This window comes from Jaculus jaculus, chromosome 4 (assembly GCF_020740685.1).
Source record: "Jaculus jaculus isolate mJacJac1 chromosome 4, mJacJac1.mat.Y.cur, whole genome shotgun sequence".
NCBI classification, from domain to species: domain Eukaryota; kingdom Metazoa; phylum Chordata; class Mammalia; order Rodentia; family Dipodidae; genus Jaculus; species Jaculus jaculus.
In genome coordinates, this window is record NC_059105.1 from 49,517,427 (window position 1) to 49,571,567 (window position 54,141).

The following is a 54,141-nucleotide window of genomic DNA, read 5'->3' on the forward strand; positions in this document are numbered from 1 at the left end:
GAAGCATCATTGTACCTCACTAACCAGCCTGGATGGAAGGACTTAGCTTTTGCTGTCGTGACAAAGGGCCAGTTGTAGTGTTATTACAACTGCTGTTCATGCCCTGTGATCAGAAAGATGAGAGGGTGGAGGAAATGCAATTTCACCGTCCCTCTCCCATTAACTCCCAATATGGGTGCAGGGCCTGCATATGCTCTTTGGAAGTGTCCGGGCTTGTTCTCCAGCACAGGAGCCTGTAGGTTTCCTTTAAGCATTAAAGTGGTTGTTTGATGCTGAAAATGGACTTGCCAACTATAGAAGTAATTTGCAGCACTTTAGCATAGGTTTCTGAGGTATTTTGGAAATAGTGGCTAGAAGTAAAGATGTAGTTGGCCCCACTTATTAGCTACTGTCAGGATTTTGGGCCTAATATGTCCATTCTGTGTATTTAACACTGTGTGCCCAGACACAGGAGGTGGATGATATGTGGGAATTCATGTTCTAAAGGATGAGATGGGCAAGAGAAATATTGTTTTAGAAGGCAATAGGTGCCATTCATATTTGGTTCTAGAATAAACTGTCTTATGGCCTTTGAGATGAACTGAGCTTTTATTTATTTATTTTCATTTGCTTTTTTTTTTTTTTGAGGTAGGGTCTCGCTGTAGCCCAGGCTGACCAATAATTCATTATGTAGTCCCAGGCTGACCAATAATTCACTATACAGTCTCAGGGTGGCCTTGAACTCTCAGCAATCCTTCTACCTCTGCCTCCTGAGGTTTAATCCTGAGGATTAAAAGCATGTGCCACCACACCCAGTTTTTCTGGATTTTTTTTTGAGGGGTGGGGGCTGAGCTTTTATAATGACAAAAGATATTGTATATACAGAGCAGAATACTGTTGAATGGCAAATTCCGTATTGAAAGCAGTAAACAACTATTGCCAGTTTTATCAAAATATCTGTGACAACTCACAACAGACTCTTGAGACTGAGCCTGTTGACATTCCCCCATAGAAGGAAGGGCATGGGGAAGGCCATCAGACCCCCACCTGAGGTCTCATCGGCCCACGGGGAGACAGAGCACATAGAGGGTAAAAGCTCACGGGAAGACGAGTCCCACTGAAGCACGGCGTTGTTGTCTCTGTGCTCTGAACGTCCATTCCCAGAGGTAATCCCGACACAGGGAGCTCCAGGCAGCCATAGGGAGGTCATCATCCAAGATGGGATGAGACTTCTTGGTTGTGGGCTGCTTTAGGGCCTCCACATTCCAGTAAGCAACTCCTCATCCTGCTCTGTAAGTAACCCCCAAAACTTGGATTACCAAACTGGTATTGGTGCAATTGTACTTTGGTCTGTCATCTGAGCCCTATCTGGGGTGAAGACATTTGTTTTGCATCTCCCCCGGGGAAAAATTTCCTGCCACAAATGCTATCGTTAGGAAGTGTTAGGGCTGGAGAGATGGCTTAGTGGTTAAGCTCTTGCCTATGAAGCCTAAGGCTCGATTCACCAGGACCCACATCAGCCAGATGCACAAAGGGGAGCATGCGTCTGAAGTTCGTTTGCAGTGGCTGGAGGCCCTGGCATACCCCATTCTCTCTATATATCTCTTTATATATCTGCCTCCTCTGTCGATCTCAAATAATTAAACAAAAAAAAAATGGAAGTTCTGTCATTTGTGACTGCATACTCTATTCTAGAAGACACTATATTAAGCAAAATAAGTCTGGCACAGAAAAATACAATCTCAAAGGAATCTAAAAACTTACTTAAAAGCAGAGAGTAGAATGGGGATTACTAATGGTTGGCTGGGCCAGGGGGGAATTGGAAAGACATTACTCTCTCACAGCTCAGACAAGACACCTGACTCAACTCTGCTTAGGGAGAAATGGCTTATTTCAGCTCATAGCTCCAGGTTACAGCCCATCATGGCAGCAAAGGCGTGGTGGCAGGAGCTTGAGGCAGTGGGTCATATTCAGTCTGCAGTGAGGAAGCAGAGATCTACAGATGCTGCTGATAGCCGGCTCTCGTTTCTATGGTCCATGACCCAGCCTATGGAATAGTACCACCCGCAGTGAAGATGGGTCTTCCCACCTCAACTAACCTAAGTAAGATAACTCCTCACAGGCATGCCCAGGAGCTTGTGATTCTAGGTCCTGTCGACTTGACAATAAGTATAAACCATTATCACAAAAGATATGGTGAAAGTGTCACCAGTGGTCTCTGATTGGTGTTTCTGGGATCTTGGTATGTTAGTCAAAGAAATAAAGAGGCATAAAAATAATGAAGAAGCAAGAACTTTTATCAAGAGTAAAGTGATAGCAAAGGTTTTAAATACATTGCCAGGAGGGGCAGTGAACTACTTGAGTGGAAAGTATTCAAGGGCCCCAGGATATAAGCATTTCTCTACTGTTCATGTCCCTTACCGTGATGCATCTGATTTTAATTATATAGATGTCCAGTTATGTATAAGATGGCAAATAGATTCTCCCTAAAAGTTAAAGGTCACAGTTTGTCATATTGTATATGTACCCAACACAAGTCTAGAATGAATACCCCCTGCCATTCTGATCCCAGGTAGATCAGAGAACATATTTTAATAGAAAATGATGAGAAATAATTGTCACTAAGGGAAAGGAAACTCATGTCATTGTTTGGAATAGGCTGTATGCACAGTTGGGGGCAGGTAGAAGTTCCCGACTTGCCAACAAGTTGCTAGGTGAATTGTTTAGCAAAGGAAAGTGTGATTATTCAAGCCAAGTGGATTCCTGGGCAGATGAGCTATTTTTAATGTCTGTTGTCTCAACAAGATGCAGAAGTTCAGTTAGGGAGGTAGAGTAAGTTCAAGAGGTCTATTGCAACAGTGACCATAGTTACTAATCATGCATTGTATTTATAGCAATACATTTTAAGTGTGCTCACCACAAAAATGAGGTATTAGCTTGAAATAATACTCATATTTCAAAGCATTGTGTAAAACATAAATACATAATTTGTCAATAATTTAAATTCAAGAACACTAGAAGACACAAGCCAGGTTGACTTACTTTCTTTCACTTGTAATAGTAGAAAACAGAAGATTCTACAGAAATAGCTGTTGGCCCCCAGAGGGAAGAGGATGGAAAGAAATCAGAGCTGAAGGCTTGTTACCTCCAGTGTAACCAGGGTTCCCAAGACTTCTAGGAAACATAGTAAAAGCGGCGTATGCCCATCTCCAGCAGCATGTCCTTGCTCATACACAAAACCTGGCATTGGGGCTGGAGAGATTGCCTAGTGGTTAAGGTGCTTGCTTGCAAAGTCTGCTGGCCTGGGTTCAATTCCCCAGTAGCCATGCAAAGCCAGATGTACAAAGTGGCACATGTGTCTGGAGTTCATTTGCAGTGACAGGAGGCCCTGGCACACCCATATTCTCTTGCTCTCTCTGCCTTTCTCATTCAAATAAAAATATTCTGAAAAAAAAAAAAAAGATCTGGACTGGGTGTCATGGTGCACACCACCTTTAATCCCAGCACTCAGGAGGCTGAGATAGAAGGATCACCGAGTTTGAAGCCAGCCTGGAACTCAGACTACATAGTGAATTCTGGATCAGCCTGGGCTAGAGTGAGACCCTACCTCAAAAAAAAAAAAAAAAAAATTGCATTGGTATCACAGAGAAGTGTAGTAAATATGCAAAACATATAGAAACCTCTTCATACCATTCCCAGTGGTCTCTTAACTCTGGTCTTGCCTCTTGTGGTGGGAAGAAATCCATGATGCTCCAGGTGTTCAGTCATAAGAAGCAAGCATACTACTGAAGGTGTGTGAACTTGTCTATATGATTGAATTCACAGTTCTAAAAATATTCTGTCACAGACTAGCATTGCAGCTTTCCTCTTCAAGACAGGAAAAAAAAAAAAAAAAACTCAAGCAAACCCCTGTTGGATCTTCTCTGATATTTTAACTTGTATATTTAGTGCCATTCTAAATGGACTGAATTTTGTTTCCTCTTCAATATTTTATTGAGGTGTTGTCCTAAGCAACATTACCCACGCAATATTCACTGTAAGAATATCAGATGCAGATGTCATTTTAATTGCTGCATGAACACAAGTAATTTATTGAAATAAACATCATGAACACATAATGGAAAATGCTCCTCAAAAGAGGAGAGTGAATATGAACCACCAATAAGACAAAACTATCTTCAACAGATAGAGATAATGGCAGACAGCTTCTGTTTCGCTTAAGGCTACATTGATGTCAGAGTACTAAGTCGGTGTCTCCAGGGAGGCAAGGTTTTGGGTAAGGTGGCTCAGGAACGCCTCCAGCCGCCTCGTGGATCTGTATGCGATCAGTCCTCCCTGGTTGGCCCAGCGATCCACCCCAGCCGCGCCTTCGTTCTCCGCGTGGTACAGCAACTGCGGCAGGGCCCGCCCTGCGTCGCCACTTCTCTGCAAGCACGCTTTCATGTCCACCACGCCCCCACCCATGGCCCTCAGGATGGCGTGAGCAGCACAAACGTCCCACTTGTACGTGGTGTCCTCTGAAAAGATGTAAATGTCAACAAGGCCCTGGACAACACAGAGGCTTTTGTAGCCAGCCCCAGCTGCGCGGAAGATGCTACCTCCACACACGCGTGACAATGCGGCTTTGATAGTTTCCTTTTCGCTTGTACTAATGACGGCCGAAAAGGGGCGCGAGGATTCCGCGTCGGGGCTGGCCTTGTCCGCCTGCGTCTCTGTGCTGGTTCTTTCAGAGATGTCCAGCTGAAGGGAATGGACGTTGGTCCCCATGTAGGAAAGGCCCCAGTAGCACTGTCCTTTCCATCTGCAGAAGAAGGAAAATTTCAGCTGGAGGAGATGAATACCATACTTGTTTTTCATTATGCTGCTTTCCAACTTAATGATAAGAAAAAAAACACATATTTCATCACTACATAATGAACCTTAATGCCCCTAAGCCTAGAAATCAACATCATGCAGCTAATTCATTTCCACGATAGTGGCACGCCTGCAGCCGCCCATGTTCTTGCAGACAGGAATGTCAGAATTATATTTACTTTTTTTATAATTGATTTTTTATTGACACTCCCATAATGGTAGACAAAACACATGGTAATTCTCTTCTCCCCCCACCACCACTTTCCTCTCTGAAACTCCACTCTCCATCATATCCCCTCCCCCTCTGAGAGAGAGAGAGAGAGAGAGACAGAGAGACAGATCATTCTTATATCCTGCTAGAATGACACTAGAAACCTTGCAATGGTTCACTACCACTTTTTAAAAAATTTTTTTTAATTATTTATTTGAGAGCGACAGACACAGAGAGAAAGACAGATAGAGGGAGGGAGAGAGAATGGGCATGCCAGGGCTTCCAGCCTCTGCAAACGAACTCCAGACGCGTGCGCCCCCTTGTGCATCTGGCTAACGTGGGACCTGGGGAACCGAGCCTCGAACCGGGGTCCTTAGACTTCACAGGCAAGCGCTTAACCGCTAAGCCATCTCTCCAGCCCTCACTACCACTTTTGTCATTGAAAGTTTAATAGAAGAAAAGATGAACTATTAAAGAGACTTGCAAGTCTCTTACAACCTTTACAACAAGCCTACTGTCTCTTGGTTACTCCTTTTGAATTCTTATTCACTAGCTCCATTTTTGCCTCTAGCACCAAGAAAGGTGGATGCATAATGTTATTGTTTCTTGGCAACATCAGTGATAACAGCACCTTCCATTTATGGATGTGTCACTTATCCTCTATGTTGGATAATTTAATTACAGATGAGAGAACAGGCTTAGAGAAAGTATGCCATTTACTGAGACCCTGAGCTTGCATTTGAACCCAGGCCATCTCACTTCTGAATTTGGGGCACTACTTTGTCAGCCACCTCCATTTTCAAGCCATGTATTCCCAAGTATTTTCAATTTCTTAATGAATTTTACTGATTTTGACATAGCCTCACTGTGTAGCTTAAGCCTGACCTTGAACTTGTAATCAATGTGCACCAGTCTCCTGAGTGCATACTACCATGGACAGCCAAAACACATTAGCTTTGGCAGAAAACTTGGGTAGAGAAAAAAGCATCAAGAGGTTTAAACTAAGGACTGTTAAGAAGCTAATTATTCTTAACTCAAAGATCAATAAGTATAGTCCTCTGTAAAGGAAAAATATGACCTATTTTCATTGGAAAAAAAAAAAAAAGACAGTTCTACAGCCAAGACTCTCCTATACCCTGGAGTTAGCCCCTAAGCCCAGGGGCAGCCGGGGTCCTGGCCATTCTCTATGCTCTTTCCAGGAGTCATGAAAAGGGTTAGACGGAGGAAACGATGCTGACAGCATTATTATTTGGATACACATACTTAGCAATTCTTGCCACAACTGTCAACCTTCCCACTGAACACTTCTCACATTCTGGTTTTAATTTCTTTTAAAGTTATATAGAAATTCAACTGGGAATATAGAGATGACATCTATCTTGTTACAAATGTATTGGAAGACTGTCTTTGGCATCATTCTATTAATCTGGTTTTGAGTGGATTCTAGAAACAAAAAAGATTGTTATATCCTTGATTACTCCAAGGTAGCTTTTTTTTTATGTGCATGTGTTTGCGTGTGTGGGCACACATGTGAATGTGCCTACATGCGTATCTTCACATGGCTGTGAAGGCCAGAGCACAGTCCTGGGGTGTTATCCTCAGGAATGCCATCCATCTCTTTTTGAGACAGTCTCTCATTGGCCTGGAGGTCCTCAATTAGGCTAGACTGGCTGACCTGTGAGCTCTAAGGATCCTCCTATTTCTGCCTCCCTAGTGCTGGGATTATAGGTGTGTGCCACCATGACCAGTATTTTTATGTGGGTATTGGGGATTGAATTTAGGGCCTCATGCTTGCAAGGCAAGCACCTTACCCACTGAGCCAAGCTGAGAACTATTTTCTCAGCTATAGTTTGTCTTTTAAAATTTATTTCAACATACACTCAGCCCCAAATAAAACTATACCAAATCCAGGATTGGATTAGAAAGAATGAAAACACTTTAATTCAAATGTTCAGATTTTCAGTGGGAATGTCATGTAAATGTGTCATGTAGAATGACAATCCCAATAAACAAATCTGAGGCCATAAGTTCTAAACCCATAATATACCAAAAATGTTCATCAGTTACCTGAGTGTATTTAGGTCTTGAGTCACAAAAGGTTGGTTGATAACTCCCATCAGAGGCATGCCTGTCTGTATGTCATAGACACCAATTAAAATGGTTACACACTGAAGTCCGCTTGGGAAAACACCTTGGTTTGGTTTAACATCAGCAGAACCTTTAATATACTGATAAGTTGAATCTGAAAAATAAAGTAAAAGCATGGGTAAAGATTATAGAAGGTAATGGTGATGTCTATAAACTTTCTCCTGTACAATTTCTCTAATTTCATAACCAATCAGCTTTGACCTTTCAGTGTGTCAGCTGTACTGAATCATTTGACCTCTTATTTCATGCTTACACTGCTTCAGTTTCATGAGTATGCGAAAACCCTTATTTTCTTGTTGTTTTGATGCAATGTCTGTCTCCAGCCCAGACTAACCTCAAATTAGCAACCCTCCTTGCCCAGTCTCCTGAGTGCTGGGACTGCTGGCATGTGCCACTGTACCTGGCTTTTGTTCTCAAAGGGAGAGGACATGACTATAATTCTATGTTTTCTAGTACAGCCCTTTGCGTGCCATAAGGACTCAAATGCATTTAAAAGCTCAATCACCCAGGGTAACTGGTGGGATTATTTTAGAACCATTAACTAATCTGAGGATTGGAGCAATCTGAGATGGAAAAACCTCCCTCTAGGAATCTTCCAGAAGTGGAATAATATATTATTATTATTTGATTCACAAATTTTTAAGAAGAAAAAAGCCATGAAGGTGGTACAGGAAGGAAGAAATAAATGGCACGTCTATAAAAAAAAGAGGCCACAGAGTTCAGTTTGCCTTTAAGAGATGTGGTGCTGGCAGCTGACTGCCTGCATCCCATGGGTTAGCAGAGTGAATATGTCTCTGGAGAAAGTTCCAGAGAATGCAATAACAATGAAATCAGAGATGAACCAAGAGACAGAAGATTGTCCGTCTGAAATTGTAACTAATGTTAATTTACCCTTAAGTGTTATAAGATGATGTGAATGATTCTTGGTTTCCATATTTAATCCACTGATTGAGTGTTAAATAGTTCTTAGGAATAAATCTATTTCTGTAACATTGTGTCAGTTCAATGTATTTCAAGTTAGGAAGGGTGGAGCAGTTAGTCTGCTCAGTATAATGAGACTTCCGGTTGTGTTGGACAAGTTATGGTAGGGAAATGGAAAAGGAAAAGGAGGGAGTTTTGAAAACTTAATACTTTGGACTTTGTATTAATAGAATCTAGGGTGAGGGCTACTATTTTGCATATGTATATGTGTTGTGGGTGCATGTCCGTATGAGTGGGCACATGTATGTGTGCATGAGTGTATGGTTACTTGTATGTGTGTGCATGTAAAGGCCAAAGGTTGATACAGGGAGTTGTCCACATTGCAGGCCTTCCTCTGTTGGTTCAACCTTATTCTTTGAAAGGGGTCTCCTGTTGAACCTGACCTCACCCATCCAGCATACCTGTGAGCCCCAGGGATTGCAGGTGTGCACACCACACCTGGGAATCCCAAGTCACGTCTTTATGTTTGCAGAGCATGCATTTTACATACTGAGCCGTCTCCTTAGCCTGATCACTACATTGTTTCTAAAAAAAATTAGTAGTTTTAGCTAGAGTTATGATTCTACCATGGTGACAAAAATTGGTATGTTTTAAACAGGTTCATAAACTGACCATTCATGAGGTACATTCAGCTGTTTCGTTTGACCTGTGCCATGTTGTTAACTGTTGCTTAATTGAATTGGTAGCCAAAGGTTTAAACTTGTGTGCTCATTTAAAAACATGAATTTTCATTTCCTTAAAAAAAAAAAAAAGAAAAGAAAAGCTGGAGCTAGGGGCTGGAGAGATGGCTTAGCAGTTAAGGCACAAGCCTATGAAGCCTAAGGACCCATGTTCAAGTCTCCAAGTCCCACGTAAGCCAGATGCACATGGTGGCACATGCATTTGGAGTTTGTTTGTAATGGCTAGAGACCCTGGAATGCCTATTCTTACTCTTTCTCAAATAAATAAAACATGAAAATAAAATCTTTTAAAATTTATTATTTTTATTTATTTATTTGAGAGTGACAGACAAAGAGAGGCAGATAGAGAGAGAGAATGGGCATGCCAAGGCCTCCAGCCACTGCAAACAAACTTCAGACATGTGCGCCCCCTTGTGTATCTGGCTAATGTGGGTCCTGGGGAACTGAGCCTTGAACCAGGGTCCTTAGGCTTCACAGGCAAGAGCTTAACCTCTAATCCATCTCTCCAGCCTGAAAATAACATCTTTTAAAAAAAATTAAACTGGGGGTAGAGAGATGGCTTAGTTAAGACCCAGGTTCAATTCCCCAGGACCCACATAAAGCAGATATACAAGGTGGCACATATGTCTGGAATTCATCTGTAGTGGCTAGAGGCCCTGGTGCCCTCTCTCTCTACCTCTCAAATAAATAAGATATTAAAAATAAAAAAAAATCTGAGCCAAGTGTGGTGACAACATGCCTTTAATCCCAGCACTTGGGAGGCAGAGGTAGGAGGAGGATTGCCTTGAGCTCGAGGCCACCCTGAGACTACAGATTGAATCCCAGGTCAGCCTGGGCTAGAGCAAGACCCTACCTTGAAAAAGAAATCTGAATCTAGATCTGAAGCTCTCGCCTCCATACTCACTTGACAACAACTGGAGTTGAGCACTCTCTAAGTGGTGTGTGTCCCTCACTGTTCTAGCTGCTGTCACTCATGTACTCAGTTACCAGTCTGGCCCTGAAGACTTTATATTTGTGTACATACTCATGTGCACACCCATACACACTTGCTATGGATATGTGCGAAACACATATAAGTTATATATATATAAAATCACCCAAGTACATATCTATATGTTTGTATCATAGCATTATAACATACCTTTTCATTTATCATTTTGAAACTTTAAAAACAAAAAACTTGCAAGAGAGTTACACTATGCTCTCAATGGTTTTTATATTTCAAATCTCTCCTAACTACCTCCCCCCAAAGTATTATGAACAAAAACAAACAAATGAAAGTGAACAGTGCAAACACAAGCGCCTCCACTTGCCTATGGGATCCACCCAGATTCCTAGAATGTCCTGTGGGATGCTGATCTCCAGGGAATCCAGGGTCGGGTCAGAAAAGGCAACGTCTTCATGCACCACCCTAGCTAGAGCGTCCGAGGCTGACTTGTTGCCATTAAGGACTCTGCTGAGCAGCTCTGCAGTTGCTTCCTCTGTTGAACACAGTTCCATGGTAATCTTTTCCCCTGGAAGACAGGGAAGGTAAAGCTATCATACCTCAAGGTGATGGAGAAAAAAGAACAGAAGGGAAGAAAAGAAAAGGCAGCAGAAGCTGGGCACTTAAGTTAGGAGAGGACATGTCTGTACCAGTGCTTCCTGAACCTGGGTGACTGCCAGGATCACATGGGGCACTTCAGAAAGTCACAGGTGCCTGGTGGCCTCATGCCTGCGATCTCAGTGGAGAGGGTGGTTTCAGCAACCACAAGGTCTGCTGCCCAGAAAAGGTCTACGTGGACACAACTTCACATCCAGTCTAAGGGGGCCCAAAGCCAGCTAAAATCCTTGACTCCTTGATAACTAATCTTTTATGTATTTATTTTTGCCTTTGGGTCTTTAAAATAGTTCGTGTCTGAATGTTCCTGAAAAGAATGGAGATTTTAATCTACATCCTGAAGTTCTTGGACCTTCTTCTGTGACATTATGTTATATTACTATTTGTAGTATAAAGTGAAGTTCAAGGATCTTTAAATGTGATCAAACTTCATGGCTCAAAATGAGACACATAATCACTCTCCTCTGAAACCCACCTACTTGTTCCCTCTCTTGAAACACGCCTTTAAGGTCTCTGGTGAATTCTGGTCTACAGCCAACAGAAGGGAAAAAAGAGGCTGGGAAAACTCATTAAATTTAGCTGGAGATGGTGGTGCAGGACTGTAACCCCAGTACTTGGGAAGTAGAGGCAGGAGAATTAGGAGTTCAAGGCAGCCTTGGCAACATAAGACCCTGTCTCACTAAAATGAAATAAAATAAAATACAGGGTTGGAGAGATGGATTAGTGATTAAGACACTTGTCTGCAAAGGCAAAGGACCTCAGTTTGATTCCCCAGGACCCACATAAGCCAGATGCACAAGATGGCACATATCTGAAGTACGTTTGCAGTGCCTGGAGGCCCTGAAGCACCCATTCTCTTTCTCAAATAAATAAAAATAAATTAAAACATCAACAATAAAAAGGCAAATTTCTAGGAATAAGTGATAACAGAGTTGATCGTGTGGTAGCACATACCTATAATCCTAACACTTCGGAAGGAGGCTGAAGTTCAGAAACAAGAGTTTCAGGCCAAAGGGGCTATATTGTGAGACTCTGCCTCAAAAATCAAAACAAGATGTCCAGATGAATGAACAAAAAGAAGTGACAACAATGGAGGAAAGAACCTAAAAAATCTGAGGCCACCTAATATGTACACACATGTTCCTAGATACTCACTTCTAAGAGCTGGCAGTGTTTTTAACACCTGGGAACCTGCAAGAAATTTAAAGCCTCAGATACACCTAGATCCACTGAATCTTAACAAAAACCTGAGGTCTGAGACATGAACAGTCATGTGTGGGGAGCACAGTCTGACTATCACAATGAAGACTCTTCTGGGACTTTGTTTTGTTTTTGTGGACTGGAGATTCATTCCAGGGCCCTGTGCATGCCAGGCAAGCCCTCTACAATAGAGTTACGCCTCCAGCCCACAATAATGGTAGAGTCAGTGAGAAATAGTCACTGGCATTTACTTAAGTTAAATTTAAATTAACCTAGACTGTTAGCATTGGGGAACATTAGTGTTGATAACTTGTCACATGATGAGAACTACCACAGGAGCTTTAAGTAAGGAAATCATATTCTTTTGATTTAAACTGGCCTGTCAGTGGCCATCACACTTGGGGGGCAATCCAAACTGGTCCCCTGTGCACACACAGCCTCTGCCACTGCCTCTCTTGCCTTCCCCATGTTTCTCTGTTCTTTTGCAAACAGGAAAGTGGACATGCATGGAGACATCGTCTGCTCAAATGTGTAGATGTACATCTTTCTGGGACTTATCATTTTCCCAGAAGTTAAGTTATGGTGATAGTTAATTAGACTGGATCTGGAATCACCTAAGAGGCAAATGGGCAAAAAAAAAAAAAAAAAAGAGGCAAAATTGTTGAAATAACTATGAAGTAATCAAGTGTAGGCTTTTAAGTGAGGATTTCTTTGTGAGTTAATCACAGGAGTTACTTTTAACCTTCAGAAATTAAAAGAAGATTTCTTTCTTCTTCCAGAGAGTCATAAAACTTAGTGCATTTTTTTGCATATGTGTGTGGTATATAAGCATGTGTGTTCATATGCCTGTGGGCACATGTATGTATAAAGATGCATATGTACACATGTGTAGGCTGGAGTTGGATGTCCTCTGAAATCATTCTCCCCCTGAGTTTTTGAGACAGGGTCTCTTGTTGATCAGAGAGCTCATCTATTTGGCTAGACTAGCTAACCAGCAAGCTCCAGACATCAGTCTGTCTCTGTCTGCCCAGCACATGGATGACAGGCCAGCATTTCTGGCTTCTGTTTCTGTACTTGGGTTCTGGAGGTCAGAATTCAGGTCCTTGGGCTTGTACAGCCAGCACTTGGCCCAGTGAGCCAAATCAGCAGCCCCAGAAACTGGGTGTCTTAAAACATAATCAAGAATATCACAAAAAGGCTGGGGAGATGGTTTAGTGGTTAAGCGCTTGCCTGTGAAGCATAAGGACCCCGGTTCGAGGCCCGGTTCCCCAGGTCCCACGTTAGCCAGATGCACAAGGGGGTGCACGCGTCTGGAGTTTGTTTGCAGAGGCTGGAAGCCCTGGCACGCCCATTCTCTCTCTCTCCCTCTATCTGTCTTTTTCTCTGTGTCTGTCGCTCTCAAATAAATAAATAAATAAAAATTTTTAAATAAAAAAATAAAAAGAATATCACAAAAGTTTAGAGTTCATTCAGAAATCTGTTGTCTTTTTTTTTTTGTAAGTGTGCCCTTAGACATTTAACTATTGGTCATATGATCATTATTCAAGACTATTTTAGGTCTTTTATCATTAAACAGACAAAATAAAAAATGTTCCTCTGGAAAAAAAAAAAACTCAAATTGTTATATTTCCTCCATACCATTAAGGAACACAGAGATCCATTGAAGAAACTTCCCCCAAAGGAAAACCAAGAAAGAAAGACTTAAAACCTTGGCACATAAGCCTGGCACAGTAACGTGCCAACAGTCCCATCTATCTGGAGGCTGATGCAGGAGGGTAATTAGAGCTTAAGGGCTCCAGACAAACAGGGGAAACAGTCTTACCTCAAACAAAACAAACAAAAAACTTGATACTAAAGGAATCTTTTAGTTAATCCATGTACTTTTACAAAGGTTTTGAGACTCAAAAAAATGCAGAGGGATGGCTTAATAACACCCAGTACTTAAGGCCAGGCTCTCCTGTACATTCTCAGTCAAAGACTGCTAAGTACCCTGGGCATTCACAATGTGTGTAAATCCAGATGGAGACATCGTCTGCTCAAATGTGTAGATGTACATCTTTCTAGGCCTTGTCATTTTCCCAGAGGTTAAGGCATGGTGATAGTTAATCTTAATTACACTGGATCTGGAATCACCTAAGAGACTAATCCCAGGCATGTCTGTGAGGGAGTTGCTAGATTAATAAATTGAGGTGGGAAGACCCACCCTAGCTGTGAAAGGCACATTCTACAGTCTGGGGCCTGGACTGCAGACATAGGGTGCAATGCACTGAGCTTCAGCAGTCATTAGTCTCTGCTTCCTGGCTGTGGACGCAATGTGACCAGTGGCTTCATGTTGCTGCTGCCCTGGTGGACTGACTATAAGCTGAAATAAACTCTTCTCTTAAGTCACTTCATGTCCAATATTTTGTCTCAACAAAAAGTAAAGTAACTAATCCCATAATAAATTGTTTATATGCTACAATCTTTCAAATTTAAAATGATGCACAGACTTGCTAAATTATTCCAAAATCCACATCTAATTTAAGTGGCATGATATTCTGAGGCAGAGGCTAAATGAAGCTTAGGATTTAAATATATTATGTTTACACAGAAAGGGTTCCAAACATCCATTCATTTTATGGTATAAGTTGGAGATTAGAATAACATGATAATTTACAAAAATATATTAAGAGTCTTATACTTACCTAAATCATTAGTAAATTCATTGGATTCTTCTCCAAAAATTTTCTTCCCCAGTCCTGGAAACTGAATGATTCAGAGTATGACAAAAACAAAACAACAACAAAACCCACACCCATGTTCAATTCTGAACAGATTTTTATTAGCACAACTAGATCTGAAAATCAGGAATTTCCAATTCTAGATGCCAACTCAACTATGAAAACTGAAGTCAGCTTGGCTGTGTTTAGTTTTTTAGTATTTTTCGGATCCTTTGCCAGGCTAGAGAGTCCAAATTCTAGCAGAGGTCTGGCTTCCTTACGCCCTGTCAACTTTCTGTGTAAGGACCATAGGGTTGGAATGTTGGCAAAATACAGCCTGTGCAAGTGTTATTGGTCAAATACCTAAGATTATTTTTTAAGACTAGGGAGCAGAGACTCGAAGACAGCATTAGGTTTTGTTTGCATTTTGGGGTGTGTTTCTGTACCCACCAGGCATACCATTAGCTTTCAGGCTACAAAGGTGACACAGAAATGAAAAGAAATTCTTTATTCACGAATAATTTATGAATCAATACAGAGCAAATAAATGAAGTCCAGTAACAATTTTGTCTTATTTCTGTCTGATCAAGAAGCTTTACAATAGATGCATTTTGGTTCTGATCCTCAGGTGTAAAGAACATTTTTCTTGGGCTGGAGAGATGGCTTAGCGGTTAAGCATTTGCCTGTGAAGCCTAAGGACCCCGGTTCGAGGCTCAGTTCCCCAGGTCCCACATTAGCCAGATGCGCAAGGGGGCGCACGCGTCTGGGGTTCGTTTGCAGAGGCTGGAAGCCCTGGTGCGCCCATTCTCTCTCTCCCTCTATCTGTCTTTCTGTGTCTGTCACTCTCAAATAAATAATAATAAATAAAAAATTTTTTTAAAAAAAGAACATTTTTCTTTTGTTTTAAAATTATTATTTGTGTGTGTGTGTGTGTGTGTGTGTGTGTGTGTGTGTGTGCGCGCGCGCGCGCTCGCGTGCGCCACTTTGCATCTGGCTTTCATACACACTAGGGAATTGAACTCCAGTTGGTAGGCTTTGCCAGCAAGTGCTTTTAACCACTGAAGCATTTCCACAACCCAACATTTCTTCTTAAAATCTGTGTTGATTTACATGCATTAAGTTTTGGGGAAACAAAAGGAAATGCTTTAAATACTTGAACTCAGCCATCTGCAGAAGGCCAAGAACTTTAATAATGACCACAACCACCTGCTATTTTTTTTTTTCCCTCTTTTCCAAGACAGTATAAACCAACAAGAGTTGGCAATCAGCCCATTGGTCAACTGGAGTTCAGTCTCCCTAGTCTGTTTAAAGACCTGTTTCTAAGACTACAGAATGCTGCCCAAATGGAAATCATTTACTTGTTCATAAATTCTGACAGTATTTCCTGAATGCACCATTGCCCAGGCTTGTTCTAATGCTCTGAGGCACACATCACCCATAAAAGTCAATACTGACACATATCTCACTGAATTGTCCAGCCAGCCCTTGCACCTATCGCCATCAGTGACGAACAATGCTTCTTTCAGTTTATTGCAGCCAGATAGTATAGGATGTAAAAAGCATAAACTGCAAAAATTTCATGAGATTATTTATTCTGTTCTCCTGCCTGTGGCAATGATTTTACTCAATTTTGAATGAACCCTCTAATTAAAGAAATAGAGGGGGTATGATGGGGAGTGGAGTTTCAAAGGGGAAAATGGGGGCAGGAAGGGAATTATCATGGGATATTGTTTACAATTATGGAAGTTGTCAATAAAATTAAATTTAAAAAATAGAAAAATTTTAAATTTTTAATATTTTATAGAAAATATGTTAAGATTCTAATCATGACATCACAATAGCTGTGTTTTCTTGCACAAAATGGGCCTGACAATACTTCAGCATTGGCAGGAGAAGGATAACTGAGACCCCCCACACTTCCCAAAGTAGCTAAAGGCAGCTAATGGTTGCTGGAGAAGGAAGTCAGGTTCATGAGTGATATAAGCTGCTCTCATTTCATGCTAAAAGTCTCCCACCCTGATTATGCAAGTAACCTAATTTAATTCAGTAGGTTAAAAAAGGCATGAAAATAAAATAGGGATTAATGAGGAAAAAGGGTGCTAATGGGAGACGGAAGGTAATAAGACCAAAATATATTATATACATGTATAAAAATGTCAGAAATAAGGTTTTTTAAATCATAGAAAATATTTCAACATTTTATAATGATTTTTCTGTGTAATAGGTATGTCATAAAACGGTTATATAGATTAAATAGGTTAATATTTTTAAAGTCTACCACATAGAAAACATTTATAAGTGCTTGCTATTATTATTACTGATGAATATTGTTTCCTCAGTCAGTTCAATATAGAGAATCATAATCACTAGTAGTCATGACCATGTTTTTCTAAGAATAAAGACTTGATCACCAAACGAGCTCATGACCAAGACAAACATTATATACATAATTAAGTTGATATATTCTCAGATTTTCGAGTTAAAAATCAGTCACAGAACAGTGCATTCTCATTGCACTGAATAAAATGCTATGAACAAAACAGGACACACACACACACACACACACACACACACAGGAACATGGAGCAAATGACTAGTAATACTTAAAAAAAAAAAAAAAGATGAGTTTTTCTCTGCGGTGGGATTGGATGTATTCTTAATTTTGCTTGTGTTCCAGAGAACATACATTAGTTATTACAAGAAACCTATCAATAAATGAAAGTTTCAATACAGAATGATTATATATGTAGACATTAGAATTATTATTATTATTTGCTTTTCTATATTTTAAGAATGCCTGCTACGCCATATCATGATATAAGGAGGGGGCATTCTAACATGCTGATTCTAATCCAAGATGCTCGTGTTCTAGTATTCTGAGGGGAGCAAAGCTAGGGTTACGTTGGCCTTGACCTTTCTTACCTTGCTGTCCATATTCTGCTTTATAACCTCCTGTACCAGGACATCGGCGAGGGTCTTGAAATCCACCGCGAACTTCTTGTTCTTCTCCCCGGCTTTCTTCTCTTCGATGAGCAGCTGGAAGAGGGCCTCCTGCTGCCTGCACGCCCGGGCGATGTTGGCGGCTTTCTCGGAGAGCCGAAGCAGTTCCCGGAGGATGCCTGACATTTTCTGAGGCTTGCTTGTGGCACCCACCGTCGAGCTGGGAAAGCACCAGAACGTGAAAGAGAAAACAGTTCAGAGGACGGTGTCGGCGTGCCTGTCATCCTAACAGGCAGCTGCCAGGCAAGCTGTGGGCACAGCTGAACAGCTAGTAACCCCACACACTGAGGATAGGACACTTAATTTTCAATCTTGTAAGACAATGATTACTGAATTATCAGTCGGGGGGGGGGTATTTTTGAGGGTCTGCCTCCCACTTGACAGATCTGTATGACACATGAGCAAGCCACAGCACAGGAAAGGAAGACCTTGCCATGACCTGAACATGATCGGGTGGGCTTAGCAAAGGATTGGAACGCCGTTCTTTCTCTTGCTCTGTGGGAAGAAGTGTGAGGGGAAAGATTCATGATCTAGGGCAACCTTCTTACGCACTAAGCAGCAGGGCAGCAAGCAAGTGGCCTACGGGACTCTGAGACCACTCACTCTTGATCTAGCAGCATTAGCCATCTCCCACCCAACGCCTCCACCCCTCTTGAAAAGTTCCAGTGATTGGTGTGATTAAAGAAGACGCTTAAATAAGATGAAATGCAACATGCTAACTTGTTAGGACATTGAAAACTTCCAGCTTCTTCTTCTTCTCTCTCTCTCTCTCTCTCTCTCTCTCTCTCTCTCTCTCTATTTTTTTTTTTTTTTTTTTTTTTTTGGTCTTTCCATTTAGGGTCTCACTCTCTAGCCCAGGCTGACCTGGGATTCATTATGTAGTCTCAGGGTGACCTCAAGCTCACGGAGATCTTCCTACCTCTGCCTCACGAGTCCTGGGATTAGAGGTGTGCGCCACCACGCCCGGCACTTCCAGCTTTTAAGTGTGAGGTACAGGGCTAGAGAGATGGCTTAGTGGTTAAGCGCTTGCCTGTGAAGCCTAAGTACCCTGGTTCAAGGCTCGATTCCCCAGGACCCACATTAGCTAGATGCACAAGGGGGCACATGCATCTGGAGTTCGTTTGCAGTAGCTGGAGGCCCTGGGGCACCCATTCCCCACCCCTCTGCCTCTTTCTCTGTCACTTTCAAATAAATAAAAATAAACAAGAGTGAGGTATAGTGCCAATATCTTTTCTTTGGTCCTATCTTGCAATGGGAAGAGAAACACTTTTCGCTTCTTTTAAAAACTATTTTAGTTATTTGAGAGAGCAAGAGAAAGCAGCAGGCAGAAAGAACAGGTGTTAGGTTCTCTAGCCACTGCCAATGAACACTAGACACTTGTGCCACATTGTGCATCTGGCTTACATATGTACTGGGAAACCAAACCTGGGTCCTTGGGCTTTGCAGGCAAGTGCCTTGACCACTGAGCCCCAGTTTTCATTTAATGGTGGCTCCCTATTATGGAAAGCACAATTCCTACCTCATTATTAAGAGCATTGCCATGAGGATTCGCTGACCTGTATGACAGTTAGGGAAACTGAAGCTTTGGGAGGGTAAGTAACTTCTCCAAGGCTTCGATGACTAAAAGGCAGGGCTCAGCATTGGTCATACACACAGGCTCTTGCCTATCTCAACAGACAGTTCCCTCCACTGAAAGAAACTTCCTGAGTGAACTCTAGGAGGCTGAGATTAGTACAGTTTATGAAGATGCTGATGTCATAGGGTTAATGGTGAACCGTCATAGCGGAACTGTCAAATTTGTTCAACAATAGGCATTTTTCTTTATTTTAAGATTATGACTCAACCACCCTGGCAAAATACATCCCTCATCAGAAGTAAAAAGGAAGTGAATAAAGCAATGGGCACCCCCTTTCCCTGCTCTAATGTTTTAAAGTTAACAGGCATCCTTGGGGGTGAACACAGCGGAGCAGGGGCTGACAGCGCAGGTTTAAGGCAGCAGCTGGCAGTGTCGTATTAAAATCGTTACCCACCGTGCCTTCCCTTTAGTCAGTAACTCTAGTCTCCCTTTAATCTATGGTAAGAAAATTAGAATTAAAATACCCTGTAGAAACTAGTTACCATAGAAAACATTGGCAAATAAATGCTTTTGGTGTTTTGAGATAGGATCTGTGTAACCCAGGCTAATCTAGACCTTGCTGTTTAGCTGAGGATGGCCCTTAACTCCTGAATCTCCTGCGTTTACCTCCAAAGTGCTGGGTTCTAGGTTGTAGCACCACATGCAACTAGAGAATAGTCTTAAATACTAGTAAAATGTGAGAATAGCGTGTGGTCAGCAAAACAATATGATTTTGAAGAATTATTTTAATATTTTATTTTACTTATTAGAGAGAGGGGTGGAAGAGAATGGGCATGCCAGGGCTTCTAGCCACTGCAAACACACTCCAGACACATGTGCCAGCATGTGCCTCTGGCTTACGTGGATTCTGGGGACTTGAACCTGGATCCTTAGGCTTCACAGGCAAGTGCCTTAGCTGCTAAGCCATCTCTCCAGCTCCTTGAAGAATAGTTAATAAGGAAATGTGTGAATATTATAATACTAAGTTCAAAATGACCTATGACTATATAGAGTTATATGTTACCAATTTGTGTGTGTGAGAGGGAGAGAGAGAGAGACTCATAGGTAGGATGATTGTCTACTGCCAATTATTCATCAGCAGGGTTCAGCCAAAGCTAGATTTTTGTTTGTTTGTTTGTTTCATGGTGCTAAGGGTTAAACCCAGAGACTTTGAGCATGCTAGGTGAATGAATACTCTAAGCTAAGCTACACTCCCAGCCCATGGACTTTTGAGACATGGTCTTGCTATGTAGCTCTGGTAGCCATGAACTCAAGTCCTCAGTTTGAACAGTATATGCCACTATGTAATTGATACTTGATTTCCCCCTTACTGTCCCCCCAAAATTTTTTTCCACAGCTACTCCTCAGACTTAAAATTCTCTGATAGGTAATAAAACTTCATCCATTATGTTCCAGTGATGTCTCTTTTAACCAACTGCCTGTCCAGATGGGCTCCATTATGCCTAGTGCCTAATTCTTTTTGTGTGAGTTTATTGTTTAAGACTGGGTAGCTTCAAGGTCAAAAATTTGAGGAATTAGGGAAATAACTCAGTTGGTAAAGTACCTTCCTTGAAAGCACAAGAACCTGAATTCAATCCCCAGAATTGTGGGTATGGTGGCATGTGCTTGTAATCCCAGCACTGGGGAAGCACAGCCAGGTGGATCCTGGGGCTTACTGGCCAGCCAGTGTACTCTAATTAGGTGAGTTCCAGGCTAACAAGAGAGACGGTGTCTTAAAAGAAAAGGTGGCTGAAGAGCAACAACTGAAGTTAACTCCTGGCCTCCACATGCACAAGCACATGTCAAGCATCACACCCTCCCACACACGCACACATAGGAGCTCATACATAAAAGAAAAACATGTATGTTCCATGTTGGAGGCTGGTTGTGTCCCCACTTGGCCTCTTCTTTGTGAGGGAATGGATCTCTGGAGTCTCTGGCCTTAGAATGACTCATCAGGTGGAATTAGGACCCACCCTCACAACCTAATGAGATCTTTAAGGTTCTTCTTCCAGAGTCATTTCTTAGTAATCTTGGGAGACTGGTCCAGGATCCCCACAGACACCAAAATTACATAGATGCTCAATCTGTTATTTAAAATTACATAGTATTTATACACACCTACACAATCCTCCTATATACTTTTTAAATCCACCTCTAGGTTAGTAATAATACTTTGCTATGTCAATAGATGCTATACTGTATTAATTAGGAAGTAATGACAAGAAAACAAGTTTATTCATATTCAACACAGACATTTTTTTCCTAGTATTTCTCATTTGTTGGGGGCTGCATCATGGAAATGCACAGATGGAGAGAGTTGACTGAAAATTCACATTCTGAGGTTTTGTGGGCCAGAGGATCAACTTCTGAGGCTGGAGGAACACAGTCCAGCCCCTAACACCTTTCCTGACAGAGAACCCAACCTAATCCATCTTTTTGTCTTTTGTTTTCTGGCCAAACAGTAAAAATGGGGCAGAGTTTTCTTTCTGGTTTACGTAGGTGCACAGGAAGTTTAATTCTGTGAAGTGAACTTTCCTGCTGGGAGCTCCTCACCTTAATAGCTGGTAGTAAGTGATGCAGGGAGGACTGACACAGCTTCCCCTTCGTCTGTAACAGCCCAGCCATGTTTCAGCAAATGAGCTGGTTTCACTCCTCATCATCTCACACTAAATGTGCACACACAGTCATGTGCCACATACAGAGTCTGACATTTCAGAGATTTTTCAACTAATTTGTTAAATATTGAAAAAAAAATGAAGTAGGTTAATTTAAAAAAAAAATCCCAAACTTCTCTACAAAGGCAAGACTCAGTTTTAATTTCTAGCCATTCTCTTATCCATTAGGATGTCAGAGGAAAGCCAGACATGTTGACACATACTATAATCCCAGCATTCAGGATGTGGGGACAGGAGGAGCAGGAGTTTGAGGTGAGCTTGAGTCTAGACTGGGCAAGTGATGAGGAAACCAAGAATCAAAAGTTTAAAAAAACAGAGCTGGGCTAGCGAGATGGCTTAGTGGTTAAGGTGCTTGCCTACAAAGCCCAAGGCCCCAGGTTCAATTCCCCTGTACCCACCTAAGCCAGAAGCATAAGGTGGGACATGTGTCTGGACTTCATTTGCAGTGGCTGAGGCCCTGGCATGCCCATTCTCTCTCTATCTGCCTCTCTCTTTCAAATAAATTAAATATTTTTTAAAAATTTTAAACCTCAGGGCTGAGGTAGGTGTGTAAATTCAGCAGTAGAGCTCTTGACTATTATGTACAGGCCCTGGGTTTGACCCTCAGTATGAAAAAGAAAGCATCATATCTGAATAATGTGTGTGTGTGTGTGTGTGTGTGTGTGTGTGTGTGTGTATTTTTTTTTTTTCAAGAAGTAATATAGTGTCAAAGGTGCAGGTTTGCAAGGAAAGAGACCCGAGTTCTAAACCTCACTCTGCAACTTCCTAGCTGTGTGGCATCAGGTAACTTACCAGCCTCTCTTCATTGGCATTATGAGGGTAATGCTTACCTCACAGTGCTGTCTGACTCAACGTCAAATAAGGAGTCTCTGGACAAGCACCTGGCTCAGGGCTTTGCACATAGTAGACCATGAACAGCAGCCACGGCTATTAAGTGCAACCTCACAGAGACCATGATCACATGTCCTTCCTTAAGAAAATAACCGGCTGTGGGACTGCAGAGATTGCTCAGTGGTTTTAAAGAAGCTTACTTGTAAAGCCTGATGGCCTGCATTTGATTCCCCAGTACCCACAGAAAGCCAGATACTCAAAGTGGTGCATGTGTCTATAGTTTATTTGCAGTAGCAGAAGGCTCTAGCATGCTCATTCTATTTCTCTAATAAATAAAAATAACAGGCTGGCAAGTTATATGGGTCACTGAAACCTTTTCTGAAAGTTTACTAGTTCATTAAATTCAAAGTCTGAGAACTACTTGTAATTCCCTGAGCAACCCAGAATAAAATTCTTTTATGTAGGTCAGATCTGATGGCTGGAGTTTCTGGGCGTCTAGATGGAAACTTTAGCTCCTGGAGGTTGTGTGTCAACTCTGACCTCATGTCAGACAATCTAAGAGTGGCCTGAGAGAGATGCTTTTCTATTAAGGAGGATGTTCTGTCAAGAAATTGTGTGAAGATTCTATGGCCCATGTATCCTTGTGTGGAGAGCCTGGCTGTGCTCATTGTTGTCCACAGAGACAGAGAAAGACGAAAGAGATAGAGGCCCTTCATAAAACAGACTGCTCTCTAATGTGTTTCTGTTGACAGTGCCTCCCTATGACAGAGAATCCAAGTATATAGAGCCACAGTTTGGCTTGTTAGACAAGGACTCCACCCCAAGCCCCATCATCATACCCTGAATTCAGTCTTTTAGTCGCTCTCAGGAATGGTCGTGTGTGGCCCTGCCTAGCAGCTATGGCTGTTGGGGAGAAAGGCCTGGTCCCCATGATGTGCCTGGGGTTTAAGAGTTTTCCCTGACCTCTCTCAATGGCATACAGTTGTCCCAAAGTCACAGTAGGTGGACACACTCTGCAATGTGTCCAAAACTTGCCTCAGCTCACATGCCTATTGTGGCGAAACAAGCTTTGTCCCACTTCCATATTTTTCCATTCTTATGTTTGTCTCTGGGAATAAAGATTGGAAGCTGTCCTGAAAAAGGGGACAGGGGAACAGAAGGTAAGCCCCAGTATATAATAGGGCTTAATGTGATATACAGTTTGCTAACAGTAGCCTCCACTCATATCCCCCAAGAGATGCTTACTTGCCCACCTAGTTACCTGGGCCAGACATAGCTGAGGTATAAATTTCAGTGGGGATTTCTAATACTACTTGTGAGCTCACTAGCAACTAAATTGTTTCAGATATTTGACTGCTAAAGATTTCTTTGAAGCCAATATTGCATATGGGATTTCCTATACTTTTTGGTGTTATTCCTTTGATCTAGATGGGTTTATCATCTTTATGGCAAGAACCTGATTAAGTCTTACCTATTGCTGGCTGATTTATGACTACCTGTCCCGTCTCAGGCTCTGGGAATGCTATACATTTGTTCATGCTGCTCACTCTGGCTCACACCACTTTCCTGCTTTTTTGATCTCATTTAGAATCTCTACCACTTTTAGAATAAGTTTAAAAGAAAGATACTTGAATAGCCACCTCACAAAAGATGTCAATAAGTGTGAAAAAGTAATCTTTCTTATTTGTAACTATGAAAATGCAACTTACATTACAAGAGAGTACCACTGCACTAAGCAGTGGCTAGCTTCAATGAAAAAGACTAGTATCACTCGTGCCACACGCTGCCTTCACCTAAAAGCCCGCACACCCTCCCATTCCATGGGACCCTGTCACGCCTGTCCACATACCATGCTGCTAGGTTTTCAGTACCAGGCATGTATTCCCTTCTGTGGAGCGGGCTTCAAGTCCAATACGAGAGCAGTTGTCTCAGTGATTAAGGCTTCCAAAGCCTAACAACCCAGGTTCAATTCCCCAATGCCTAACTAAAGGCAGATGCACATAGTGATGTATACATCTGGAATTCCTTTTCAGTGGCAGGAGGCCCTAGTCCACCCATTCTCTCTATCTCTTAAAGAGAACTTGCAAACAGAATACAAGAATATTTCAAGAAGATCATACACCATAATCAAGTGGACTTCATTCCACAGCTCCAAGGATGGTTCAACATACATCACTCAATAAATGTAATATATCACATAAATGGACTCAAGGACAGAAATCATATGATCATCTTAATCTATGCAGACAATGCCTTTGCCAAGTCCAATATTCCTTTATAATAAAAATTCTAGAGAAGCTGGGGATGGGAGGAATATATCTCAGAATAATAAAGACTATATAACAAGTCTATATCCAACATCATGCTAAGTGTATAAAACTTGAAACATTCCTTCTAAGATCAGGGACAAGAGTGTGTGCTCTCTCTATTCCTGTTCAACTTAGTTCTTAGTCTTAGCTAGAGAAATAAGAAAAGAGAAGGAAATAAGAGATACAGAAAGGAAGGATGAAATTAAAGTATCCTAATTAACAGATTATATGATTCTATAGAGATGTAATCCTACAGACTTGACTAGAAAACTCCTAGAGAGGAACATTTTTAGTAACATGGCAGGACACAAAATTGAAAAGCAAAAAAAATCAATGGCTTTCTTACGTCTCAATGATAAACACATGGAGAAAGAAGTCAGGGAAACAGTCCCATTCATTAGTCTCAACAAAATAAAAGACCTTGGAATAAACTTGACCATGGACATGAAAGGCTTTACAGTGAAAACCTTAAAACACCAAAGAAAGAAACTGAAGACACTAAAAGATGGAAAGACCTCTCATGTTCATAGATCATAAAAGTTAATCTTGTGAAAATGGCTGTCATGCCAAAAGCAGTACACAAATCTAATGCAATCTCAAACAAAATTCCAGAACTATTCTTAACAGAAAGAGAAAAAACAATCTTAAATTCATATGGAAGCACAAAAGAACCCACATAGCCCATGCAACCTTTGGCAAAATAAATACTGCTGAAAGTATCCCCATACCTGATTTCAAGCTATACTATAGAACTATAGCAATAAAAACAGCATGGTACTGGCAAACAAAAAAAAAGCCAGGTAGATCAGCAGAATGGAATAAAGCCCAGCTACCATCGACAAAACTACACAAATGTCACTTCTGAGCTGGAGAGATGGCTTAGCAGTTAAGGCACCTGCCTGCAGAGCCTAAGGAGCCCTGTTCGACTCTCCAGATCCTACACAGGCCAGACACACAAGGTAATGCAGGTGTGCAAGGTCACACATGTGCACAAGATGGCACACACATCTGGAATTCGACTGCAGTTGCTGTAGGCCCTGGTTCACCAATTCTCTCTCTCTCAAAAATTTAAAAAATTTACAAAAGAAATATGATTTCTTCCAAAGGTGCTAAATGCATTGCAGGAGATAGCATCTTCAACAAATGGTAGCTGGGAAACTGGGTATCTATATGTAGAAGAATGAATCTAAACCCTTGCCCTCTCACCCTATATGCAAATCATCTCCAAATGGATCAGAGACCTCCATGGGCCTGAAGCTATGAAACTTCTAAAGGAAGAAGTAGGGAGTACAATACAAGATACAGGTAAGTGTAAGGGTCTTCAGAGTAGAGTACAAGTTGCTTAGGAGAAAAGGTTTAAAAAATTAACAAATAGGACCACATGAAATTAAAATTTCTTTGTATGGCACAGGAAACAGTCAACAGAATGAGGAGGTAACCTACAGAATGGGAGACAGTCTTTTCCAGCTATTCATCTTACAGAGGATTAGTATCTAGGATACACAGTGGCTATGCTAAATGGACAGCACGCCAAACTGTCTTGTAAATACCTGTTTTGTTCCCATAGGCTAGCAGTACTCACAGTCTCCATCACAGAAATTTCTTTGTGCAAAAGGCAGAGGTTAATGTGAAGATGCATAGCTGGAAAATTTAACAGAGGAAAGAGTGTGTGCTTAGCCCTAAGTGTGCCATGTAAACCATCGCCTCTGGGGCTCAGAGAAACTTGTGGAGGAGGGCAGAAAGAATGTTAAAAGGAAGATATGGGAGGGAGTGTAAAATGCTGTCTTCTGGATGGGCCATGGCTGTTGTATTCATGAATTCATAACAGATGTAGCTTCCTACGTAAGACTGAGCCTGTCAATATTTCATCATTACCCCACACCTTCCAGTGTAGCTAATGGCAAGAGACTGTAGCTGGGAGAGAGGGTGCCATGTCCTTTGGTGGTGTAGCATTGGTGGGCTTCCCATTCTCCAGTAATGAACCTCCCACCCCAACCCATGATCATGCAAGTGATCCTCATTTAACTCAGTGAGTCAAAAAAAAAAAAAAAAAACCAACAACAACAAAACACAAGGCATAAAAGGAGGAAGGATATTAAATGAGAAGAAGAAAAGTTTTAGTAGGGAGATGGAATGAGAAGGTAATTGTTCGGGGGTGGGTTCCAAGTGCAATATATACATGTTGAAACTGAAAAAATAAGTTAAGAAAAAAAAAAACTAAAACATCCAAGTTCAGGTGAAGATACGGAGCAATGAACTCTTACACAGTGATGGCATGAATGAAACTGGTACAACCACTTTGGAAAATCACCATAACCTGTTGAATGTAAACAATCTTTGATGTAGCAATTTTCCCCTGTACATATACACCCAACAGAAATTCATACACATGCACATTAAGAGACATGTTCAAGAGTGTTTGTGAACATTCTTTCCATTGAACTAATACTGATAATAAGTAGCCATCAGTAATAACATAAAATAAACAGTGCATGTGAATAAAAATGAATGCAGGACTGCAACAGGCAACAACACAGATACATTTCACAAATCATTCTGTCAACCAAAGATGTCAGAATCTGAAAATTTATCATGAAATTTAATTTAGTCTGGGTTCAAAACTAGGCAAAACTCATTTCTGATGTTAAAAGTCACAATTTGGAGAGTAAGGGGGGATACATGATGGGTGGGGAGTAAAGGGAGTTTCTAGACAGCCTTTCCTGAGTCCTTTCTGAATCATTCACACTGGATCCTGGGCCATGGAAAACAGAGTGGTGAAATCTCTAACCCAGAACTCCAACACATTGTACATTCATTTACTTGTCTGTGGTCTGTTTGGCAAGGAACTAAACATGCACAGTCTCTCATGACTCTGAGGGCGTACTTTCAGACATGTTTGATAAATGCTGGCTGATTTATTTTCTCTTAGCTTTGTAGATACAGACTTTATCCCTGTCATAGTGTTTGTTATACTTGGATTTTATCCACATTATCCAGGTACTGTTGGGCACATAGGTCCATAGTTGTTTATACAAACATCCACCTATATTCCACATCCATATATAAGACTAAATCATAGCTGGATCTGGATGACTAGCAATGAACTACATTTCTAAAGCACTGTGTCAGAATCTGAAATTGCACTGTCTCATATAGAGGTGACCTATCCTTGACAACCTTAATTTAATCAATAAAATCACCCAAAATGTAAGTTAATTGGGGTTGTTAGAAATACATTAAATGTGGGACATAAGGGCTGGAAATACAGGTCAGCCATACAGAACCTGCCTAGCTTGTGTGAGGCTCTTGGTTTTATCTCCAAAAACCACAAAATTAATTCAGCCACTAATTAATGAAAATTGAGAAAATTTTATTCAACCATGATGGAGACTGAGGCAGGAAGACTTCGAATTCAAGGCTAGCCTGGGGTACAGAGTGAGGCCCTGTATCGAAAAATGAAACAAAATCAAAGAAAGAAACAAAAAAGGGTTATGTACATTCTTCTATTAACTCTAAGAGTTTTCACTCTCCACATTAATTTTCAAATAGTGTTGATGTACATGTCATTTATATACTAGCTCATCTAACTCAAGAGGCTACTAATAGGTCACACTGGCCCATCTTGCTATGTAGCCCAGATGGACTCAAAAATCACAAGGCCCATGTATCAACCTCTGAGTACTGGAATTATGGGTGCGAGGCACCAGTTTTAGTTATAGATTTGAACATAGCTAATCATGCATATTCCTATTAATCTTCAAGACTATTTTGAATATTTCTCTTTGGATGTAACATTTCTTTTTTAATTTATTTGCAAGGAGAGAGAGAGAAATAGAGAAAATGAATATAAGTGTGCCAGGGCCTCTCACCACTGCAAATGAACTCCAGATGCATGCACTTTGAGTGCATCTGGCTTATGTGGGTCCTGGGGAGTCAAACCTGGGTCCTTTGGCTTTGCAGGGAAATGCCTTAGCTGCTAAGCCATCTCTCTAGCCCTGGATATAACATTTCTTGGTCATTAAGGGAGGTTTTATCTTTCCTTCTGAACTCTCCCAACATGCCCTTGGCAATGTCAGTTCATGTAACACTTGACTTTCACTGTCTGCATAGACTACTCAAGCAGGTGGTAGAAAAGCTCTTGTTTAGGCCACAGGACAAATGGTTGTTGGGCTCTACCTTGTTCTTCATCTACTGGGCATACAGCCATGGGCACATGGCTTAGGCTCTGGGGGACATGTTTTCTTTCTTTAGATTTTTAAATTATTTTTGTAAACAAAAAAGAAAAGAACAAAGTGGATAGGAATGATGGCTGTGGTCTGTTCCAGTTCAAAATCTCCTTGGCTTTTATATTTACTTTTCATATAAAAGACATGGGAGAATATCATTGAGCCTTAAAAAGGAATCAAATTTTAGTATATGCCATAATATGGATGAATCTTGAAGATGCTATGCTAAGTAAAATAAGTCACTCTCAAAAAGGCAAATATTGCATGATTCACTTCTACGAGATGCCCAGAAGACTGACATTCATAGGGGCAAAAGAGAATGGTGCTTATCAGGCTTTTGGTAGGAAAGGCCTACTATGAGCTGTTATTTAATGAGTATAGAGTTTTAGTTCAGTATGATCAAAAAGTTGTAGAGATGGACAATTGCACAATGTTGCAAATATGCTCAACACCACTGTAATGTACATGAGAAATAATTAAAATGGTAAATTTGAGGTTACATATATTTTACAGAAAAAAAAATTACTTGTTCATAGGTACACACATTTCCAATGTGTTTGGTATTTATCATCTACCTAGTAAGGCGTAACAAATATTTGTTGATTAGATAAGAAGAGGCTAGGATAAGGGTGTGAAGTTTCTTTTAAAGGCAGGGCACTATTCAGTATAGCAACTGTGCTGGTTTTAATGGATGCATGCTTATATTTGGTGGTTTGTGCAAAGGGTTAATAAAGTGTATGAAGGGGGCTGGAGAAATGGCTTAGCAGTTAAGGCCTTTGCGTGCAAAGCCAAGTAATCTTGGTTTGATTCTCCAAGACCCATATAAGGCAGATGCACAGGAGGGCACATGCATCTGGAGTTTGTTTGCAGTGGTTGCAGGCCCTGCGATGCTCACACTCTCTGCCCCTCTCCCTCACTCTCCCTCTCTCATAAATAAATACAATATATTTTCTGAAAATAAAAAAAATAAACTGTATAAAGAAGGTTGAAAGCTCCCACCATCACTCCCTGGGGTACCCTGGTTCTCACTCTAAGGCTATAATTGCCTTGAGAACAGAATACACATTCTATCCCTCCATGACACATACTGGGAGCTGTAGAAATTGACTAGTTTTCATTCCATTAGTGATAAACATGTGTGAAAGGATTTCTTGTACCAAAAATTAATCTCAAAGGGATTATTCAATATTCAAATTTTATTGCTAAAATTATAATAAAACATGAGTTGAAAGAATTCTTTAGCAAGCTTTCTATGAGATTATATTTCTGAAATAAACTGCTTTATCTAAATGAAGCATGGCACCTGAATGCTAGAGTAAAAAAGCAGAGGTCATAGATTGTGCCAGGCACTGTTTCTAGGCCTATCAGTGTATCAGTCATGTAGCATTCTACTTACTCTTTCAGTGGTAAAAGCAAGTGTTTATTCATAAGTTGTTTACAAGATGTTGACTAAAGCAATACAAGATTCCACATGCAACATTTGCTTTGAAAGGAATGTGAACTTACAAAAGAATGTTCATAGTACCCTCGATTTGAAAAGTTCAAAGTACTAATGTGATACGCATGGCTCATTAAAGGCCCAGGAATTTATAAATATACTGAATGCATTTGCATTCTTGCCAAACCTGCTGCTATAAATATTGTCTAAGTTGGTTAATATTTATCTTCTTTATTTGATACTTGTTTCTACCTTTTTTTTTTTTTTTTTTTTGCTATCCAGGAGGCTTATAATTAGCAGTAGTTTTAAAAATAGACCTTTAATCATTCCCATGTTATAGCCAAATAATGCTTTTTCTCTTTTGGATGGGTTGGAGATTCATTTAAAATAAAAGCTTTTATGAATAAGTTACTCAAATTTACATGCTTATCTTCCTTTTATTTAATCAGGAACATAAAACAAGTAACAAATCAATTGTTCTATGGCAATTAAAAAGTGTATCTGGGGCTGGAGAGATGGCTTAGCGGTTAGGCGCTTGCCTGTGAAGCCTAAGGACCCCGGTTCAAGGCTCGGTTCCCCAGGTCCCACGTTAGCCAGATGCACAAGGGGGCGCACGCGTCTGGAGTTCGTTTGCAGTGGCTGGAAGCCCTGGCGCGCCCATTCTCTCTCTCTTCCTCTATCTGTCTTTCTTCCTGTGTCTGTTGCTCTCAAATAAATAAATAAAAAAATGAACAAAAAATATTTAAAAAAAAAAAGTGTATCTGGCACAGCACGATTTTCCTGTGGATTACTACTCACTGCGGTCCTCACTAAAGAGCTATAAATAAATTGGATGTGGTGGTGCATGCTTGTCATCCCAGTAATGGGGGGGGGGGCGGAGGCAGGAGAATCAGGAGTTCAAGGCCAGCCTCAACTACAAAATGAGTTTGAGGTTAGCCTCTGCTCTGTGAGACCAGTCTATAATAAAACAAATCAATTTATATTGTGTTTAACCTAAAAGCACTTGAATTAACATTGCATACATCATTAAAAATACTGCATTGCAAATATGTTTAAAAATGTTGTATTTAGGGGCTGGAGAGATGGCTTAGCACTTAAAGTGCTTGCTTGCAAAGTCAAAGGATCCAGGTTCAAATCCTCAGGACCCACGTAAAACGGATGCATAAGTGGGCTCATGCATCTGGAGTTTGTTTGCAGTAGCTGGAGTCCCTAGCGCCCATTCTCTCTCTCTCTCTCTAGGCCTATTTCTGTCTATCTATCTGTCTGTCTCTCTCTCTCTCTCTCTCTCTCTCTCTCTCTAAATCATTTCCCACCTGCGTGCTCTTTGATATTGTTTAATCTTTAAATTTTTATCATTGCCTAGTGTGTATGCATCCGTGCATCCGTGCGTGCACAGGTTTGTGTAAACCAGGGGTTGCTCTCAGGGTCTTTTCCTCCACAGCTTCTCACCTCATTTTAAAACAGGGTCTCTCTCCAAATCCAGACCACTGGGTTAGGCAAGCTAGGCAGCCAGCCTCTGAGACCCTCCTGTCTCCACCTACCCAGTATGGGATTAAAGGTGTGTGCTTCCAGCCCTGGCATGTTACTGGGTGCTGGGATCTAAACGTGGCCGGCAGCCCCAACTCAGGTCCTCACGCTTGCACAGCAAGCGCTTGACTCACCAAGCCCCTCCCCAGCCGCGACCTTTGCTTGTTTTTAACTACCCCTTTCCCTTATCAGTTTTGATTTAGAAAGTACCAAGTTACAGTTTCAGTGTCTTTTAAAAACATTATCTTAATCCCCTTACTATCCAGGTAGTTGAAGGAAAGCTTCCATTTCCCAAACTAAGTCAGTCTACAACGTGGTGGAGTTCTGTTAGTCTCATGTGGAAATTGACACTATCTTTTACCAGGACTCACCAGGAATAAAGGGCAAGAAAAAAAAAAAAAAAACATATTCCACGTGTGGGATGCACTTACGTGGTCTGCCTACATGGCCTCCACACAGTGTTCTTTTGAAGTGAACGCCCCTACAATGGACACACTTCTCAGACCACCTTAAACCTCCGTTAAAGGCGCAGTCAGTCTCCACAACACACACCACCGTGACTGTTCGCGCTCCCTCCCCTCCGATTTACTCTTCTACTTTGTGTCCAGCAGTCCGTGTGATTCCTCACAGCCAGCAGCCTGGCCCATCCCATCGGCTCCGAGGCGCACCGCTCACCAAAGCCACCATTGCACATGCAGCGGGATTTAGGAGGAGGTCGTCAAGGATTTTCCAGATACCAGTCCATCTACGTTTCCCTCATCAAGCAGATCCCCGGAGGCGGCCAGCAGACAGACAGACATCCACCCTGAAAGCATCGCTCTCTTGCCAAACCTGGGCACCCCCCCACCCCATCCACCGAGGGCTGTTTGACAGCTGCGCCATCTACCTGTTGAACCTGGGCTCCAGCTCCCCCACGACTGTCAGGCGAGCTGGTGGCACCCAGGCACGCCGACCGGTGGTGGTGGTGGTGGTGTGGGTACGGGGGAGGGGGTGGTGGATTACGAAGGGGAAGAGAGTGGCCGGGGCAGAGAGAGAGAAAGGGGTGCGGCGGCGTGGCCACCGGAGCAGGGCACCCACAGGCCGGATCGTAGAAGCCTTCAGGCCCAGCCGACACTCGGCAGAGGCGCTGGGGCGCGCGGGGCCCGGGACCCAGGTCCGAGGAGGTGACCGCAGCCAGCGCGTGGGGATAGCCGGGAGGGGCGGGGACGTGGTGGCGAGGGAGGAAGACGTCTTACCTAAGCCGGGATGCGGAGTGGAGCAGGAGGCTGCAGCCTTTCCCCGAGAAACGGAAGAGGCGGAGAAGGAGGAGGAGGAGGAGGGCAACGCCAGAGGGAGGAGGTGGCCGGCGTGGCTGCAGAGGGGCGCCCGGAGGCGGTGGGCGACGACGGGACTGGACGGCGGAGGTCAAGGCCGCCGGGAGGAAGCGCGCGGCCGGGTCCACCTCGCGCTGCTCGGCCTGGGCCAGGTCCCCGCCCACTCTGTCCCTGGGGACCTTGGCGCGGAAAGGCGCGGTGACGCCTCTGGGCTTTGGGGCGAGGGCATCCACGCCTGCCACAGCCAGGCGTCCACGACGTCACAGTGCAGCGTCATGATTCGGGTGGGAGGGCCGCTGGGAAGAAAAGGGCTCCGGGGTCTCTTCCTCTACCTTCCCCAAATGCACTTTTTTGTTGTTGCTGTTAATAAAACTCTTCCGCCTCCATTCATCCGGAGGATGATCTGCCTGTTGGGGACTGTGGGTTTGACAGATGGGTTGGCGACTGAAGATAGACTTCCTGCCGGGGATGTGCAGGTTCCCTTGTTCTAGGGGAAATGTCAAGGACGCTGCATGTTCTAGCAAAGTCTTCAGTGCATATTGCCTTGGGAGGGGTGCGCCTAGGGTCAGCTAGAGAGGCAGTTCATTTTGGGGTGGGGGCTTAATTAGTTTCCACCTCAAGCTGTGGTACTCAGTGTAGCAGGAAAGTTCCCAGCCATAGGTGGGACCAGGAATGAGTGGTGATGAGGGGCAGGGGTAGGAATTTTACAAGGGCAACAGAAAAATTGGGAATACAAGGAACCACACAGAGCCTGGCCCAGCAGGCTGTTGTGCAAGCGCCCTGGGCCTTCTAAAGCAGGGCCAGCAGAAGAGGCCACTTTTGTCGGAGGGATCTGAGCCCTTCCTCCTGGTGGGTTAAGATCAGGGTCCCCCTGCATACCCATAACTCAGTCCATGGCAGGGGCTGGGGAGCTGTTCAAAAGTTCTAGCTGCCAGGTTCTCACATCTACGCTTTGCTTCACACTCATCTGCCTGTCATGGCACGTTCCTCAGAGGGACTATCAACAGCAGGGCCTGGGGCCTCATGGACCTGCTCCAGGAAACACCCGGTGCTTATCACTTCGCATTTCAAACCCAACTCAGCCGGGGGTCCATGTTCTCCCATGTCAGAGACAACTTCTTCCTCATCCCGCCTCCTTTCCAGCTTTCCCTCACTAGCAAGTTCATCCTTCATTCTCAGATTGCCTTTGTAATTTGCGTTTAAGGTTTTTCTTTTTGGTCTGTTTTTCAGACAGGATCTGAAAAATGTAGCACAGCCTGGCGCCAAACTCGCCTCTGCCTCCCGCGAGCACCTCAACACCCAGCTTCTCAGATGATCTTTTAGGCCCATTCTCGCTGCCTGTTGTGTGACACTATCCAGAAAGAAAAACCAATTGTTGCTATTTTTATCACCACTCCAGAGTGATCCTCAAGACCTGTTGAGAGGAGGAAGGTGGGGAGCCTCATCACTGGTACCCCTGTGACAGTTGTATGCGATGATGCTTGTGATCCCCTGGTCTCAGAAGAAGACAGTGTATAGAGGGTGGAAGACCAAGGGACAGGGAGCTCCATTTATGCAGCTGTAGGGAGTCACCAATGCTCACATGGCTTTACTTTTTTTTTTATGTTATGGCTGTTTGGGAGCCATCCACATTCCTTTAAGTATTTCCTGCCCTCGTGCCTGTGCTCTGTAAGGAAACCCAATTAAATCATTGATTTGCCAGGTTGAACTTTGGTAGATTCACCCTTTAATCTGCCTGGAAGGAGCATGTGCTGGTGGCCGCTCCTCAGAAAAGATTTCATGGGACACTCCTATGGTCACCACTAGTTAGCTTCATAATCACATCTCCGAAGGAAAAAACGAAGAAATAGTTTAAACACATTTAGAGAAGTACTTAGAAGAAAGGACTTATTCGAGGTGCAGCATTTAAGAAAGGGGAAGGAACTAGGAGCCAGGAGTGGTGGTACATGCCTTTAATCCCAGCACTTGGGAGGCAGAGGTAGGAGGATCACTGTGAGTTCGAGGCCAGCCTGAAACTAATTCCAGGTCAGCCTGCGCTAGAATGAGACCCTACCTTGAAAAAAAAAAAAAAAAAATCTACCCATTCCTTAATTTGCAGCCACAGAAATCATCCTACACCATACAGTTAATGGGCTTCTTGGTTCCTTAAAAGCCTTTATTGTCTCCTGATGTCTGGTAACACCAAGGGTAAGCTCCTGGGCTTGGCTTTCAAGGTTCATTGCCTCCTTCCTAGCTGCCCACTCTGCCCCACACAATTGACGGACACCACACTTATAATTTCCTCAATGTACACACATTTCATAAGTTTACATGCTTATGCACAGAGTTGCATTTACCAGAAACAGTCTCTTTGTAGACAGAATAGTTAATGGCACTGTACTGTTTTATGACCTCATCCCAAGCCTATGGTAGGTATCACTGTTGTCTTCATGTTATAAGAAAAAAAGCTGAGACTTATAGAAGTTAAATAATTTATTCAAATATAGTTTTTGATGTGGCTAAGCTTTAACCCAACAACTTGACCCCAGGACTCACATAGTATTATTACCTGTTCATCCTTTAAAAATCTCTCACAATGTTAGAGTTGAACTATAAAATGTCCCCTGACAGCACATGTGTTTGAACATTTGGTCCCCAGCTGGTGGCACCGTTTGGAGAGGTTATGGTATTTAAGAGGTGGAGCCTCATTGAGGAAGGTGGGTCAACGAGGTGTGAGCACTTAGGTTATAGCTTAGCTTGCATCTGGACCCAGTCTCTTTATGTTTCCTTACTGTCAATACCATCTGACCAGCTATCTCATCCTTTTACTGCTATAGCTGCATGCCACCCCAGCCACCATGCCATCCCTACTGGGATGGATGGTAGTCACTGAATCATGAGCCAAAATAAACCTCTCCTTTTTAAAGTTGTTTCATAAAGTCATCTTGAGCAGCAAAAAAGAGCAAACAATCACAGAAAGCTGACACCAGAAGAGTGAGTTTGTCATGATGGCCAAACCTGACATGTGATTCTTGGGCCTTTGTGGGAGAATTTGGAACCACAGGCTAGAAAATTCTCTATAGTGCTGTCAGCAGAGCTTAATGGATGATGCTGGAGGGAACTTGGAAAAGCAGAAGCCAGTAGAAATGCAGACCACAAAGAAAGTTCTCATGAGGTTTCAGAGGGGAACAAGAATTTTATTGGGAAGTGGTCTTGTGGCTATTTGTATTACATTCTTAAAAAAAAAAAAAAAAAAAAAAAACTCTGGCCACATTCTGACCTGGAAATTTAAGTGAGGCTGAATTCATGGACTACCTTATTTTTGTGGAGGAAATTTCAAGACAGCACAACATTCAAGCTATTAGCATGGTTACTGCTCAGTGCTTTTAGCTAGATTTACAGTGAGAATTCTGAACAGAAAATGAAACAGAAAAAATATGGAAAATGTGAAATTTGGCAAGGAAAGAAATATAAGTGAATTTAAAGTTGTGAGCAAAGTTACTGCTGAAAACATATTACTTGAAGTTGTTAGATTAACACAAAGAAAAACCTCCCAGTCTGAATTATGACCATAGGAATGGTACTTTGAACACAAGACTCCACCATTGGAAGCTCAGGGGCATTCTGCTCTAATTGGTCCACCTAGGGAAATCATTGCTCAGGTTCAGCCATGCAAGTACTCAGAATCCACCACCTCTGTAGTGCAAGGGAATAGGCCTCCTTAAGAGCTGACAGCAGTTCTGGAGATATGGCTTAGTGGTTAAGGTGCTTGCCTGCAAATCCAAAAAAACTCAGGTTCAATTCCCCAGGACCCACGTAAGCCAGATGCACAAGGTAGCGCATGCATCTGAAGTTTGTTTGCAGTGGCTGGAGGCCCTCCTGCACCCTTTCTATCTCTGTCATCAAATAAAAAAGTTAAAAAGAGTGATAGCAGAAATTTTTGTCATCATCAGGCTAGTACTGATTTTGCAGGCATGCCAAATTCCAGCGTTATAGCATCATGGAGGCTTGCACCAAGTTTTCAGAAAGCTGCTGAGGACTGGGAAAGTAGAATAGGGTTGAACTTCCTGATGGAGCTCCTGAGAATGCGGTGCATGAAACTGTGAAGCTGAAACCTGTGTTGAAGTCAAGACCCCAGGGGGCTAGAAATGCTAGTGCCATGGGATGTCTGCCAAGAAAAGCTTCAGGCACAAACTGGAGATGGCCGAGAGAGGCCACATCCACTGCCGGCAGTAGAGCCATAGGGCGAGTCTACCAAAGCCCACTGAATCCCAGAAGATTCCATCACAAGTCCCAAACTCCATCCATGAGCCTTCAGGGCTTGGTGTTTGGCCTCCTAGGCTTTGGCCCAATATTTCCTTGCTTTGGCCCTATCTCCCTCTTTTGGAATGAGAACTTTTAATTCCATACCACTGAATATTGGGAGTAGATAACTTTTTTTTTTTTTTTTTTTTTGGTAAGAGCTCACAATTAAAAGACTGCCTTGAGTGTCAGAAGAGACCTTAGACTCTGCACTTAAAATTTTTTGTTATTTTTGTTTATTTATTTGAGAGAGACAGAAAGGGACAGAAAGACACAGATAGAGAGAGGGAGAGAGAATGGACATGCAAACGAGCTCCAGAAGCATGTGCCCCCTTGTGCATCTGGCTAACGTGGGTCCTGGTGAATCGAGCCTCAAACCGGGGTCCTTAGGCTTCACAGGCAAGTGCTTAACCGCTAAGCCATCTCTCCAGCCCTAGACTCTGCACTTTTAAGTAGTGTTGTAACTATAAGACTATGGGGAACTTTTGAAGCTGGACTGAGTTTTTCATTATGTGACAACCATGAGCCTATGGAAGCCAGAGGCAGACTATAGTGGTTGAGATATCAAATGGACCCCACAGACATGGATTTGAACACTTGGCTCTCAGCTGGTAAGGCTGCTTGTGGAAGTTATGGACCCTTTTAAGGATATAGTGTGTAGTTTACAGATATTGGGCTATAGAGGCAAGGCTTTTGCAGTAGAGGCCATTTCCACTTCTGGCCTGAGCTCACGCTTTGCTTTCTGGCCTACAATGATATGAGGAACGCCAGCCACATGTTCCTGCTACCATGAACCCCACCATGCCTTCCTAGATATGAAACTGTTGATACTTATGTTTTGTCACAATGATAAGAACAGTACCTATTATATAGATACAAAACTTAAATAGAAATAAAAGATTTTAGTTTTCAGAAAGCCTTAAAGGGCCATGGAATTGTTTTCACTCTTAAAGTGAGCATGAACCAAAGGGGGGGGGGGAATCACAGAAAGAAAAGATTTGATATGAACTTTTAATTGTCTTTCATCTAAAAATCCATATAATAAAATTAAAAGGCAAGAAAACATGCAACTAAAAAGTTACAGTGAGCAATGTATGTGAAAGATGAGATTAATATCTTTAGTTAAAAATAGGCCTTAGAAGCAAACAAAAACATCTTGCAGGGCAGGTGCCATGGCTCAGGGCTAGAGTTCTTGCCTAACATACTCAAAGCTCTGGGTTCAAACTCTAGTATCACTCCCCAGAAAAAAAAAAAAAAAAGCAGAAAGAAAACATCTTTTTCCTCCCAATGAGAAAAATGTAAAATATCTATGAAATAAAATAAAAAATTGAAATAACCAAACATCTCTTTAAAAGAAGTGAAAACTTAAAAAAGAAAAAAAGATTGGCTAAGAATAAAATAACACTTGGGGTTAAAGATTTGGAATAGTAGCCCTTGGGGGACAGATGTGTGGCATCTGACCAAGTTCATGTACTAAGAAGGATATATGCTTTAGCTTAAGGACCTGAGGACAGTTTGGCTTATTGTTGTAAAAGCCTCAAAATTACTCACCATCCTTGACTAAAAATTGCATTTCTGGAAATTCTTAATAGGGATGACAAACATTTTCTTTAAAAGGCTAGATAGTAAATATTTTAGTCCCTGAAAGCCACACTGGTCTCTGATTTTTGTCTGCACACATGCTTTTAAAACCCAACATCAGGCTGGAGAGGTGGCTTAGCATTTAAGACACGTGCCTGCAAAGCTACGGGACCCATGATTGATTGCCCAGGACCCAAGTAAGCCAGAGGCACAAGATGGCACGTGTCTGGAGTTCATTTCCAGTGGCTAGAGGCCCTGGCATGCCCATTCTTACTTTTTCTCTGATTCTTTCTATCCCTCCCTAATAAATGAATAAAATTAAAAATACAAGAAATAAACTCTTAAAACCCAACCAAAATTGCAGACATCATTAATTTTCAGGCTGCAGGAAGCCAGGTTTAGCCTGTAACCTGCCAGAATATACCCAAGAGACTAAGAAAGTTCATCTCTGTGCATTTGGTAATGGCCAGAGAAGAAACCAAACATATCCAAGAAAAAAAATTAGCAATATTTATGAGCAGATACAAAGAGACAAATTTTTATGAGATTTTAAATGTTAAAGATGGTATCGATTGCATAAAAATAGTGTTTATGCTTTATTCACTGAAAAATGCAGGTTACAAAAGAATTCTATGATATGATCCCAAATACAATAGAACCAGTGTGTATATATGTAGAAAAATGTGTGAGTTGTTAGAAACACTTTGAAATGTTCACAGTGGTCTGGGATGGCAAGAGGGATAGGGTTGTACAACTAACAAGCAAGTAGTGTACGTACATCTGTGCTTTCTCTAGTGAGTGTGTTTTGAGATAAGGACTCAGTATGTAGCCCAGGTATCCGGATCCTTCTGCTTTGCCTCCTGGGTGCTGGGATGATAGGTGTGTGTCATTGCCTCTGGCTATCTCTTGTTTTTATTTAAGAAAGGAAGGAAGGAAGGAAGGAAGGAAGGAAGGAAGGAAGGAAGGAAGGAAGGAAGGAAGGAAGGAAGAAAAAGAAAAAAAATGCCAGGTGTGGTGGTGAAAGCCTTTAATCCCAGCACTCAGGAGGCAGAGGTAGTAAGATTGCAGTGAGTTTGAGGCCACCCTGAGACAACAGTGAATCCCAGATCAGCCTTGGTTAGAGTGATATCTTACATCGAAGAAAACAAAACAAAGCAAAACAAGAATGTTTTCTTGTAGAACAACAAAGGGCCTTAATGGTCAATTTGAGAAAAACTTTCTTTGAACCTGCTCCTCTAGACAGACTTGGCTCCTTTCTCTTTTGCATGATGCCTGGTTACATACTGGTCTTTTGAGCACTGTTATTTATTACTGGAGAGTGGTTCATACCATAGTGCAGTTAAGCTTTCCTCACTTATTGGCACTGTCTCTATAGTTTGCTATATAAATATAAAGGTTATTCTTCACTTGCTCTGTCAGGTTCATCTGCCCTTCTCTGCTATACTGTGTCTCAAAAGGTGGAGCTTTCATGAACTATTGCTTCTTTTTTTAAAAAAAAGTATATTCTTTTATTTACTTGTAAGGAGGGGGGGGGGAGAGGACACCAAGGCCTCTTGCTCCTGCAAATGAATACCAGACACACGCACCACTTGTGCATGTGGCTTTACGTGGGTGCTGGGGAATTGAACCAGGGCTATTAGACTTTGCAAGCAGATGCCTTTAACCACTTAGCTACTTCCGCAGCCTGCCTGGGTATTCTTGCCAGCAAGTTTTAGACAGGGCGTGTCAGCTGATACCAGGCTGGCTTGAAGGATAGAACAGAAGCAACATTAAGGCAATTCTTCCCAGTTCTTTTCCTGCTTCTGGTGGGTTTGATAGTGGCTTTGAATTTATGAGGCACTGGAAAGGCAGTCCCTGTCTATGCTGCTCCAGCTTCCATGGGGCTCTGGCATGACTCCTCCCTGCATTTCCTCAGCCCAGCCTTGCTAACATTTTTACTATTGATTACAAGTGCCAGAGCCATCATGTTTCTTAGTGTTTCCTTTTATTCCACTTAATATTAAATGCAGCTCTCACTGTTGTAGTCTCTTCCATAACATCTCTCTGCCTGAAACATCTGAGTGGAAGTTGGTTCTTGTTGTGACTGACTGGGACATGTTAAAGAGCATTACTGCTCCTATGAAACACAGAAATTCATTCCTCATTGCACTAGACCCTGGGAATTCTCAGAATTTCTATCTCAGGTAATTGTACAATGACTTACATGTTTCCTGAGCCGGGATTTGAAAAACCACTATGAGGTCATTGTTTGGGAATACAATACTCTTGACTATCTTCCTAACTTGTCCAATAGTTTTTTTGAATAGTAATACTCTTGCATTTTGTTAAAGAAATTATATACTATGCTGTAGAAGTGTTCAAATTTGGATGTTTTCAGTAGATTTTTAAATTTTATTTTTATCATTTGAGATAGAGGGAGAGAGAAAGTAAGAATGGACCTGCTAGGGCCTCCAGCCACTGCAAATAAGCTCCAGACACATGCTCCACCATATGCATCTGGCTTACGTAGGACCTGGAGAACTGAACCTGGATCCTTAGGCTTTGCAGGCATGCACCTTAACCACTAAGCCATCTCTCCAGCCCAGTAGATTTTTTTTTTTTTTTTTGAGATGAATTTTCTTTGTTTCCTAGGCTGGCCTCTTACCTCCTGAGTGCTGGGACAATAGGCATGCACCTCTGTGGCCAGCCTTAGTGGAATATTCAGTAAACAATTATTGTATGTATCTAACATGCACATTAGATAAAAACTGACTTGCTCTGGCTGAGACAGGGCCAGGGAACCTTCTGTCTCTGAAGCTGACTTTGGGATGCCTCTGAGCACAGTTTGAAAACACAAGTTTGGGGAATAGCAGAATCTAGAAGACATAGTTTTCATAAATGGAAGTGTCTATCATATTTCCATAGGTTCAGTTTCTAGGATTACATGATCATCAATGACTTTATCAATGGTACATCAAGACATTTTTAATGGTGGGAGATATTGCTCATCTCCTTACTGCATCTATCACTAAATACACAACAGCAAGGGAACTTTCCTTGTTCCCCATCTTAGCTTTTGTGAATTGATATTAGTGAGAGAATTAGAAAAATACTCATTAGTCAGTTCCCCTCTTCCTCCTTGTTTTGAGTTGCCTTCTCTCATTTCATCATTTCTTTGTTCATTCAATATGTGTTATTAATTCCTCGGGTGATGTTTTGGGCCTGATGCTAATGGATATGAGTGGTAAACAGTATAGTGATGCTTTCAGGAAATTACAGACCAGCTGTTTCTTAGTTTCTAAATTTATCTCATGTAATTATATTTATAATATAGCAGACAGAGCAACCCACTCTCACATTTGTTGCAAATACATTTTTTTTTTTTTAGTGTGTCTTTTCATTTGAGACAGTAGCCCAGGCTAGTTTGAACCATGATTCTTCTATATCAGCCTCTCAGGTGTTGGGCTTACTGGCATATGCTAAGACTCTTGTTTGTAACAAGTTTTATTATTACAAATTATTATTTTTAAAATTATGAGACCCAGATGTAGTGATCCTTGCCTGTATTTCTAGAGACCAGAAGGTCAAGGAGGGAGGAATTCTTTAGTTCAAGAGTCTAAAGTTAGCCTGGGCAACATAGCCAGACCTTATAAGAAAAATAAAACTAAAGACATCAAACTTGTGAGTTTTTTATATGGCCAGAAAAATCTCTGTTAAGCCAAAGGTCAGATCAATATCCACTTATGTTTTTCTTTCTTTTTACAAATTGTTTTTAAAGTCTAAGTCTTTGCCAATCTGGATGCTGTTTTTTAAGATGCTCCAAAATGACTTTATCTCCACATAGCCAGCCAATTTTCCTGACATCCTTACTGGATAAACATCCCTATCTCCCTGGACTCTGGTAACTACAGTATTATGCTCTTTTCTGTTCTAGGCTACATATCCAGGTCCTTCATTTGTTCCATTCATTCTCCTTTGGGATACCAGGACAATGTCATAGATTTTCAACACTGAGAGATAAATCCATGCTAAAATGCATTTAAAAATATTTTTAATGCCAGGTATGGTAGTGCATGCCTTTAATTCCAGCACTCAGGTGGCAGAGGTAGGAGGATCTCCATGAGTTCGAGGCTACCCTGAAACTACAGGGTGAGTTCCAGGTCAGCCTGGGCTAGAGTGAGACCCTACCTCAACCCCCCCCAAAAATTCTTAATATGTATACTTTCAGATGAAGTTTGTTATTTTTTAGTGACTTTTTATTATAAAATTATTGGAATGGAAAAAGATTAATGAAAACTAGAGAAGTACATATAATGAAACAAAACTTACTTCAGAAACTAGAAGTTAACATTTTGGGATATAACTTTCTAATCTTCTCTCTATATAGTTTTATAATATTATAAAAAATTTTATAAATTTTCATTTATCCATCATATCTGACCATCTGAAAATGTCATTAAGGATTCATCTAAAGAATGTTCAGTGGTGTGTTAGCCAAGGTGTCTAGAATAAGGCTCAGTAGCAGCCTGTCAACCACAACTCTCACTGTCTCTGGACTCAGGCAAATCCTTTATGAACTTAATCATATCTGTCACTTCAAACTAGCATTGATGTCACCAGTTGCCACACAGATCAACATGGTGTTCTTGACACTGCTGTACCTCATAACTTGAGGTCAACTGTGGGAAACTTGAAATTGGTTTGGACTATGGCTCACCAGATTATTATATGAATTTTGCAGCATTTCATAACCATGTCATAAAAATATCTCCATCATACATAGTAATTATTAAATATAAGTTATCCATAGATTTGGACTGATTAGTTGTTAGAGAGTCCTTTCCCCATATTGCCCAATCTTATTATTTGTATTCCTTTTAAATCATTAACAAATGTAAATCAATCTTAGAAAAGATTGAATCTCATGAAATCAAAGCTCACCTATGAGGTATTTTTTAAAGTTTTAGAGAGGAATCCTTATCATTTCTGATGTTTCTGAAAAGTGTAGTTCATGGTTACTGAATTACATAAAGTAGAAGGAATTCAATGTGTTTTAGCAAAAAGTAGCTGCAAGATTGAAAGCACAGAATGAATTTCTGGAACAAGTCATACAATGTTTATAGTCATTTCTCAATGCTCAGAAATACAGGCTTCTCGTTTCCAAGGTTTTGCTGAGCCTTGAGCATTTATTTGTATGTTTCCTCATCATACAGGTGCACATGCGCACAGCACACTGATGTAATGGAAACCTCATAAAACGTGCATAGCCTCTATTTTCCACTTACCTTTCCAGAGAAGTGCTGCATACTGAATTCCCAGAAGTCAATTACTGCAAGTGGCCAAGTTGTTAAGTGTATGGATCCTTAGAATTTGAGCTCCTCCTCATCTGAGGGGAAGCAAAGGCAGGAACCTGAGAGCAAAGATTCAGGGGAGGGACACTTTTCCCTGAACTCCATCCGCATGTGCCTTTGTGAACACCAAGCCCAGTCTCTGCTGATGAGGTGTAGCCTGCTCTGTTGTTCAGAGCAAAGGTTGTTCTCCTGAGCAAGCACATTATCAATGAGTCATTTCCTTCCATTCCTAAATGCCCCTGCATTTTTCTTGTTTATTTTAGCTTTCCATGGATGACTCTAAAGTCAACCTATCATATTACTAGATTCTCTCTGACACACTTTAGTTTGTGTTGCAGTCAGGTTCGCATTGCTGGTAGAAATCACCAACCAGGAGCAGCTTCTGGGAAAAGGCGAGTTATTTTGGCTTACAGGATTCAGGAGAAGCTCCACGATGACAGGGGAAACAATGGCATGAACAGAGGGTGGACATCACCCTCTGGCCAACATCAGGTGGACAATAGAAACAGGAGAGTGTGACAAACACTGGCATTTGGAAACTGGCTATAACACCCATAAGCCCGCCCCCAACAATACACTCCCTCCAGGAGGCATTAATTCCCAAATCTCTGTCAGCTGGGAACCTAGTATTCAGAACACTTAAGTTTATGGGTGACACCTGAATCAAACCACCACATTCCACCCCTGGCCCCCATAAATTGATAACCGTACATGATGTAAAATGCAATGCATTCATCTAACTTTAAAAGTCCCCATAGTTTTTTATCAGTTCCAATGATGTTCATACATCCCCATAGTCTAACGTCTTTTAACTGAGCCATAATATCAAAAAAATCCCCCCAAAAAACATAATGGCACATAATAAACATTCACAATGCAAAAGAGGGCATTGGGTATAGCAAAGAAATACTCAACCAATACAAGATTTAAAACAGGGCAAATACCAAACTCTATGGCTTCAAGTCCAACAACTCTAGCTAGTGATAAATCTCCAAGTCCGATAATTCTAACCAGCAACAAGTCTCTGGCATTCCAATTCTGCCCCTCTAGCTAGTCTACTCATAGTCCTGGATAACTTCATCAGGGCGGCAGCTTTCCTTAGCAGCCACCTCGTGGTCCCAGCATCTCCACTGGGTCTTCACTGCAATCCATGGTTCATTCTCATGGCCCCATGGGATCTCCATGCAGGCAACCAGCAAAACCTGCTTCACACTGCCCATGGCTATTTCCAAACACAAGACCATGTCGCAAACTCAATGACCTTCTCTTCCCTGCATTTCTTATACTCCACAATATCAGGTAGGGCATCAACTTGTTAATTGGAGGGGAAAGGAGAAACAGACTTTGAAGAACAGGACACTCTTTGAGCACTCAGGACCCTTCAGAAGAGTCTACATTCTTCCTGTTGCCCCAATGCAGGTCAGCTAGCCTGTTCTGAAAGGTTGTAATCTCTCAAACAATTTGCAGGTGAATGGGCAGCAGTTTACCCCTGAATTTTTCTTTCTGTGCCATATACCTCTGCCCATGCCAGTTCATTTCTGCACAAAGCAACCTTGCACAAATTTTCAGGACCCAAGCATAACAGCAAGCTTCCCACACAAACTGCTAGGCCAGTCCAGGCAAAGCTCTTTGTCACCCTCACAATCCATACCTCACAGCCCATAGTCCTTACTGCATTCAGGCCTTTCAACTCTGACCAGAACAGTCCATCAACTTGTACTCACAGCACTGCAAGGTGTCTCTTAGGTCAAGGTTTCAAATCCTTCCACATTCTCCTTGAAAGTCAGCTCCAAAAGGCCAAAGCCACACAGTCAGGTGTCTAGCAGCAATGCCACTAGTCGGTACCACTTTACTGTTGCAGTGTGGTTCCTACTGCTGGTAGAAATCACCTGACCAAGAGCAGCTTGTGGGAAAAAAGAGGTTTATTTTGGCTTACAGGCTCCAGGGGAAGCTCCACGATGGCAGGGGAAACCGATGGCATGAGCAGAGGGTGGACCTCACCCCCTGGCCAACATCAGGTGGACAACAGCAACAGGAGAGTGTGACAAACACTGGCTATAAAGCCCATAAGCCCACCCCCAATAATACACTCCCTCCAGGCGGCATTAATTCCCAAATCTCCATCAGCTGGGAACCTAGCATTCAGAACACCTAAGTTTATGCGGGACACCTGAATCAAACTACCACAGTTTGTAAAGCCATTTTATTACAAGTTTTGTTGTCTTGACTATTTATATCCTGACTGAAAATTTCTTTTGTGTGTTTTGCTTCAGAATATATTTGCCTAGTTTTATCTTTAGTGTATACACAATTTGGTAACCTATCTTTTGATGCTTTTGGAAAGTACTAAAATTAATTTCACAGAGAATAGTGCATTGTCTCATTTTATTTCTGAAGCATTTAAAATAGAACATTAAGAGGCTTCCTTAACATGTCTACTATTTAGAACCAAATTCTTTTCCTAAACCACGCCTACCATATCTCTTCCACATCTCATGTTACCAAACCATTCTGGTAAAAACTTGAGTCCACATGAGATTAGAAAGGCAAGAAGAAACAAGTAGAACTCTCAAGCACTGATTATACTGTCTTAAAGTTGTTGAAGAACTTACTTTTGTGGTTTAAAGCACAACTTCGCAAACTCATCTTGGAACCCTCTTTTCCCCTGAGAATTTGTATCCAACCCCAAGTGTATAGCTATGTAAATCAAATGTTTACTGATAATAAACCAGAAAGAAATTTATTTTAAATATTTTTATTATTTTTATTTGAGGAAGAAAGAAAGAGTCAGAGAGAGATACACAGAGAGAGGGTGTGTATGCCAGTATCTCTACCCACCGCAAATGAACTCCAGATGCATGTACCACCTTGTGCATCTGGCTTACATGGGTCCTGAGGAATTGAACCTGAGTCCTTTGGCTTTGCAGACAAATGCCTTAACTGCTAAGCCAACTCGCCAGCCCAGAAGTTTATTTTAAAATAATTATTTGGTATACATATAATTTTGCCATTAAGATAAAATGTAATTTGCATATTAAAGAAATAGATATGCTTCTTTAATTTTATATAAAGAACTAAATTTAGCTGGGCATGGTGGAGCACACCTTTAATCTCAGCACTCAGGAAGCAGAGGTAGGAGGGTGGGCATGAGTCCAACACCACTCTAGTTAAATTTTCTTGGAAATAGCAACACATGGAGCCATTAGATGTGAAGACAGATGAGCAGAGAGAGCTATGGACTATTACCTGACAGCAAGAGGATGAAAAGGAAGTGAATTCTAGTCCCTGCTTAGGTCTCCCCAGCTGTCTCTGGGCTTTCATTCTCCATCCTTTTAGATAACCTGTTCTTGCGGATGAGTGTAGAGATTTTGTAGGTATATCCGGTAGTATACTGCTGAAGTGATCCTTAAAAAACTGCTGGCATTTTGTAGAATGCATTTATGCCAAGTAGGGTTCTCAACAGTGATGATAGAAAAACAGAATATTAATCAGCTCAGAAAACACTGAAGATATTCCACACCTGCAATATCAAATATTCAGCCATTTTTTGTTTGTTTGGTTTTTTAAATATTTATTTATTTTATTTTATTTTTTATTTATTTGCAAGAGAGAGAGACGGGGGGGGGGGCAGATAGAGAGAATGGTTGTACCAGGGCCTCTAGCTGCTACAAACAAACTCTAGATGCATGTAACACCTTGTGCATCTGGCTTATGTGGGTCCTTGGGAATCACACTGGATCCTTTGGCCTTGCAGGCAAGTGCCTTAATCTCTAAGTCATCTCTCCAGCCCATGGTTTTGGTTTTATGAGTTAGGATCTCACTGTAAACCAGGTTGATCTGGAATTCACTAGGAGAAGATTTTTAGTCAGTTGTATCCATCTCTAATTTGTCAACATTGGTGATGCCAAAAAGAATTAAAGCTTGACAAGAAAACCCTTGATGTTACCACTTTCAGTAAATCTTTTATCAGCAGCTCCAAATTATTTCCTACTTCATCTACTCGAAATCTTAAAAGTATGTAACAAAGACAACTGTCTTGCTTTTGGCTATCTTTTTTTTTTTTTTTTTTTTTGGTTTTTTAAGGTAGGGTCTCACTCTGGTCCAGGCTGACCTGGAATTAACTGTAGTTTCAGGGTGGCCTTGAACTCATGGCGATCCTCCTACCTCTGCCTCCTGAGAGCTGGGATTAAAGGCATGCACCACCACGCTCAGCAGTTTAGGCTGTCTTTTTGCTTGGACTCTTGCTCCTAAAAATAGGCAGAAATTATGCATAATTAAGTTTACTATTAGTGTTGTGTGATGAATCATTTCTTTCTTTAGTTAACTTAGGGTTTTGTTATGAGCATAACACACATCCAAATTTACTTTTCTCTTTCCTTGCCACTTTATCACCCATAGGGGAAGATCAGATTGTCTTAAGAATAGCAGAAATCCCCTGAATACTAAATACCAAAAAAAAAGACTGAAAAAACTCCCAGTTTTCCCATATGAGTGGAAAAATATACTATTCAACACACACTTAATTCTATTTGTTCTCTCTAAGAGAATTATAAAATATTCAGAAATCTAATGTCCTCAGAGAAAGCATATGCCTACTATAAAAACTTATATTACTTACATACTATTATTGCTATGCATTCATACCTACAAATAAGTTAGGGAACCCCAGAAAAGCTTAGAGCAATAATTATTACAGAGGAGCTTCTTGCTTACCCAGTTTCCTGTGAGACTTGCTGACATCACAACTTTATAAGCAAGCTTTCCAACCTAGGTAGGACAAGTCAGTTTACTCATGTACTTATTTGTAAATGTTATAGTGGCAATTTTAAATATTTATTGTGAAACTGAAGTCCTTAAAATGGTACTAAAAAATGTATACTATTTAAATAATGAAGATAACTTGGCCTTGCCTAACATGCAAATTATTAGTAATCTACAACTAGACACTGTACTGTTCCTATAGAGTAAGGCTTAGATTCTTTAAACAGTTCAGTATTTTAAAGTGCCAGTGTTCTCTGTTATGCTGTCAATGTTTTATTTGTTTTAGTGTTAATTGCTGGATAATTTGGCATGCCATATATCAAGTCAAGCAATGTATTGAATTTTTTTCTCTAATAAATCTGTTTCAGAGGGACAAGATTATGGAACAGCATATATCTTAAATGTTCTTGAATGTTACATATTCACTGCCCAGAGGTAACATACTAGAAATCAAGTGTATATGTGAACCAGAAAACGTGGCCAAAAGTGATTTGGGGGAAATGTCCATAAAGGAAGTATGCCTGACTTCATGCAATATCCCCCATTTCAGTAAAAAAGAATAAAACAGGCTGGAGAGATGGCTTAGCAGTTAAGCGCTTGCCTGTGAAGCCTAAGGGCCCCAGTTTGAGGCTCAGTTCCCCAGGACCCATGTAAGCCAGATGCACAAGGGGGCGCACACATCTGGAGTTCGTTTTTAGTGGCTGGAGGCCCTGGTGCGCCCATTCTCTTTCTCTCTCTGCCTCTTTATCTCTGTCTGTTGCTCCCAAATAAATAAATAAAAATAAGCAAAAAAATTTTTTTAAGGTTTTATAAAAAAAGAAAAAAACAAAATACACTTATTTTTGTTACAACTATCCACTCTCAAGTAGAATGATAAGAAATATCTAAATAACTATGAATAAGAAATGAATCATCATAATTCCACCCACCATTCCCCATCTGTTGACATTTTGGGTATGCATTCTTGTAGAATGTTTCTGTTTATATATGTATACATTATTTTTTCCTAGCAGAAACCATTTTTAAAACCTTTTCTATCTTATTATGCTATCTTTATTAACTGCTACTTAGGCCAGTGCTCTTCACATAGTTATTGGTTGATGATTTGAAAAATAAGTTCGCATTTCCTAACAGATCTCATAATCTTGGAACTCATTAACAGGCCCAGTAGCCAAACACATGACTCAATTTCATGGTCTCTTGGTTCAATGTGGCCCTTTCATGATTTAAAAACGTTACATAAAGCTCAACCAATTTCTGAGTTCAGAAAATGGAAAAGAGTTTGGCCTGTGTGACAAAAAACTATGTCAACATATAGCTATTTTAAAATGATTCTGGGGCTGAGGAGATGGTGCAGTAGATAACAGAGTCATGCAAACATGAGGGCCTGAGAGGTCTTGAGTTCAACCCATGTAAAAAGCAGGGCATGCCCACACATGCCTATAACTCTAGCCCTGAAGGAAACAGAGACAGGAAAATCTCTGAGCTGTCTGACAGGGGCACCAGGTGTGGAGAGAGAGCATGTCACAGTCTCAAAGAAACAACCACTGTGGAAGAACATTAGAGGATGGCAGCCAACATTCTCCTCTGGGAGAACGGGGTGCACATATCTACATATACGTGCGTACGCCCCACACACATATTACAGCACACACACCCCATACCATACATAAAACATCATACAAGCACACACCAAAAGTAAAATAAAATAAAATGAAACGCTTCTGTGGGCGGATGTCATGAAATATAGTTGAGATCACACAAACCCAGGCAGGCCAAAATCTCTTGCAAGTCAAGCAAGATGAAGGTATAGGAAAGATATGGAAAAAGTTTACAGAGTCAGATGTGTTTCCTCTGATCAGGTGGACATGCTTCCAAGGGCTATTGACAGATTCAACTCTGATTCCATTATATTTCTGCCTAAATGCCTGCAAGTGGCTTTACAGCCCCTTAGTGAACTGGCCCCTGTCTACCTCTCCACTGCCACCGTCAGAATGCTGTGCATGTCCCCGAAGCTTCCTCTGATTCTATACAAGGACAGGAAATCCTGCTGTGTGCTTCCACAGTGCCATGGAACCTCTAAGGCCCAGTGCCTAGCAGGCACCTGGGTCATAATAATCTGTCTGTAGTTAGAACACCCAGAGAGAAGCAAACATTTCACAAGTTTGGAAGAGAATCTGAGCAGTCAAGGTGACAGGGCAATTGAGTAGAATGGTTTCAGACTGGGCTCCATTTCTTTGTGTCTAATTTTGTTTCATGTGATCCTTCCAGTGTCTCCACTACAGAGAACATGGTTCTTTCCTGTTCTTTGTGCCACACAAAATGACTAGCAGAAGACTTCAGAGCTCAAGAGAGATCTTGACAATAGCGAAGAACTCTGGTATGTTGTGGTGCTGCGGGGCAGCTCTGGAGCACGCCTGCCTGCAGCAGGCGTTTTCAGCCTTGGCAGGAAGAACTCGGTGGACACCAGGCGTCGTGTTCTGGTATGAAATCAGTGCGTCAGGGGGCATGTCGAGGCCTACTGTGAATACACAAGCACTGGGTCCAGTGCAGAGTGTGGTGGTCTTCCACATGGCAGGTGCTAGGCTGGTTTCTTGGGGGATCCTTGAAAGCAGATTGACTGAGATGCCTCACTGTGGGCATCGGCTATTTATCAGTTTGGAAAGTATCTCATGTGAATAATCATTTGGCTCCCCTCATCTTTATGTAGTGAATAGCTCAGTTAACTTGCCTGCCAACAATCACAGGGGTTTGGAAGAGATTACTCCTCCTGTCCCAGTGAGTATCTGGAAGACAATCCTAGCCAACCTGGCAGCCCCATGAAACCTTGAGCCAGGGTCACCTGGCTAGTCCTATTCCTGATATTTGAACCTCAGATTTGGTGAGAAATGATAAATGTTATTGCTTTAAGCTGCCAAATTTTGAGGGTGATTTGAAACAAAATATTAGTATAATATCAATAACAAAAAGATGATCCAATTTACAAAATGGGCAAGAAAATTAAAGGTACTTTAAAAAAGAAGATAAAGCTATGAAAAAGTGTTCAACATTGAGACCATGAAAATTTAACTCACAGTGAGGTAACATTACATATACAACATAGTCATCATCCACTCTAGCCACATGGGTGCTTTTCTTGGCTCTGTCCTTCCCTCAATAAATATAATAATACAGAAAACAAAATACACAATGAAACCTAATCAGTTTCGCCTCTTTCTCACCTTGTCAAATGAGTAAACATAGTTACCATATGTGGTGGTTTGAATCAGATGTATGTGTTCTGAATGCTTGGTCACCAGCTGATGACAGTTTGGGAGGTGAAGTCTTGCTGGAAGAGCTGTGTTGCTGGGGGCAGCTTTAGGGCTGTTATAGCCAGCTCTCCCTTGCCAGAGCTCTGTTACTCTCTTACTGATGTTGTCCACCTGCTGTGGCAGAGGTGACGTCCAGCCTCTGCTCATGGCATGTGTTACCCTGCTTTTATAAAATTTCTCCTGAAGACTGTAATGCCTGAACTTTTCTCAAATCAGCTGCTTTTGGTTAGGAGCTTTATCCCAGCAGTGAGAAGTAACTGCACCACCACCTGATCCAACAATTCCACTCCTAATTGCCCAGGAAAAAGGAAACATAGTCCATATGAAAGTTATACATGAAAGTTCACAGAAGTACTTTTCATAGTAGCTAAAAAAGTAAGAACAACACAAACATACATGAACTGATGAAGAGATAAAGTACATTCCATATCAAGGGCTTGGGGATGTAGCTCAGTTGATACAGTGCCTGCCTAGCATGTACAAGGTCCTGGGTTCAATACCCACTACTGCATAAATAGGACGGTATGGTACACATCTTCCACCATTTGTAATTCCAGCACTTGGAAGTGGAGGTAGGAAGATTAGGATTTCAAGGACTTTTTTTTTTGTTTGTTTGTTTTTTGTTTTTTGAGGTAGGGTCTCACTCTAGCCCAGGCTGACCTGGAATTCACTATGGAGTCTCAGGGTGGCCTGGAACTCATGGCGATCCTCCTACCTCTGCCTCCCAAGAGCTGGGATTAAAGGCGTGCACCACCACGCCTGGTTCTTTTTTGACAACATAGCAAGTCTGAGAAGTCTGAGGCTAACTTGGAATACATGAGATTCAGTCTCAAAAGAAAAAAAAAAAAGAGCCAAATAGCTCAAGTATTATTCATCAAGAAAAAAATTGAAGTGCTAATGCGTTCTGCAACATGAAAGAGCCTTGAAAGCTATGCTGAGTGAAAGGGGCTAATCACAAAGATGACATATTTGGTTTCACTTACATGAGCATACAGATAGCCACATGCACAGAAACAGAAGGTAGACAGGAGCTTTTGGAGAGGAAGTGAGAGGATGGTAGCATCACAGCTAGGGGGTGCAGGATCTCTCTGTGGAATCATGCAAATATTCTAAAATCGGTAAGTGATGCTGGGAGAGTGGCTGGTCACGCAATGTGTTAGGCCTCGTAGAAAATGAGATCGTGGGTCCTTGTTAAAAATTATTAGTAGAAGGGTATTAGACCAAGCATAGGGCCTTTGTAAGCACAGGGCCTGGTGAGACACAGGTCACATGCACAAGATGCATGGGGGCAAGGAAGATTTAGCTGTGACGATGAAAGGGAAGTCCATGCCTTCTCCAGCAAAGCATGCTGGGTGGATGCATGGTCAGATGGTGAGGGTAACTGGTGGTTGCCTGTACCTGCTTGGGGACTGACTTGCATATCAGGAGTCCCTTATGCAGTATCTGTTCTTCTCTGGGCATTTAGTTATGATATTTCGTTTAGCTCAGAAAGATAATTAAAATATCTTATTTATTTATTTGAGGGAAAGGAGTATAGGTATGCCAGGGCCCCTGTTACTGCAAATAAACTCCAGATTGCATGTGTCAC

The 54,141-nt window shown here is 41.7% G+C and overlaps 1 protein-coding gene across 2 annotated transcripts; it reads right to left on the reverse strand.

Annotated features, from left to right (window-relative positions):
- Positions 1–4,040: 4,040 nt before the first annotated feature.
- Inpp1 (inositol polyphosphate-1-phosphatase) lies at positions 4,041–33,444 on the reverse strand. Of its 2 annotated transcripts, none has more exons than XM_004660212.2 (6): positions 33,212–33,444; positions 17,275–17,512; positions 14,338–14,398; positions 10,167–10,367; positions 7,112–7,286; positions 4,041–4,780 (listed from the first exon to the last, which is right to left on the reverse strand). In XM_004660212.2, exons 2-6 carry the CDS (start codon positions 17,476–17,478, stop codon positions 4,222–4,224), a joined length of 1,200 nt encoding a protein of 399 aa, XP_004660269.1. In that variant the 5' UTR covers positions 17,479–17,512; positions 33,212–33,444; the 3' UTR covers positions 4,041–4,221. The 2 variants fall into 2 exon arrangements, with proteins under 2 accessions (XP_004660269.1, XP_045003676.1); XM_045147741.1 differs by lacking the exon at positions 33,212–33,444 and adding an exon at positions 32,863–33,114.
- Between the last annotated feature and the right edge of the window lie 20,697 nt (positions 33,445–54,141).

Bases quoted from the DNA above. Each gene is read 5' to 3' on its own strand.
- Inpp1 (XM_004660212.2), bottom strand. From the start codon at position 17,478: ATGTCAGGCATCCTCCGGGAACTGCTTCGGCTCTCCGAGAAAGCCGCC. The intron at 10,368-14,337 runs GTAAGTATAAGA...CCTGTCTTCCAG, and splicing joins TGAATTTACTAATGATTTAG to GGGAAAAGATTACCATGGAA. The intron at 7,287-10,166 runs GCAAGTGGAGGC...TTTATTTTTCAG, and splicing joins AATCTGGGTGGATCCCATAG to ATTCAACTTATCAGTATATT.